Below are 72,089 nucleotides of genomic sequence, written 5' to 3'. Positions count from 1 at the left end.
CCATGCTTTAAAGAAATAATTTGTTGTGGGAGGAAAAATTATGTCCTGCTTTTGTTTTGTCATGATGTGACAGCATTGAATTCTGTGTCCATTAATAACTGAAATTCCCAGGGAGGGTGCATGAAGCGACAGCGTCAATTCACATTTCTCATATTCCTTTCCTTCCCCATATGCCTTGATTTAAGCTCAACACATCCATGGGCAGATTACGTAATAAGATGTACACAGACGAGAACTGTACCCACTCATCTAGCAAGAAAAACCCCAAACAACCCGGGTCTCTGAAGCTACATGAGAAAAACTGAGAAATTGTATATGTTTGATTTTTTTCACAGAATCACAGAATGGCTGAGGTTAGAAGGGACCTTGGGAGGTCGTCTGGTCCAACCCCGCTCCTCAAGCAAGGCTGCCTAGAGCCAGTTGTCCAGTACTGGCTTTTGACTATCTCCAAGGTGGGAGACTTCACAACCTCCCTGGGCAACCTGTGTCAGTGTTTGGTCACCCTCACAGTGAAAAGGTGTTTCCTGATGTTCAGATGTCCTGCCGTGTTTCTGTGTGTGCCCACTGCCTCCTGTCTTGTCACTGGGCACCACTGAAAAGAGCCTGGCTGCATCCCCTTTGCACCCTCCCTTCAGGTATTTATTTACCTTGGTAAGATCTCCCCTGAGCCGTCTCTTCTCCAGGTTGAACAGTCCCAGCTCTCTCGGTCTTTCCTCATAGAATACATACTCCAGTCCTGTAACCATGTTCATGGCCCTTTGTTGGACTCTCTCCAGTATGTCCATATGCCTCTTGAACTGGGCAGCCCAGAACTGGACACGGCACTCCAGGGGTGGCCTCACCAGTAATGAGGCCACACCTGGAGTACTAATCTCCTGGAGTACTTGATCTAAAATTGCTTTATATTTATGTATTCTTTGTTGACTTACATTTCATAATAATCTGTGTCCATGCAAATTGCAGCGTTATGGCATTTTGAACTACACAAATCATTTTCATTTCCTCCTGTAATTAGCAATTTCTCTGTATTCTTTTTTCTTTTCTAGAACCTTTTTTAGATTAGATTTTATACCGACAATTTGTTGAACTCTTGACTAATGAGAAATTATATAACAGGATTTAATCCTACATGTGAAGAAAGAAAAATCCTTCAAATCTACAAATGTAACAATCCACCATTGCCTTATCAATACTAGGACTTGGGCCACAGATATTAGTCTTTTTTCCTTCAATACAGAGAAATGTTATTCACCTATAAATCCCAACTGTGAAGTGATTAAGACTCTAAAGCTTGTACAAAAGATTAATACAAAGTTAGTCATTCAGTGGTATACAAAAGGAAGTCTTCACAAGTTTCTTATGGAGTTTTTGAATACAGACTATAGAGAATTGTGATTGATTTGATTTTATCTCTAAGCATATTTGCAACTCCTGGGAAAAAAGAGGCTAACTCTAAAAAATTAAAAACATTTTATGAATAATACAAAAGCTCTTCAGATTTTGAGGAGGTTTATATCTTTAAAATACATCCTTTATAAAGACTATTAAAAAGTCTGTGCCCTAATTTTCCCCTTACCATTCTTATTATCTCTGGAAAAACATGCTGATTGACTCACCTGGAATATGCACCATTTGTTATGCACCATATGAAGGTTTAAATGACATAATGCACTTCAAAACAGTTTAGAAAGCTCTATTTTCCGCTTTGGCAAATATACCTGTAATTAAATCTTGTGGGGTCTAATTTAACCTCTTGTATTCAGAGGCAGATGCATCAGAGAATGAAACACACATCACAATTGGCAAAAGTGCACATCAAGGATAATAGGATTGTTTTAATTATGTTTGTAATGATTCCTCATAAATCTCCCAATATTACTACCAAAAATATGTACCATAATAAAGCAACAATCTGTTTTCATCTGAAAGAAAAACTGCTGTGGTCCGTGCAAAACCAGGCTGCATTGCATATTTATCATTGGTCATTCACAAGAAAAACAACTGGGTCTTTCCTTCCAGTTTATTACTTTTGGGGTATTTAAGGCTTTTGTTAATTTGAAATTATCGTTTCCAAAAATGTTCATATTTCTCCGAATAATAGATAACTATATATTATTCCACAGAACATGTATTAGAATACACAGTTTCTTTACTCTTCTCTAGTCTTGGGCCTGAACTTGATCCCATTGAATTTAATATGATTCACCTAAAGAACTTTTCTTCCCAGTTACTTAAATCATCATTCTCACAACTCCCTGCATTTAGTTCAAATGTCTTCTTGTGACTAACTGCACCTTTTAAATTGCAGCCTCCATTGAAAACCAGGGCTTGCAAATCAAGCACAGTTTTTTTTCTGGTTTTCTTTTCTTTAATTTTTACACCCCTGCAAATCTTCCAGGGCTGACCAGACCTCTGTGGGGCAAATATAAGCCTAGCAGTGTAGGCTTCTTTTTTTTTAATTGCCTCCTATAGGCTGTAAGTCAAAAATAGTGCATGAGCCACAGGCTGAAAACTCCTGGTCTAAATTACTAATGGAGTGGGAGTCTGAGCCCATTCTCAGATACCAACTTGCCCAACAGGCAAGCACGTTCTCACGTCTGGATGCAGCCTGAACTTGTTAGAGGGGTCTCATGTGCCCAAGTTCTCACTTGCATCATTCCTGTGGGTCAGGCAAAGATTCTTGGGCAAACCAAAGGCTACTGCAGCCCTGTTTACCAGCAAATATAGTGAACTCAACTCTTCCAAAGCTTAGATGATCAAGACAAGCAAATAGCCAACAATACAGACATATGAAAAGTGTAATGTTAAGGACTCGGAAAGTATAAGCCCACTTGCTGGCCCCTAGTTCCTTGTACAGGGTCAGGTTACATCTCTGTCTGTGCACGTGCATTCTGGATTTGTTGTGAGGGATCTTAGACCAGATTGCAAACTCTGTGTTAAAGCATTATCTATAATGATGCCTGCAATTTAAAGGCTTCCTCCCACAGAATGTTTGTGTTACATGCTTTCTCACATGCACTCCAGATTTTTTTTTAAAGGATTACCTTTAATTAATCTCATTCTTTTGTATTTAAATAAAGTCCTTCAAATCTGAGGAAAAAATCAATTACAGCCATTATTTTAAAAGAGCAATTAACAATGATAGTAAGAGAAAACAAGTGAGCTGGGAATAGTCTCTCTATACTGCTATTACAGGGTAACTTATTTACCTTGCTCTCTTGTCAGATAGGCAGACAGACAGATAGACAAGCTCTTAGATGAAGTTAAAATAACGTCAGCAGTCCCATCATCATTGAAACTAGAGAAATATTGTCAAGCAATCTTAGCTTCACTTTCTGTTTTCCAATTACTCATTCTTGGAGTAATTTACATGCTTGCACTTCTTACTATAGATAATTCGTTTTAAATATGTACTACCAATTGTCACATTTTCTTTGAATCTTTAATTAGAATCTTATTCATTCAAAGTATTGTTAACACATATTTACCACTTTAAAATCCCGTTCTTTACATATATTTAACTTTTCTGATGCTACATGTACATTTACTTTTGTGCTTAATTATTTATAAAATTAGACCCCCAAAGTACAGATTATTCCAAATTTAACTTAAACACAAGACAAAGCAGCTTGCCAAGGTAACACCCACAGTTCAGTTTCAGTGATGGAAAGAGCCTGTTCCAGTGTCTGTAGGTCTTCACTTCTCATTATCCTTTTTACAGTTAAAAATATTGCAAACTAGGAAATGAAGCATTAAATTATTTTCCGGGGTTTTTTTAATCCATTTTCTAACAAAATGTAAGGGTGCAGGCAGAGATGCTGCTGTGGATTGGAGAACTGCAAAAAATTGATATTTTAGTTGCTTCCTCCCATCCCTTGCCACCATATGACAATGGCATAAGATTTACTAGAGGTGGGAGAAATAAGAAACGTCTGGCCTCCCCACGTATTATGTCCTCCCAGTGTGGCACATAGAGCCTATCCAAACACATTACAGCTATGGCCAACCTGACACTGATGATACACAAAATTAGATTTGTTGTCCAGTCACAGACCCAGTACCACATACAGGAACAACATTAACTTCCTCCAGCTTCTCTTTCCAACATGTTTCCATGGGGTTACACAGGCCTCACTTCCAAAATGAATTTGAAAAAGTAATTCAAGCTTCAGAACTAAACCTATCTTTGGTCTTTCTGCTGAGACCACCAAGAACTGTGGCTATTAAAGAGAGTATTTTATAATGTGAAGACAGGAACCAGGGATAGGAGGTGAACCATCCCTTGTTCCTAACTGAAGTGGAATAATTCTTTTTTGCTGCACACATCCAGGTGTTAATCTTGAGTGACACAAATCAGACCTAATGGACTATCCTCAGGTGACTCCATGATACATACCCAGGCTGAGGTCTGGGGTTTTTTGCAGTTGGAGATCCCGGAGAAATCAGTCTTTCACAGTCCACTCACATGCTGTCAGTGTGACATAACTTTGAAAGCTATAAATATTTCCTGAATGGATTGACCATTTGACCAGATATTTTTCACCAACATAAGCCTAAATACATTCTTGTGTTCTTGTGCTGCCTATCAGCAGCTAATTAAACAGTTAAACACCAGTAAGGATGCTTTTTACTGTCAAATTCTGTTGTTGAGTTCTGCAGCACTGGCAACACCACTTAGCAGCAGATGTCTCCTATGGAATTTGCTCTTGTGTGCTCTTTGCCAGATCCCAGCTTTATTGACCTTCAGAATGCAACATAAATCAGTATGTTTTCATTTGCAGCTATTTAGGAGGTTTTGTATTTCACCCCAAAGTATCTGCAGCAGAGCTCTGTGATGTGTATTGATGTTATTGGTGTATTATTTTTAAGATATTTTAGTGTTTCTCAGCAGCAGCTGTCAAAGTAGTATCTGGTATAAAAGTAATGAAACAAATAAGTAAATCTGATTTTTGCTACCAAGATAACACCAAGCTCTTGACACAAGTTTAGAAGACATCCTTTGAATGTGACACAGTATAGCAGGTTTCTAAACGTGTTCTGTGTAAAACTATTTCCTGACAAAATAGCAAAAATTTAGGAGTCAGTTGGACCACAGTACAGTGTTTAGCAGCTAACCTCTAAAATTATAATTATGAATTTTCCTGCTATAAGTTTGACCACTGTCAAGGCGTGAACACCTTCCAAAGCCTCCCTCCCTCCTCAGAACTCACAGAAACTATGGTAGGCAGCTTTGCAACTACACATGCATAAGAAAAAATTTGTTTATGGTCGTGGTGTTTGCCAGTAGTCTATCATCAGCTCTTCATCCTGCATTAATGTAGTATTTGAGTAAATCCAGCACAGAGCTGGATTAATTTATTAAAGGAAAATCTTTTGAATTAAACTTTTCTTGGCCACAGAAGAACAGAGACTTTTGTTACAGAGCAGAGATACTCATTTGGTAAAATAAAGTTCTTGCTTGTTACTCTTCTGCGCTTCCTTGTAGAGACACAAAGAATATATAAATTATCTCATTGCTGTTCCCAGAAATTTAATAATCTGGCCTTGGTGAGCTTGCTCTGTAGTATTCAACAGACAAGAGCTGTTGTTATACAAAATAAAATAAAATGGCATTTTAAAAATAAAGTGGAATCTTTTCTAATCTAAGAACCATTGCTGTGGGCAGTAACAAGCTGCGGTTTCTAGCACAGCTCAATGTTCTTCATCTAGACACACCAGAGTCATTAATACATCAGTTTAAATTCCACTACAAAATAGAGTTCGGGGGTCTTACTTGAGAGACTTCTATGTCCTAATTAAAAATATAAAATACTGCACTCTCTCTTGTAATTCGAGACAAGTGTCCACTGTAGTAAACACAAAATGGGTGGACTCTTCCAGCAAAAAGTGCAGTGCTCTCTTACAACAGAATAGCTGTGTCCAACATGAGTGATCTTATCTGAACGGCACCCTTCTATTTCTTTCATTTGGCCCTTATGGTCCACATTTCAGGAAATGTCTTAACCTGGTCAGTCATCACACAAGCAGGGGAAGGCTGAATCACTCAACCTTGCAACACTGAGAAACACAATGGCAGACTACGCTTTGTTCTCAATGTAGAATTCGGGCTGAAGAGATTCAGTCTTCAGCAAAACCTGGCCACAGAGCTCAAAACAATCTTAACCTTATTTCATGTCATCATAAGACTGCGCTGAATTGTACACATGACATAAAACCCGTAAGTGTGGATTTTTGTTTGAGACTTTGCCTGGCAACCCATAATATTATTTCATGTATCTGTTTTTGCACTTGAAGCTCAGGTAAGGAAATGGCCTTTAAGGGAAAAACTTCTGTAAGGTTCATCATTACCTAGACATGAAGAAACTTTTTTCTGTATCAGCACTAGTAGGCTGTAGTATGAAGTGAATACAGTCTGCAGGTTTTGAAACACAGAGCACACTCATTCCCTCTGCCAGGGTGCAGAATGTTTTAAGTAAAGTCTTTAAGGGGCTCTCAGGAAATGTTCATCCCAATTCCACAACCTGTAAAAACAGAGGAGGACATCAGCTATAGGGAGCTTGTTATTTTGGGCTACCGGTATGTTCTGAACTGCAGAGCTGATCTCTAGAAGGAAGGAAAGATGAGTCGTGAGATGAGTTGCCTGTGAGCCTAGAATCAGGGCTGGGTAAGTTTCAGGAAAGAAATGAGGCGAAGATTTCTCATAATCTCAAACAATTTTGGTTGATATTTTATCTGATCTGAACATGGAAAACAACTAAGAATAACTTGACTGTACCATTAATTTTCATTCCCCTAAAGGTTTTTCATCACTAATTTTAGAAAATAAAATTATTTACATTAGTTCATCTGCTTCCTTTGAGCAATACTGAAATTTGAGAAAATCATAAGCACTATCAAAAGGGAAAAGTTATATTGTTTGAGTAAAGTATGCTATATAAAAAGACAGATTCCATACATTGCAAATACACATTCTTCAGTAATCATGTAAGGAGAAACACCATAGCATTCTGTCTTCCTGAAACAGACATGAAAACTAGGTAGGGCTTATTTTGCTCTATCTCAGGTACAGCACGGCAAAAGAATGTTGTCATACATAATACAGAAACCTACACCACACTGATGCTTTCAGATTTGGACTTCAAAATGAAGTTAATTTCAATTGTGCATTTAAGCAGCATTTGTCAACTGACTTTTTTAAAGATGCATTAATGGAATTTGGTAATAAAAATGGCACGTAACATGAAAAGAAGATTTAAAAAAAAAAATGTACTGTATATTCTATGGTAGAAGAAATGTAAAGTTTAGAGAAGTTTACTCCTGCGAAGAGGCTCTCATTATTAATTATTCAAAAGAGAAGAGTAAGCAATACTGATGATACCTATATATTTTTGTACAAATATACTTTTTCTTCATTTCTAACTGCTAAAAACCAAACTTATATGCAACATTTCGGTTAGTTACAGAAATGTTTCTACTTACTTTAGTATAAAGTAAAAGCAAATCACAATGCCTTTAAACTGAAAACCTGATCAGAGGTTATATCACACTGGTGTAATTCTGTGTGCTCTTTACTGTTCTCTGGCCTTCCAGATGGAAAGTGTAAAATCACATTCTTCATAGCCTACAAGGAGTGAGATTTTCAAAGATGTGTAATTCATTTGAAGATTTACAGTCAATACAATTCGTATGTCATAACCAGTACATGCATGGGTGGAAGCAAGCATGTTTATGACCCTGCACATCGGCCTGGACAAATACAAGTCAGATTCAGCCCAGAAGCCAGGTAGGTACATTAGCATTACGCTTCATTTGACCTAATATACCCTGTCAGCACAGGCAAGTAGCCTTGGCCCACAACAGCCCAACATGACACATGTCTGTTCAGCCACAAGCACAGACAGAGAAAGAAATTATCTGCATCCATCTGCGTCAGCACATACAATCGGCACTTCTGAAAACCCAGCTAAGGCTTACACAGCTCCCACTTATCTTTCAAGATGCACTCCCACATGATGCTTGAGTGCCTCCCCAGGCTCCTCTATGCCCTTTGTCCAGCGCTGAAGTTATTCTGTAGGGATGAACGTACTCTTAGCTCTCCCCAGACCTGCCATCAGTAGGGAAGGAGGCTGGTGGCAGCTATAGGTGGGCTGTGGACAATCCAGCATTAGACTCGGCCAGCATGTTCCAAGTTTGGGGTTATACAAGGTTTCCATGTGTCCAAAAGAATCTTCAGTAAGTTGTTATTGGAATAATAACAATAATAATTCGCAAAAAGAATGTTGGCAATTTAGGTATTTGTCATAATTCATAAAAATAAGAAAAAAACATACAGATAATTCAGTAAAGGGATGTTTTTTCTCACACAGCATTTATCAAGAAACAGATATAAGACCATGAAACAAGGATTGCATTAGAGATCGATGTTCACCTCCATTTGAAGGGCTACTAAAAGGCTTATATACCACACAGCAGTGAATGAAACCTTAGTAGAGGACTTCTAACTTTTCCTGCCCTGCTCAAGAATTGTCCAGCCCTATGTTTAAAAAACATTCAGCCATAAACAAAGCACTCCTTTCTGTTAAATCAGTCTCCACTCAAGATCTAAGATGAAGGCACAGAACGGTACAGTGCAAATTGCTCTAGCATAAGGTGCTAAGTAGGGAAGTATGAATGTTCTTGGTTGTGATTTTGTGGCCCCGCACAGATACCATTCTATTAAATAGACCAGTTTCTCAGCTTATGGTTATTATTCTGAGATAATATGATATGACAAGTCCAGATGTTTGAAACTGTTGCAGCAATTCACAGACTGGGAGCAATAAATTACGATAAAGGACATATTTAATTCAATTTGTAGTGGATTTGGCATTGTCAGAGGTATGGAATTTCTAGCCGAGTATAATACAGAAACCATTACACGCTCTAGGGAACTTCGGAAGTGAACTAGTGAGAGGCAGAGGACACTGTTGTAAAGCTGGAATTCTTTCTATCTGTTAATCAACAATCTCTGTATTGCATAGCTGTTGCATGTTGTGTTACTCTAGATTTGCCTAGTCTTGAAATAATTAGCAGAAAAATTCCTTATGAAAAATTGACTAGTGTTGTGTAGACTCAAGCTCTTTTCATCCCATTCTGAACTTCAGAAATCCACGTAGCATGAGCCTTTGAGAGCATGATGTGGACACAAGACCAAAGACATTATATGTTGCCCTAAAAACAACTTTTCCGAAGAATATGTTGTACATTTATTTCATAATCAGCCACCTTTTATGTCAAGTTAATCCATGAAGACCATCCATCCATGTAACCACTGACCTAAGTATTTTTTATATATCTGTGCACTGTGGGACCAGAAGACAACAATTTAAGTTTCTTTGTTATTAAGGCTGTAGAGCCATAAAAGTGAACTGCTTGTGTTTTCTCCTGATTAAGGGGAATTTTCAGTGCCACTGCTAGGACATATAACTAACCATTCATGTATATACACCTGTATATGTGTGTGTATATATATGTCTGTCCTGAGGTCTGTCAGAAATAAGGGTTTATTGAAATGCCTGAGCCACATGCAAGCCAAGAGACATGAGAAAGGAGTTTTATTTTTATGGTGATGATCTTGCCAACAGTCATATTCAGGATCTGCACTATTTCAGCTTCTTCATTCCCAACAGATGAAAGGCTCAGTTCTATCGTACAGCTGGGATGGTTAGCAGCACTATTTCACAGACTTGTTTATATTATTCTTCCATCTGGAGGGATGGGTATTATTATAGAGGGAGACCAGACCTGTTCCATTACCTTTAGAACTGAAAAAACATCTCATCAGACCACATCTCCCTGCCCTCATCTCCTTCCTCTGTGTACGAAATGGTGTTTCCTCCTATAATTTACCCTTCTCATTCACTAGTTATAAAATACAAGACAGTGAATTGCAGAATGGTGAATCCATTTTATTATTCTGCACAACTTCTTAGCTGCAAACAGGTCTGCTAATATTTTTAAAGCACTGGTGCATGAAGCCTTAATTCAGATCGTTCAGAAGAACGCTGATATTTACCTGGCTCAGGATCAAACCATTCTGTTTTCTTCAGGGATGAGGAAGTCAGTCACCATCACAGGCCTCTGCCTTACCTCAGTTCCTTCAGTACCTTGTAAAAGGTTTGACATCAAGGACTGTTTTAGCAATACAGAAAGTACTCTTTGATATTTGGAGTTATCCCAGAGGATGCATTCTCTATCAACATTTTCTTCATAAAACAGCGCAAATATTCAAATCACCAGTGGCATTCATTCCCTAGCCACTATCAAAAGAACCTCACTCACGTTCAGTTTCTATTCCAAAATTTGAATCATTATGCTAGAATATCACTTAAAAATGGAGACTGACTCCCTGAAATACTCTCCCAGTTTGACAGTGAATTCTTAATAATTTCTCACCGAGGCAGTTGTGCAATAAAGCTGTGGGGAAAATATTATACAGACCTGACTTCTCTAGCTTAATTCTGAGAATTGATGTGAAATTGTTCTCAGCTCAGGATACATCATATCTGCAGCTCCATTAGGCAATTTCCCTTTTAAAAAACAGAAGATAGATACATGTACTAGAATGCATTTTTGGCAAATTCCTGTTGTTTATCTATTTATTATTCTCCCTGTTGTTACTAAGTAATAATTTTTTTCAGCATCTTTCTTGGAATCCATGCTCACAAATGCCTGGCATTTCCTTTTTTAAATCATCCAGATTTTCACAGATAATTATTCACACTTCAGAGACTAGTTTTATTATTGACTTAAGTATGCTGCATTAATTTTCACTAGGCCCATGCAATGTGACCACATTTATTTTATCTAGGCATTCTTCATCCTGTTACTTCTGTATTCAGGATTATTGTTCTGTCTCCTTTTAAAAATACCTATATCATAAATTTTTAAACTACACACAATGCCTGAGAATGGAAACAGAGAAATCATTCACCACTTTTTCAGTATCAACTGCAGTTTGCATTCCTGCCCTTGTAAATGAGCATTCCCTTTTCTTCCTCTTATAATGAATTTCTAGAACTTTGTTACATCCTTTGCTGTTCCTTATCTTTACTTTCTGTGGAAATAGTTTACTATTATACTGTTATGACAGCTGCTTTCATTAGATGACAGCCCCTCTTCACTCCCTTCTCTGTCAGTTTGCCTTCCCAAAGATCTTTACATATCAGCTTCTCATGTTTTCTGAAGGGTGATTTCTCAAGTAGTTTTTTCAGAGATGTTTTCTTATAACTTCCTTACTTCAGCATAGTAAACTATTTCACTGCATAATCACTTCTACTCAGATTATCATCAGTCCATTCCTAAAGGAGTGATCCTACTATTGGCATTGGCATCATCTGCAGTACTATGGAGCCCATGAGGTGCATCATTAAGCTCTATGAGATTATTCAATAGGGAAGAATAAAGTACCTTGTATCATCTTGAAGTTGTAGAAACAGTATCAACCTAAAGTGCAATATATTTCTATGAGAGTTCATATATCGCATTCTTCTTACCAAATTGTGAAACTTGGTATTTCTCAGAAATTCACTGTGTTAAGCATAACAAAGAAGATGAAGCTCAATCTCCCCTATGATATCCCCTGACTTATGCCTCAATGCAACTTTATGAGGAGTTTTCCTTCCCTTCTCATCCTTGCCACTGTTGAACAGTATAGATGAAAAGGGAATTTAAAAAAATAAAGAGATTCTACAGTCACCGAAGCACTCATTTTTACAGAAAGATATGACTAGGAGCTCAGTCTCTGCTTCAGCAAGGCTGGCTATTTTATCACTTTGCTATCTGTAGGGAGTGGCATACACTAGCCATCAGAGAAAATCAGAAGTCATATCCAAGTCCAAATGGCAGTATTTGCACACTCATGGCTTACCAGTTCTGTCATATCAAGAGCTACGATTTCCTCTTTTACCAGGGAAGAGCCATCTTCTGACTGACAGTTCAAGGATCATAACTTCAGCAGCAAAAGATTTTCTTACTCTTTCCTCAGGTCTTAGCCGCTCTCCCCCTGCATACCTCACATTGCTTTTAGCAGCACTTCTGAGCCACAGGTTGAGCGAAGGTGTGAAAGTAACACAACATCCTACTCACTGCCCCCATTTTGCCCTGGGCTACAGGTTTCTTCATATCTCTTTTCTGATTAGCAAGCTAATTCCAACTGGAGAGGTAGCTATGCCCTTGATTAACCCTTTCTGGGCTAATTAGGTGGAGTATGTGCATTGATGTGGGCATGTAAATATATACCTATCTATCTCAATATGTGTATACATGAAGAAAAGAGACTTGTGCACCTTTTGTATTGCATAACTCCCCCTTGAATGCCAAAGTATTCTGTATTCTGAAATCAGATCTACCGCACAGCTGTTTAGAGGGAGCCTTGTTTTACTGTCCTCTGCCATTTGTATAGTTACGCAGGGATGAGGTTTTCATTCTGCTTGGCAAGGTTGTTCCTTTTGCAAAGATCTATATAAGTGTTGTCACTCTGGTGCTTTAACGTCGTAATGTCCTATCTGCTATTCTTTTCTACCACTTCAGCATGAAGAGCCATATCAGAATTTGATGTTTCAGGCAGGAATTAGAGAATATAATGGAAGCAAACCAAACAATAACATTCTTTTTGAATGTTGCTAAATTGACATTATTTGTTGTGGACTGAATTGTTGCTAACAGGCTACTGTTAAATCAGTTTCTCTGTACCTCCCTGAAGTCACCATCTCTGTGACTGTAGATATGTTTCCCTGAGGCATCGACATGTTTTCTAGATTCTTTGTTTGTAAATGTGAATTCAGTAGTCATAACTCTAATGATTTGATTTGTCTTGCAGCTCAGCAATGTGAGATGCAGTCACCTGCATTTGCAACTGTCTTCCTTTGGAATGCAAAATGGATGAAATTCCCCCTCTTCAGAATATACTCCTCTTCTTCCAGATGTGCACATCATTACAGAGTTTCATTAGGACTCTTTTAGACTTGCATAGACTTCTAGTTTCAAAACTTCTGACTAATATCCTTGACAAGCATCCTTTCAGGCAGCACTGACAGACAGAGGAAACCCTGAGCAGGTTAAAGATGACTATTGGGCTTTGGAGACAAAGCTGAGGGGGACAAAATAACACGGTGTTATGTTTAGTCTTTCTGGTCAAGGGTAAGAGCCCAGGAAGGAGCAGATGCATTCAGCTGCCAATGAATGCACAACTACACAGCTCGTGTCACCAGTAAAGATATGTCGTCTTTGATTACACTGCTATGTTTGAGAAAGGAGGAGGCTTTCCGAAGGTGTTTGTACACTAACGAGCAGAGCCTGGGCAACAAAGAACAACTGCAAGTCCAGGCCAGTTGTGGGACTACCACACGAGCAGAATCTGGTCGACCTGATGGGATAGTGCACAAACTGGGACAAGATCATGGACAGGCAAAGACTGAGAAGGACAGGCAGCAAACAAGAGAAGGGGGAGTCATGCTCTTGTGTCAAGGAGCTCCAGTAAGAAAGTGAAGATGTGTCTGTTGCAAGCCTCTTAGTCAAGATCAAGAGGATGAAGGAACACAGGATCCCAGGGTCTGTTATAGATTACTTGATCAAGAGGGAAAGCATGAAGCTTTCTACAAATAACTAGCAGAAGTCTCCCAATCACAGGCTCTCATCTTTATAGATGATTCCACCCATACAACCATCTACTGGGACAGCAACAGCATTTTCTTGATGACTTTCATGGCAATTTCACAACATAAATGCTAGAGGGAACAAGGTGGGTGATACTCCAGTTGTCCTGTTGCTCAAAACAGCAAAGAACTGGTGACAAATGCAGTGACAAATGCAAAGAGGAGGCTGAGAGGAATTTAAATGCAGCTTATGAAGGGAGTTACAAAGTTGATGGAGATTAACTTTTTGCTAGTTGCAGCTGGTAAATATCAGGAAAATAGGCACAAACTGTGATTTAGGAGGTTCAGACTGGATAGTAGAACAAATGTTCCCACCAGAGAGGTAATGCATCACTGGAACAATTAACCAGAGAGGCGATGAAACCCTCTTAGACATTTTCAAGACTTGAGTAGATAAAGCCATGGCTGATCTGATTGTTTTGGCAATAGTCCTGCTCCAGTGGGATGCTGGAGTATACACCTCCAGTCATCCTTTCTAACCAACATTTCTGTGATTCTGTAACTGTATGAATCTTGCATAACTTTGCAGATTTCTTCTGGAATTCTTATTTAAAAGTTTTTTCCTTTGTCCTTCAGCACATTCTGTCCAAAACAGGTCATTAAGCATATCTGATAATTCAATTTCTCAGCCAAGAGAATGAGAACTGATGAATTAATTTCTGCTAAATTAATACTTCACCATTGTTCACTTGGGTAAGAATAGAAATTTTTTTATCCTATTACTTTTTCTAGCTTTTTCAGAAAGTAGTTACATCATAACAAAGTGAACTACACTGCTAACACATTTTCCATGTACCAGACCCAAACATTTTGCTACTGGGCTATACTAAGTCTAGTTACATTAATAATTGATGTGAAGAGTGTGTTTCTTATTGCTGTCCCATTATAGTAGAGACTGTTTCTGCACAGATGTGCTGGACAGTGCTTTCCCCTAGGGAAGCTGGGCTGATTTCTATACTAGGCAAAATCAGAAATGTCTTTAGAAAATAAGACAGGATAAATATATTTGGATTATATTGTACAGAAGAGACAAGTCTGGAGCATTTTTTCTGGCATTACTTTACAACAAGGACATAACACTGCAGAACAATCTTCATTAGTAAACTTAAAAAAACAGAGGAGATGACTTATTCACAGTAAGACAGTAGTATTGCTCTGAAAAGCATGTCATCTCACAGATGCATTTCCAAAATATAATTGTGTGTATATATAACCTCACATTACTGCTAGAGACCATGGGCCTATCTTTTGAAGCAGAGACATTCATGAGGTTGAAGTGACAGCCTTTCAGGCAATTTGGCTCTAAAAGATTATGCTAAAGTCTGCCTAGGACAGACCGTATAGAGGAAATGTAAGTGGTGTATATTCTGTCATGCAAGCAGCAGCTTTGAGAAAGTCTCTGGTTCATCTGGTGGTTTAACTAACTGATGCTTCTAGTGTGGTATGTCCACTATGCAGGAAATTCCAGCTTACTGAGGCTAATACCAACATTATTATTGCATCACATGTGTAAAAGGAGCAACTGTTTATATGTTGTTTTGCATAAGAGAAAATGGTCTACATATTGAATAGCAGCATGGACAGATTGTTCAAAAATTAAGAAAATAGAGAAAGGGTGGGTTTTCTTGAAGGACAAACATACATATTAAGTTAGAATCATCACTGAAGTGGGTCTAAATTTACAAAATTTGTGCAAATATCAAGAAAGCACTGGAAAGTGGATAAATCTGACCCTTTAAATTACTTTCAGCAGGAAACTCCAATCTTATTAATGGAATTATAAAGTGCACACTTCACCTGAAAAATATGAGAATAAACAAGGAGCACCGCAAATTAAATAAATGTGGAAGCAGCTTTCAGTTAACATTTATTATTCTTCTGCATTCCAAACATCATCTGCATCACAACCTGGGATCAAGATCTAGACAGCAAAATCTTATTAATAATTTTCTTCCTTAACCTCCACTTCACACGAAAAGGGACAGGATTGGGTGATGTGCAGAATCACTATCAAACAGTGAAGCTGCAGAAATTATTCATACAAATTTATTACAGTGGACTATGATTTTTCTTGCATGTACTAATTAGTCTCCACTTTCCTGCCACCAAACATGCAGTTCCTATCAAAGTTGATAATAACTCCAGATGTTCAGGCTCTTTAAAACTCAGGTTGTCTTATCTTAGATGTTTCTGTTTACCTCCACTATAGTAATTAAGGGCTAGATCCCCAAAGATATTCAGGCACCAACATGAAACTGATGGAACGTCAGTGCCTAAATATTTTTGCAGATTTTATTCTAAGGGTAAGCCCACATGTTTCAAGAACATCTGTGCTTCCAGCAGTCATTTGACTCCACGCTTTCAGCCTACCAGCACTAATAGGCCATTCAAACATTCCTGGGAGGGAAAAAGAACATCAAAGAATTAATTTTTTGGAGGCCAGTACAATCCAATATTTTAATACCACATTATTAGTAAGAGAATAAATTTCAGAACTTGGAAATTCCCTCAGGAAATTCTGATATGTTTACCTTAGCTTCTGGATTGAAATGGGTCTTGTCATTCATTAATACTTGCTGTCATATTTAATTTGAACACATTTGAAAGAGCTTATCCCACCAACACCACTTACTGGCTTTGAAATGAGCAGATGTCAGTACACCTAGTTTATGATGGTGAATGAGTTTCACCTGATTGCTGCTCCTACATAAGGGCCTCTAGGCTGGTGTGTTCAATGCTGCAGGGGCAGATGCATCTCATTGTTGCATGAACACGTGCTGCATTGTCTCGTGTTAACAAGCGGGCAAAAGTTTCCTTTGCCTCTCCCAGTAAGTCTGTATTTGCATGACAGCCCCTCCTCAGAATTTATTTCTATTTGATAGTCCCACCTTCTCAAACATGCAACTCCAGTCTTTCTCATTCATTCACTGGTTCCACCACAGCAAAACACTTAGACAAGTAGGCTTTTCTCCTTTTTAAGGTCTGTGTGCAGAACTTACACGTCTGTCCAGGACAGCTGAAGATAATGAAGAGTTACAAATTAAACAGTAAGGTATTGTGGTGGGTTTGACCTTGGTGGCATGCCACTCTATCGCTTCTCCTCAGCTGGACAGAGGAAGACAAAATACAACGAAAGGCTCATGGGTTGGAATAAGGACAGGGAGAGATCACTCACCAATTACCATCACAGGCAAAAGAGACTCGACTCTGGGAAATTAATTTAACTTATTACTAATCAGAGTAGGGTAATGAGAAATAAAACCAAATTTTAAAAACACCTTCCCCCCACCCCTCACTTCTTCCCAGGCTCAACTTCACTCCCCATTTTCTCTACCTCCTCCCCCAGAGCAGCACAGGGGGACAGGGAATGGGGGTTGCGGTAGTTCATCACACGTTGTCTCTGCTGCTCCTTCCTCCTCAGGGGGAGGACTCCTCACACTCTTCCCTGCTCCAGCGTGTGGTCCCTCTCATGGGAGACAGTCCTCCGTGAACTTCTCCAACGTGGGTCCTTCCCACAGGCTACAGTTCTTCACAAACTGCTCCAGTGTGCTCCTGTCCTTTCCACAGGGTGCAGTCCTTCAGGAACAGACTGCTCCTGCATGCGTCCCCCACGGGGTCACCAGTCCTGCCAGCAAACCTGCTCCAGCATCGGCTCCTCTCTCCATGGGTCCATAGGTCCTGTCAGGAGCCTACTCCAGTGTGGGGTCTCCACAGGGTCACAGGCTCCTTTGGGCACATCCACCTGCTCCGGTGTGGGGTCCTCCACGGGCTGCATGTGGATATCTGCTCCACCATGGATCTCCATGGGCTGCAGGGGGACAGCCTGCCTCACCATGGGCTTCACCATGGGCTGCAGGGGAACCTCTCCTCCAGCACCTGGAGCACCTTCTCCCCATCCTTCACTGACCTTGGTGTCTGCAGGGTTGTTTATCTTACATATTCTCACTCCTCTCTTCCAGCTGCTGCTTCACAGAAGTTTGTCCCCTTCTTAAATATGTTATCCCAGAGGCACTACCACCACCGCTGATTGGCTCGGCCTTGGCCAGCAGCAGGTCCATCTTGGAGCTGGTTGGCATTGGCTCTGTCGGACATAGGGGAAGCTTCCAGCAGCTTCTCACAGAAGCCACCACTGTAAGCCACCCCACTACCAAAACCTTGCCGCACTAACCCAATACAGATATACCCTGCACCAATTGTGTGACTGGGCCAAATTCTGTAAGTTCTGATTTGGGCAGATCTCAATGGTAAATTTGCCTCCATGGACTGCAGAATTTTATTCAATAAACTCAAGATTTCTTTGATTTACAAATAAAGTTATCTGACTTTTTTAAGGTGATGGCATTTCACTTGGCCCATGGAGGGCATTTCTACAGCCATAAGCCCTGTATGTTTGCCAGTCAGATGGCTCAAATAATCTCTCAGAATTGCCTTCAGCTTTTATTGAGACAAGTACTTTTGGAAAAGCTGAGAAGACTAACTGAATACAGCTTGCTTAAAGAACTCTCACATTCCATCTGCACACTTTCTCATCTCTTCAACCAGGATAGCAAACACTACAGAAGAAATTCTTTGTTGATGAAAAAGGTGTAGTAGCTTTCCCACTTCCCGTGCCTCCCCCATCATCCCTTATAGGTTGATTTTTAGATCACATCTAATACATAATTTTAGTCTCCCTTCAGTTCTGCTAACCTTACTGTCTCATTTTTGGGGAAAAACCTCAGCAGCTACAGCTGCCACATTTTTGTATGTTTGTTCATAAGCATCCAACTAGATTAATATTTCCTGGAACCTCTTAAGTTTCAGAACTTCTTAAATATTTGTGTAGTAAAAAGTGCTATCACTCATTACTACAAAAGTTTTTGTTACCTGCCAAAGAATTCAGAACTTTGTGCAAGCTGGGAAAAATGCAGAGATGGGAAATGATTAATAAAGTATCACTGAGAATGATTAAAATATATTTCCAATACTCACCAAAAAATATTTGATCCTTCTTATATTTTGGAGTTTTTGTGAGTCATAACCTTTCCTATCCAGAAGATGACCTTTAAGTAGTCTTTTCTTGGATGGGTACAATCACAGACAAGAATTTTGTAACAGATAAATATACTCTACTGAGTTTCCACTGATCATTGTTCTGTCAATAAGATGAATAGAATGATGTGACATAATTTTCCTTAATTGAGCAACCACTAAGTTGTGTATTACTTTTACCATATGACAGTATTTAGTCAACAGTTAGCTCCTATTAGATACAATTGTTATCACAAGAAACCTTATCTCAATACTTGATGTCATCACGTGCAATGTGAGAAAGTATCAGCCGCAGAAAATATAGAAGTAGTATATATTATTGCTAACTCCAATTGTATGGCTCTGGGACTAAAATTTTCAGACCAAAATGTTAATTTGATAGCTTTTGTTCACCCTTAGTATTTTTGCCCTCCCCTAAGACCACCAGGTCTAGAATATCACTGAACAAAAGCTAAGATTCTCCCATATGCAGCACATTTTGATATGGCACTGCATCTAACATCAGTAAAAAGGATCAGAAATTAGGTGGAGTACATTCTAGGACAAAATATTGAATTTCAACTGAAAGAAAATCCCCAGACCAGAACCACATTCCTAGTTGCTAGGTCATGTACTTATCAAGATGAAAATGTCATTGGTTTTCAGGTGACAATTTCTTATGAACACCAGAACCTGCTCCAAGCCTGGAATTTACTAAACAAATCCAGTGATGGCAAAGAAGAGAAGATAATTAAACCTTTGTCCAGTTTCTTTCATAACTATCAGTAGCAAACAAAAACCTCAAAACCCTGAGGCAAGCCTTGAAAGAAGTCACTGCTTTGAGCTTAGCAGAAAAGAGACAAGGTCCTGTACTTCGGGAGGAAGCCTTGAGAGCTCCTTTCAACGGGAGAAGCACCAGGAAATGAAGATCCCCTCAGGTCTGCTGGTGTTATCAGACCACTCAATGGTACACATTCTGTCACTTTTGTCCACATTTACTGTCTACCTGTTGAATAGTATCCATAGAAAAGAGGGAATCACACAGTCCACCTCTCCTCACCTCACTATCCCACTCACACTGTCCAGCAAGCTCACCTTTCCTTCTTTCCTACAGAATCCCATCTGCCCTTTTCTCCTCTGCTTCCACTGCACTCCTATTCACTTTTTGCCTTAAAGCACTGTGTTCCCAAGTTTACTTTTGCCCATAGAAGACTTGGAAAAATCTACATCAAGATTTGAGACCCAGTTCCTTCCACATCCCTGGAATACTGTTCTCCAATTATGCAGACCAGGGATCTGCTGAAATATGGCCCCAATTCCCCCCCAGCCCATGCACAGGGTTTCATTTCCACAGGAATCAAGTGTAGGCACAGGGGGAAGGACTGGTGGACACATGGATCTGGCCTTGACATAAGGCTGGAAAATGGGATAGGTCTGCACTCCTGAATTGGAGAACTAAAAAGCATTCTCATAACTATACATTTAGACATTATTTAGAAAACAATTATGAGAATGAACATCCACAATGCAATCAATCTACATACTACTCATCAAGACTACTACATGCTACCTTCTACATATTTCTACCTGGAGAAAAACATTACTGGTGAAGGGACAAATAAAGTTATGATGCCTGCTCAGTTGTTCTGTCTTTAAGTAAGAATGTTTCTCAGTTTTGAAGTTCTCGAAACAGTCCACTAAAAATAAGATAGCAATCAAAGTGATCCCCATTGTTCAACAACCTGTCATCATCCTACCTCCTGGCTTGCATTTGAAAGTCAAGAGTAGAAAAGACTCCATCTCATTACATTTTTCATCTATTTCATTTGAACCTAGAAATGGGACGCAAAACAATGTGTACAAGTCCATGCTAAGAGAAAAGTTCACCGTTTGAGATCCCAGGTAAGTTTTGCTGTGTTATTATTTTCTCTCTTGGTCTGTCATCACTAGCCGAGACAGATGAAATTGAGCAAGCATGAATTATAAGTTCCTGGAATATGGAAAGTACAAAAAAGAGCAATTTTTACTATCTTCTAGTGACACACACTTAGCAAATAATCTTCCTTTACCTCAATTGCCACATTGCTTACAGAATTTATGATAGAAAAGAACTCAAAAAACCACATCACACATTATATGATGCCTATTTCCAGTAATACTAAGAGATAATCATAACATTACCATGTGTGTCTCAGCATAATGAATTTTGGCTTGGACTAGGACATAACTTCAGTTAGACAGAGACACACAAAATGATGAAAATAAATCATGTGAGCAGCTGACAGAAACTGCTGCCAACCTACCTCACATGTACTCTGAAACAGATCTGTGATAAAATAACAGCTACTACAGTAAACAAAAGGAGATATATCTACTACCTGCTATACAAAGAGGCATTCAAGCTTAAAAGTAAAGCAACAATGTACTTCTTAGAACTCTGGCATGAGGACTAAAAAGGCATTCCTATATAGGGCTGGGTTTTAACAACAGACTTTGAAACACACATCACACCATTTACACAAATTCAATGTTGTCACACCAGTAAAATCTGGGCTCAGAGGATGACACACACATGGCAGGAGAATGTTCGTAACCTAGGGAGATAGTCAGCTATATACTGACTTCCCAGGCCAAGCAGGAAGACTTAAAAATTTGCTTCTTTTTTACCTTCTGTCTTGTATGGCAAACTCTGATTTATATTGGCCTTCTGGAAGCAAGTGCAGGGAATAAACTCTGGGGAAAATAACAGAATTTCTTTGCATCTGGATGTCCTGAAAATTGGTCTAAGAACCGACGCCAAAACTCTTAATTGAAATGAAGCATTCTCAGTTAATTCCATTTTGTGGATAAATAAAACCACTAACAACGGATGACAAACAGGAGCAGTCTCCAACAGAGACACTACTGACTTCTCACTGTGAAAAATCTCGACTCTGTAGCTTTATTAATTCTCGCAAGCATATGTACACATAAACACACACACAGACAGAAGTCTGTGAAAAAGCTGGAGGACAACAACATATTAAATCTGTCATCGCAAACCATGCTAGTTCATTCCTAACCCATTCATGACTAAGAGAAGAAAAACAAACAAACCAAATCCTAGCTTGATTACACAACCCGCGTTTCAGCCAGAGCTCTATACTAAGGTGGCTTCAAAGGTCAGGCACAAAAACTACATTTTCAGAGGAGGATCCTACAGAAGGATATTAGTTTTGAAAAGATTAATTCACCTTACAGATTGCTAGTTTTCCATGAAACACATAACTAGTATCTTGGAAATAAACATATGAGAGTTCATCTCCTTTTACAGGATTACATCTGAATCTTTCTCAAGAAGAAAAGCTCGATTTCAGAAACATTTGTTAGCTTTGTTTAACTCAGTGGTGACAGAATAAGAGCATGTTCATGTTAAAGCAGCTAAATTTTCTGGCTTCCCTAGGTCACAGACTGGAACATCTAAGCTGGAAGTCCAGTCTGAGAACCACAAGTCTATGAAATCTATGGGGAAAAGTTAAGGAGATGAGGAGTGGTCCTAGCACTAGCATCTGTTGCTCAAAACTGAAAAAAATCTGGAACACAGCTGAGGAAAATAGCTCAGTCCCATTTTGTATTATGGCAGGCCTTCAGCGAATAAAAACCTGAAGGGTTATTCTGGCAAACTAAGTTAAGAAGGAGACTCAAATAGATGATACTAGAAGCAATTTGAGATGAGGACATCTTATGAAGTAATTTACTATAGCTCAATTCAAATTTTAAATTCTGTCTAAAGTTATGGACTATTTGGCCCTCCCTACTGTACCGTATGAATCCTGGTGTCCACAATGACTGCATGCTGTATTAGTATTGAGACTATACATGAAACATTAGAATTTTGAGTTCTATTTCTTACTTAACGGACCAATTCTCTCAAACCTCTCAAGTAGCATCTCGTAGGGGGTTCATTTTGCCAGACTGGAGTCTAAATTTTATTGTTACTGTTGAAGTTTGCAATAATTTTGCTTTATACTTGCATGGCAGTAGGGTTTACAGATCCACAGAAATAACAGACAACAATTTGAGAAAGTTTCCAGCTAGAGCGAGATATAAGTCCCAATCTGGATGTAAATTTACATGTTCCTTCAAAATGAGAGATGCTACTGTTCTTGTGAAATGGATGTTAGCTACGTTTCACTGTCCCCTTTAGGCCTTCCTAATCTAAGTGCTGCAATACAAAAATATTTTCAAATTTTGTCACATGAATTTGCACTAAGGAAAAGAAGGCTCTTCTTATAATTTGTCACCAAGGACTCTTCTGTTATCCTGGGAATTTTAAAGAAAAAAAAATTCCCTGGAGGACCTGTGAAAGTAAAACAGATAGAAACAAAAATGTATTGGAAATTCCCTTACGTGATGTTATTTTAAAGACTGACAAGTTCTATATTTGGAATGGCAGAATCTTCACTGGAAAACCCTAGAAATGAATGAACAATCTCACCCACAACTTTTCCCACTCTTCTGCTTTGTGGAGGTGCTGGTGAAGAATAGCTCCATCAGCACACAGAACTAAAAGTCAGGGTGTCAAATTCTGCACATGGTTTTATCACATATAGCTGTGTAACACCTGCTACAAATTACAAATTATTCTAGGTTTTCATGCCTGTAAAGAGGGGACTATATCATCTTACTTGCAAAGAGTGATATGATTCACTACAATTAGATTCAAATTACAGAGTCAATGGCACCATAAAAGAATAATGCCCTACTATTCCTTTTAATGAGTAGGAAAAATTACATTGGGATCACATCACTAAAGGACAATCTGGTGTTTATTACATATAACTGCTAGCATTGCAATGTCTGAGGGATGCATGTGAATATCAGCACATCTGTGAAAGTTCAGCAGGTTGGATCCTTCTTCCTTGTCAACATTTTTGAACAAGATTTTCACTGAATGCAATCTGCTCCGTTTGGAGGTAAAAGCTGACTACTGCTAGGAAATAAATTCAAGATGAAAATCTTTATTGTCACTTCTGCCAGGAAGATAGATGGAGCTTCTTCTGGGCAAAACTTCCTGAAGAGCACTGCAGGTATTATTCAGTGGTGTTCTGCCTCTGTCCTCTTCAGGAAATGCCTGAATGAGATATTCCACCAACATAAGAGAGACTCCAAACTTTAAAATTCTGACTCCTTCACCAAATCACTGTTTCAGTCTGAATAACAGCTGTCTGTACCCTTGTGAAGTTGAAAGGAATTTATTTTACCTGAAGGTGTACAGAGCAAAAGGGAGGAAGTGTTGATTTAATACATTTTCTCCTGCAAGATCTTTGACAAAAGTTCTGCATATTTAGAGGGTACCAGTACATGCAAAAAATTCTAATTTTATATTCTCAAGTAGAAAAGTACTATTATCAGAATGTTATAATTAGACTATAATTAGAATTATCACAGTTGTAGTCCTTTGTCATCAACCAGGACACCATTTCTCTAGCAATTTCTTTAAAGGATATTGTAGACCTTTTCCAGAAGGTTCCTCACTCAGGGCAGGGCACATCTACAGTCACATCTATCTTGGCTCTTCTCTCTCTTAAAATCAGCCTCTTCCTACTGTTATTTAAGCATTGGATGTAACTAAGCAAAGGGAAGATCCTTGTTCACTGACACTGTTCATGGATTTTTTTTCTCACAGTTTCTCAAAGAGTTGTTCAGGAAAAAGTAGAACTTACTTAGAAATGCCTAAGAGAATTGTAGAAATAAATTCTTACCAGTACTTTTATACTGTAACGTAAAATTGGTAACTTAGTAAATTGCAACATCAGTAGTTATTCAAAACTATGTTCACCAGAATTCTTTTCCCCCATAAAAACACTGCAATCAAAAAGCATTTTCAGTGCTTCCTCTCTACCTCTCTAGCATCTTCCTTCCTTAGCTTAAAATGTTATTGCTCCCTTTGAGCACAGCCCCTAACTTCTTCATTTTCAGCTCTGCAAAATGCACATAAAAACAGTTGATTACATGGTAAAACGTCCTGAGACCACTGGGTAAAAGACTGCTATGGACCCACTATTACTATGAACTTTACTGCCTGGCTTATTGCACCCTCCCTTGTTCATCCCATGAACATTCCTCACAAAAGTTTTAACTAACAGTTAAAATACACTTAATGGCTTTGTTAAAAGACACATTCCATCTGACAGGATTTAGCCTGAATGAGTTTACCTACTGGCTGATGCACTTAAACCTCCTGTTCTGAGCACAGTCTGTGAGCCTACAATGCCTCATTGTTTGGCTCCTTATAGGTGATAATGAAATTGGCATTCAGTTCCCACTCCTGAACGGTTTCCATGAGACTTTGAAAATGTTGTTTGCTACTCCCGGTATTATATAACCGTCTTAGTTTCAGCACGCATAAAGGCATGTTCTTGTCAAATACATTATCTCCAGGATTGTATTAATAACTAAACATGAGTCATGCTGGGCATCAGGCGTGTTTGTATTTATACATGATATAGAGTTAGGACTTATTCTAAAAACCAAAGTTAAATCTGATAGCTAAATTCATTGTCAACGCATTACCCTATGACTTGGGCAGCCCTTCGTTTACTATGCAGGTGACCCTCGTGCACTTCTGTCTATACACAAGCTAACATTACACTGGAAACTGAAGAGAGGATCACAAGCAGATTGCATTGCCTGACGGATATCTTGCCCTGTCCAGCTAAGCTTTAAATTGAGGTTTTAAAACTACATTTTCAGTGCTTAATAAGCCAGACTGCAAAGCACTGAGCTTTCTGACCCCAGTCCAGCAAAATACTGAATCACATGCTTAACCTTAAGGACACAAGTAGTCTCATAGATTTCAGTGGAATTAAGTGGTTTAATGCCTACCTCTATCAGTAGCAGCATTCAGCGCTTTGCAAATTCAGTCACCAAATGAAGCTCATAAGCACCAAGCAAGGGATACAATGACCTTGAGTTTATATTTACCATAAGAATAACAACAAGTAACTACAACACAGTATTTCTGATGTGAGATGTGAGTGGTTTGAAAATAAGAGATGATATTTTTTAAATGCAGCTTAATCAGCACTGGAATATTCTATTAGGGAAAAAGGAGTCTTATCCCAGTAAGCCAAAATAAAAGAAAAAAAAAGTTCTGACAAACTTAAAATATAGATGCATACTTCACTGCAAAGTATCAGAGATGATCACAAATTTATGTTGTCCCTGTCAACTTAACAGATAGAAGCTCTGTGTGTCATCCCAGTGCACTGAACTGCAACTATTGCAATGTTCTGGACAATCGCATTCATATTTTATTGCTCTTTTTAGTTACATTTATAAGCTAGAAGTATTAAGAAATGCAAAGCAGCTCCTATGAATATATTCACCCCCACACAAAAATCTTTGACAGGTATTTCTACAGGTGATGAAATAAATTAAACCTTCAGCAACTTATTTTAATCTATTATGTTTGATACAAGATCTTACCAGGAAAAAGGTATATAATGAGGCTCTTCTCATCAAGAAGTATCTGGAACCATGAACAGTTTGTCTATCATCAGGCCTTCTCAAAAGGAACCTATTCTTCCATAATATTTTGCAATTTCTTCTTTTATTTTAATATGAAAATATTAAATGAATCCATGTATAAACTCATGCCCCTTGGTGCTTAAAACGTGAGTTTACACCTTTAGGACCAATAGTGCATCTCAGAATATCCCAGATATCTACCTCATGTTCAAAGTGCCTGAAAACACTAGCACGTACCTCCTTGGCTCAAAATGTACCTACATGACTGTAGTCTTGTGTCATTGGCATTCCTGAAATATTCTGGCCTGGGCAAGAGATGTTACTCCCACCTGAGATCTCCAGAAAACCAGTGATTAGACCACCTGGCACTTAAATCCAATAGTTGAACTAAAGGCACGTTGAATGACAGGATTAGGCTCCTTGCAGATACACTCTCATGGTGGTGACTGACAGCATGTCGTTAACTACCTGGATGAGGAGGCATTCACATGGGATGTGGAAGATTTGGGATCAAATCACTCATGTCTGAATTCAGTCTCAGACTTGTGTCTGGATCAAGGACTCCTACCTTTCAGGCATGCTTTCAGGAATCACCCAGGACAAGTCTCTTTCAGCCTCCTCTGCTAAAGCTCTTCTAATCTGCAAAGTAAAATAATTAGATTTTAGTCAGGATAGGGAGCAGAACTTGGGTCACTTCTCTTGCAGACAAGTCTCTAAATGGGCTGAGGAGCTGTTCCCTACCTATAATCAATGAACATTTTAAGTATCAAATACCTTGATACCTTAAGTATCAATTACCTTCAAAGGCATACACTGTTGTGTGTGTTGGGTGGCAGGTCCCCAACTGCTGCATGCCATGCCAAGACAAGGGATGCCCCTGAGGGGCTGCAGCACACAGGCAACCCACACTTGGCCACAGACACCCCTGAGGGGCTCCAGTGCACAGGCAACCTACACAAGGGCAGGGGTACTAATTAAAAGAGCAGCAGCAGCAGACCAGTAAGAAGCTCAGAGCTGCAGAGCAAAATCTGCACACACAATGCCAGCCTTCTGCACCACTCCACACCTCACTGGAGGAAGTTGTACGGACCAAGTGTAACCCTCAATGAAAAGGAGAGAAGTTGAGACTAGGAAGCGGAGAGGATAGGTGTTTGGCTAAAGTTGAGCCTGGGGAAGGGGAAGGAAAGATGTTTCTTTGTATAATCGTTTATGTTCTTTTCTTCTTAATACACAAAACATTGATCAGAAGTTTCTGTTAATGGGCAATAAACTAAGCACAAATTCTCCAAGTTTTGCCCATAGTGCCCACCTGAGCAAAAACCCCAATTCCTCCACAACCTATCTCCATGAAGCACCATCTCATGAAAGGTGACCACCAAATTAACCATAATTAACACAGAAGCACTGACGCACTCATTCCTGTCCATATTTGTGAGTCGAGGAGTATTAGACTCAACATACTCCCATAACAGAGATGTACAAGACATGTAGGCTCACTGTGGTGTCCTGCTCAGGGTTTCCACACCATTAGCAACAGGAGGATAACAGTGATATGCTGCCAGAAACATCTGTAAAGCAGGCAGGGCCACAATATCTGAACTTTTCTATCTCGTGGATTCATGCATCTATATCCCACCCTCTCTTCCAGAAAAGATCTGGATAATATTGAGTCACTTCAGCTTTTCTTGGCCTATAAAACTAACAAGGCTTCTTGATAAGATTCTCTAATTATGACTTTCTGAACAAATTTAAACCTTTATTTGGTCCTTTATTTATTCTATAAAACAGGAGTCAATTATGTTTACTAGTTCAGTACTGACAATCATGGCCTAGTTTGTTTTATACTGCAGTCAGTATACTTTTTTTAAAACTTAGCATATCAAAATAAAAAATGAATTCAGACAAACAGCTGTTTTACATTGATAGGAAAGCTTGAAGTCATTGAGGCCAAACAGTGCCCACCCCTGAGGTTTTGGCTCCAGAAAGTGACTAACTCCTTTTATGGAAATAAACAGACATCTATCTGTTCTTGCATCTATACCTCAATAAAATCTGTAAGCAGCACAGCTTAAAAGCTCCTGTGAAATACGGAATGAAGTTGTGAAAAGCAACACACTATTCCATTTCTTGCAGTAATTCAACTGCAGACTTTAGAACCCCAGCTGTATTACAATAAACAAACTAGCTGAAATCTGCAATACCAAAACCATACAAGTCTGATCTGACTGTGCAGACAGTAGGCAGGCACACAGCTCATCTTAACGCATATTAAACATTCTTGGCACCCTAATGCAAACAATCTGCAATGAAAAAATAGCAGTATGAGCAATTCTCCAAGTCTTGCTTGAGATTCCCTTCTTTGCCCTGTGACCAGTCTTCCCTGCTTCTTGTGCCAAAATGCATACAGTTATTTATGCAGGTCTGAGACAAGGAAGAAACCAAAACTTTCTCTCCCTGAGAATATTTTCAAGCAGTCTTTCAGAACTTTAATGCAAACACTGTACCAGGTTCCTTTGAACAACAATACTCATTATGTGCATGTGCAGCTATACATATGCTTTTGTATAACTTTGATGACTTCTAAGGAACAATCGTATCAAACTTTGTTGGTAGGTATGTGTTCAGTATTAGAATATGAGCTGTCATTTTAATGAATGAAATGGCCAGGCAGTCAAAACTGCCCTAGCTTGAATTTGCTAAGAGTAAACAGAGAGAATAACAATCCTCAGAAAAAAAAATTCTTTTATATAGAAACTCCGTTTCATCTAGGGGGTGGTTTTAGCAATGCATCTTCTTCTTAAAAATCCACAGCTGTGAATGGCTCTGGGAACTGTAATAATGCCAAAAATGCTTTTACATTTAAAGTTTAATTATGGACCTTATTTCTATCTTTTTATGCCAGACAAAACTTCTGGTAGTCAGTGGGAGTTCTGTACATCTAAAGTCACCTTTCCAAGGGATCACACAACCAATTAAAGATGTACTGCCAAGTAGCTTTGAAAGAACTTTTAAAACATTTATATAATTGGAACTGCAATGAAAATTTTATTTATCTAAAATACAGTTTCTATAAATGGCAGCATGTTTCAAAAAATGGTGTTAGCACCCTCAGTGTTGAAAATTATAGCCTATCTCTTTATGGCAATAATTAGTTGGCAATTCCACTTCACTCAAAATAGGATTTTTGCTAGCTATGTAGCAAACACTGCACTGAAGGCTCTGTTTCAGAAGTCAATATTCAATTTTTTTTATCACATCCATTTAACTGATGATTAAGCTGCCACTGTATCAAGATTCCTTTCTTTTCCTTCTCTTCAATTCACTTAAAGCAATTTATCAAGTTATAAAACCAGTATAATTTTATTCCTTAACTTTTTTATTCTCTGATTTTACATGACTAATCCAGCTAGCCCTGCTTCCTATAGGCAGGTGGATCAGATGACCTGTTGTGGCCTTGTCCAAACTAAGTTATTCTATGATTCAATAATTTTGCTCTCCCTGGATGAAAATTTGGATCAAAAATAAAATTCACTAAAATATTCTGCATCTGTTCACAGTATATTTGTGTATAATTTATCATTATATCATAAAACATAGTAGACATTCTGTTCTGAAAACTAAACATTCAATTATCATTGCGGTAAATGCAGATGACAAGTGTTGTTGCAGATAGCACTGGAGAGCACTATTCTGTTGATTTTGCTTGTATGTAACACTTTTTACCATTAATTAAATCATGTTCTGTATCAAGTATTTATTTTTTCCATGGCATTTCCTGAAATTATCATATTTACATATGATATATATTTTATATATCACCTATAAATAAATATAGAACCTTTTAAATAGTCTCATATGTCTGAAACTGACTCTTTCCTAGCAGTTGTTTGGGGATAGAACTTCCCTGTAAAAGCATAACAAACATTCTTATCTTGTAGCTTTCTGACATCAGTTTTCCTCCGACATCAAATCATGAGGATTTATAATGCATAACACATATATACAGTTACAGTGAAATAAACTTGGCAACTTTTAACCATGTTTGGTTTTTATCTTGACTGATACATTTTTCTTGCCACTTCTTCAAAACTCCATCCAGTGAATTATAACCTATTTCTTCTACAATAGGTGAGTTACCGTCGTGATGAAGAATATTTAAAGTAAAGAAGAGAAAATAACATAACATTGCAAGAATAGTTTCATGTTGACAAGAGAGTAGATTTGGCTAAACCACAGAACACTGACTTGACTACTTAAAGGCACTTCATAAAGAAAACACTTCCCCAAGAAACATGTAAGGTTTCAACACCCAGAAAGTCCCAGAACTCCCTGGGAAATGTATTACTAATGCCACACAGTGACTCAGCTTTCTAAAAATGGTCTCAAAAGAATGAAGGTCAAAAGGAACAGAAAGAAGACACAAATATACTATGTGGTTTGCCTTTCCTCATCAATCAGTAGAGCTATACAGGTCCTTGGCAGATACATACCCTGTCCCTTATATCTCACTGTATCGGGACAAATTATAGCTACATCACTTTCTCACAGCCTTCCAATATCCTGTCCGATTTGTAATCCCTGCACTGTGTGACCTCTCAGGAAACCTCCATTCTCCTCACCAAACATACTGACTGTCACCCCCTCTTCTGCATTTTTCCTGGTGGTTCTGCCAGGAAACCAATGCTTTTCCATGACCCAGAAGCTGGATTTAGAGGGAGATCAGTTCAAATCTAGTACTGTTTATAAGGAAAAATAACGATCTTTATACATTCAAAACCAACCTCTTGTAGCCTCTTAACCTTCTCCCAAAATTCTAAATTGCATTTCTTCTCAGCAAGGCCAACTTAACAAAACATGACCAAGTCAATGTCAATATTATAAGCCAAGAACATGACAAGAATTTTGAAAAAATAGAACTGCAAAGACACTTTCAAAATGCTTAAATGTTTATCTTAGTCTGGTTACTGACCAGATTTCCCAGGGAAGTCTAAGACTGAAGTGACATGAGGTGTACAAAGCCATCGGATGTTTGCTTTCTTTCTGATGACATTGGGGATTGTCTGAAAATTCCTGGCATTAGATGAGCTTTGCATTGAGAATTTCTCAAAGAAAGGACTGAAAGCAGTCATGGGAGGAATACTGGGCCTGAGGTTAAAGCAGTGTAATAGGTCTAAGGAGAAACAGCATCACTTTTGCAAATTAGCAGATATATAAGGATGTCATTTTTATGGATCATTAATCTTTCCAATCTGTAGACTGAGGAAAACAATAGAACATCAACATCACTTCAGGTTTTGCCCCTGTGATTATTTTCTATCATGGTCATGTCAAGTAAAAGAGTTTACAATCCCAGTTGAGACCTCCAGGACCTAGTGAAATACACACACACACGTAAGATAAGAAAAAGATACTATTAACTGCCCAAGTAATTAAATTGTCGTACTGCGGTAATCATTTAATGAATTAAATTACCAAGACAAACGTCTTTATGTCCTTTTAGGATTGTCAAAGTTTGAATTACTTCCTGAAATTAACATTCCCCAGCATTTCACAGTTCTTTAATTCTTCCAGAATTAGGCAAATATTAACTATTTTGGCTGAAATTTTGGATGCTTACTTCAGGATGATTAAATCATTACCTTCTGAGAGATTCTGATGTCTGCAAAACTGCATTCGAATAAGGCCAGTCTAACCTCTGAAAAATATTAATTCTCTGATGCTGAAGAGAGGATTGTAATACTACAACAGATCCTTTGCTGAGGATTCAGTCTGCACCAGGCATGCTCAGTCCTCACAGAGGATTCACCTTTTAGCTGAATTACTGCACAGACCAGTACACTCTACTTCAAGTTTTAATTAATTTGCTATATTTCCCACACTTGCAGTCATTTACCCCTGGGGGGTGAGGACAAGCAAACCAAAGCAACTAAATTTTCATAATATGCTACTCAAATTCTGCCAATCCCAAAGCCAATGAGACTTTATATCCCTTCTTCCTCCTAGGTTTAAACCTATTTTCCTGGTTTTTAACAATCTTCTCTAGGACGAGATGGAGTGTGCCAAATTTCAGGAATGCCAAGATTTCTCTTTCAGCAGGATTTTGTGGGTGCAGGGGCGGAGATGGTGATACAGTGTCAAAATTCAAATTTATAACAGAGTTGTGGTACAACTTCAGTTCCTGAGTGATTACTGCCATTCCTTAGTAACCCACTTTCCTCCTCATGCTATGCTATTAGCATTCTGGAATATTAATTAGTGGCTTTGAGGTCATCTCCAGCACCTCAACTATGTAAGGATTCCTCAAAATTTGGAAAGAAGCATGAACCTTGTAAGATCCTAGGACCAGCTGCAGAAATAGATCTGTTTTGATGCAACCACATCTGCAAAAAAAGGTATATTATTTGCACTCAAAATGTCTAGATTGCTACCAAAGACTTCAGCAAAACGTATATTTATCCCTCAGGGGAAGGGAGTTAGAGAGGTGTTCTCTCTTGTAAAGAGACCATAATGTTCTCCACTGTGTGATCTTCAGGACAAGTATCAGATGAAGTAAGCATAGAAAAGCACAAACTCAAGTACTCTAAGGATATGCTCCTAAGAATATCCTTCAGGCAGATAGATCGCTGCAGCATGGAAAGGGAGGGATGAGAGGTCTCTGTAAATGATCATTTGTGCCAACACTGGAACAGCAATTCCTACAGCTGCTTCGACCTTCTGGGACTGTGGACATGCATTTTTCTTCCTAAAGGAAAGGCTTGGTATGCTCCTGAGAACTTCACAAAGATGCCTCTCCAAGAAGTTATTGATGGTGCATTGTCACTGTGAGTTTGTGATGTCTTCAGAGACCAGAATTACTCTAAGCCAATTTTCTAGTAGCTGCTGCCTCCCGCAAGTTGATGAGCTCCAGATACTGTCTCCACAAGTTCTGCTATTCATCCAAAAATCTGAGCTCTGCCTTTGGTACCTCGGCCAGAGGTTACTTACCATTCAGTCCCAGACTGGGATCAAGCATTTGACTTTCTCCCCTTATTTTTGATGCATATGAAAGACTAGTGTCTGATTTTTAAAAGTTTTTAGTTTTGGGTTTTTTCTAAAATTTTTTTAATGTCACTGAAAGATTACCTGTTAAATGAACCAGAGCAATGGAAATATAGAAGAAAGGTCCTACCTGCTATTGCGTGGAAGTACTACTTGCCACCACAGTAAGGTGATTTTAGGGTAACTAAGGAATGAACTGTGATGTGATAGACAAACCATTAAGAATGTTAGGATAAAAAGATTAAGGATAAATTCTGCCTTTGGGTCTCTGTAACTATGATTTTGAAACAATTTTTTTTTTTTTAAATACTGTACGCCAAAAGGATTAAAAAAAAAAGACTAGATGGAGTTGGCTCCAGCTTACTATAGTGTAGTATAAACCATTCTTACTGCCCCTGAATCCATGTATATCATTATGCATACAACTGGAAAACACTGAGAGATGATGATGGGCCGTCTTTTTTTTTTTTTTTTTTTTTTTTGTTTACCCTGAGAACTACCTTAAGCAACAAGGGACAAATACCTAACTATTGCCAGTTACTTTATTAAAAGAAAATACTGTTTTGAAAAAGATAGCTCATCTGTAATTTTCTGAATTACAGGAATGGCCTATCACCTTCTCCCAGTGTTTTCCAGTCACATGCACAATGATATACATGGATTCAAGGGCAGTAAGAATGGTTTACACTACACTATAGTGAGCTGGAGCCAACTCCACCTAGTCTCTTGGGTTTGGGTTTTGTTTTTTTTTTTTAATCCTTTTGGCATCTTATCTACCACACTTACATCTATGCTCTATGATAAACTCTATGTTGCTAATGTTACTTTTGATCTTCCATTCAGCCTAGGGGGCTTAAGATGAAATCAAAGTTGAGATATGTAACACGGACTTACAGGAAAAACATGTGTAAAGGCATTGCTTAGATACTATTTACCCATTTTTTAATCATTTAAGTAAGAAAAATAAGACTTTGTTTTTTCTTCCCAATCTTTAATTAAAAATATTTTAACAGCTCATTCTCTATAATCTGGAAGAATTAATTCAACCAGGACACTAAATCTGTATGCTCATGTTAAGTCTGAAATAACCTTCCCAGATTAATAATAAACTGAAATTATGATTTAAAATATACACATATATGCACGATGAAGATTACTTTGGCACTTTCTGGAAATGAACATTATTCTACCTGCAATTATTTGAGCAATTTCCCAGAAGACTGCCAAAATATACATAGAAATAAAAAAAAAAAAAAAAATTCCTTCTCAAAGGAAATTTTACTTGCAACCATTCTATTTACTCAGCCACAGCTTATCTGATTTAATTTGGTGAGATGTGAAAATGATTTCACTCTATCATAATCTCAGCTGCTGAGTTACATATTAGATACTCTTCTGACAGGCTTAACCCCTTTGATTTCAGGACAATTATGTAAAGCAATCTGTTTTGCTATAGCATTGCAAAGCTAAGTTGTCTTTTCGCAGAAATTTATGGGAACATAGCATGAATATTACAAGAGTATAGTATACATTTAAAATTCTGCAGAATTAAAAAAAATATTAACGTGGTTTAAAAAGAAAAAAAATCACAATCTGGGACAAATCACTAATTGTAGTAACCTCCGGCACCTGTATAATAAGAAATGGCTGAAACCATGTATACTGATTTTAAGTATAAAAAGGAAGAACCATTTCTCAGCAGGAAGCTGCAGAGGAGAGATCTGTGACTAATTCAATCCATAAAAAAGCACAGCTGAAATCATCTCCAGGTGAGAGGATAAGTTTGCATCTGGCTGGGAATGAAAGGAACAACAGTTTTGAGCTCTCCTACCTACTACTGAACACTTGCATAGCAGTGATAAAACTATACTGGGGTTATCTCACAGCAAACCGCTCTTGATTCAGTAAAATATGTACAGGCATGCTTTATTTTTAGCATGGACTTAAACCACTCTGTTTCAATGAAAGCATATGCATATATCCTTATCAGACTGAAAGACAGTGCTCTGCTGAATACAGACTCTGGTCCCTATTAAGACTGAATTTTAAATGACATGAAGGACATACACTGCTGCTACCAAACTAAGTTTACAACCCCTCCTCGCCCGCTATATCTTACATTTTCAAAATCTGTTAAGAATGAAAGATTTCACTGAGGAGCTACCAGCCTGCATCAAGAGCTTGGAAGGAACTGCTTTCTTAACCACTGATTTGACTCGAATTCTGGCAGGAGGATGCAGCATCATATTTTTCAACCACACTTTTTTTTTTTTTTTTTTTAAAGTATTTGAAACAAATATTCTCCTGAGCACAGAAAAAACTGAAACACAGGTTATAAAGGAACAGGATGACCCAGCTAAAGAATCTGTTGGGCATTTCAGATTACACCTAGGTGCTAAGTGTAAAAGCAAGGCAAACAGCTTCCTAGAATGAAGAATTGTAGGGAAGCTGCCTCAAGGGGCAAGAACAAACATTTATCTACTTACAGAATTAGATCATATGCCAGAAGGTTGAAAAGATTTGGAGAGAGACTAGGATTCTCTCTACAATGTTCTGCATCATCAACAGAATTATTTACTGTGGAACAGATCCACAAAGGGGGTTTAGCATCATTGTCACAACACTTACCTTTCCACCACCTCAGGGAATTGATAGCTGTGAACAAGGCTATGAAACAGTTCCTGTTTCAAGGTGTTGCAGAGTTAAGCAACTAAAAAGGAGTTCCACAAAAGCAGCAAATCATTTGGAAGGCATTTAAACAAACAAGAAAATGCTTCCTTTAGCTACAACCCTTCTCCATGACAGAGATGGTTTTTTTTTTCCTGAAAGAAGAACATGATTCACAGTTTTCCAAGATTTTTCTTGGAATTCCAAGGGTTTTTTTCTTGGAATTAAAACGTACATTAATGGTTTCTTACAAACCACAGCTAGAAGAGGCAGTAGAGTAGCATGGGAGATTTTTTTTTTTAACATGTTTGCACTTTGGGTGTCAAAATTTGGCGTTCCTACAGAACATAACGCATAAATTGCAAAGTTACAGTGATTCTCACAGTCCTGAATGAATTGACCCATTTTTAGGGAGAAAGACTGTAAACTGAGCACACTCAAAACAACAGGGCAGTAGAAAAGATGGGTCCAATTATACCATTTTTACAGTCACTTGTTAAAGCAGAACCATACCAGTTGAGAAACACAGTGTGGCAGGTAACTTGTCTGAATGTTTGGAAGAAAGTTACTGCAAATCAAATAGTCTTCAGTAAGTGCACATTTTAGAAAAGGTTCTTTTTAACTTTCTTCTAATCAATTAATTACTGTCAATTGCTTTTCACAGCAGGCTGATTCTGGATCAGGAACAAGAACATAGCTCAGTTATAATCAGACAGTCTCCTTCATCAGTACATCAGACATAATTTTAAAAATATGTAGCCTTCAAATACGTGATTAAAAGTCTCTTAGTAGTAACTCTCTCAAATTAAGACCTTAAAGATTATGGCTAGACAGGATGTGGAATTACACTGAGAAACAGTCAAAGACTATCACTCCTCCTTCTGCGTAGTCTGTGCAACTTCTACTGTGCATGATGAATCACCCCACTAGGGGTCTGGAAACTTGCAGAAAAAAAAAATCACTAAACAAACGAAAGGCTGAAACAGTGTTATCTTTAAGATGAGACATTGTGCATAACTAGCTTGAGTGGCTGGAGTAATTATGTCCTACCACTCAACTACATGTTTCCTGCAGCACTTCCTTCTATAACAGTCAATGGAATTTGGCAGAGATCAAAATCAGGTCACCTTCAGCTATGCAAAACCTGGCCAGCTTGAGCAAGGACTGACAAATTAACTCAAAGAAATCACGTATGTCTCTCCCTAATCAGAAAAGCAAACATCCTTTTCACTATCATAATTTCTTCACAGACTGAGAGTACAATGATTCAGTAAATGACACATCAGCTAGAATGAAAATCCGGAGTATGTGTCAGCACGCCGGGGAGAATGGAGACTGTGGGGACACCTGGACACATATGCTTTGACAGCACCTTCCCTTCGGTACTTCATCCTTATCATCTTCGCTAATGGCAGCATATACAAGCAATACCTTTACGGGGAGCTGTATTTGGTCAGCACTCCATAATACAGAGATGCCTGAAAAGACACCTACGTCACAATATGGCAAAATACCACCTTGGAGAAAGAGCACGGACTTCATTGTCTGGGTTATTTAATCTTTGATACCTCCCCCAAACTCACAACTGCATTTTGATTTAAGACAGTTCTGAGACATACCAAGTGTTACTAAGTCAGAGTTGGTAAGCTGGCAAGAAATGTACACAAGGATCCAGCTGCAATCCTACAAAAAACACTCTGTCTATATCTTTCGATTGTAGAGGTTAATCCTTATGTCTGTGTTCCTCCCCCCCACCTCTTGCAAGTTATTGTATCCTCCTTGTAGTCTATGAGCAGAAGGAATAACCTTTAGACTAAACAGATTTTCATCAGACTACCCAAAAACATGAGAAAGTTTTGCTTGAAATTCTTTTGAGCGTTTCATTATCCCAATTACCCAAAATTTAAGACCCTGTAACTAGACATTATTTATGGCAGGTATTGTCAGTATCTGGAGATTTGCATATTGCACAACAAAAGGGATAGAATCCAATCGTGGAGTAAGAAAGATCCAAGACTGCTGTTTAAGGCATCTTATTTGAAGTAGAAAAGAAAATTTTGCTGTAATCCTTTGGCATGGAAACCAGTCATCCCAGCGTCCCTATCTCCTCCCATCTCTTTAAGCAGCTGTTCCTACAGCCTCCCCTATGGTCACTCATTTCATGGGGCAGGAAAGATGGATTTAGAGTAAATAGTTCTTTTTGACAGGGTAATACTGAAAGGATAAGTAACTGGTAGTTTACAGCGAGGACAAAAGAGAGTAAATGTGACAATTTTATGCAAGATACACTTTTACCCAAGATTAATAAGCATACCATGATATTAAATGACTCCCACACATAACTTACGTATCCCACAACACTGCAGTACGCAACATCATGTAAGGCTCTATATAGAGAAATTGTGTGCTTGGGGTCATTTCAGTGAAAGAGAAATACAAAACAATATGGAGTATTATAAAAAACATAATCTTTTTCATGGATTCCCTAAAATAAATGAAATTACTGGTAATTCCACTGGTTTCTGGCAGCTAACATGAAGGAATGACCTTAGAGATGAAACACTGCAAAATTGATGGCTTTTCCAGATATCTTTACTGTTGCCTACATATCTGAGCAAGTAAAGACACAAAAATAATAAGATCAGAGAATAAAAGAGACGGTAAACGTAAATAGTTATTCATATCCAGATTCCCCCACACAGCTGCTTACATAGAATAGAAAACAATGGCAGCATCTCAGATACCAGGCAGTTTTGGAGAAGGTTTAAAAGGTGACTGGATATTTAACTTAGTCTTTCATTTTTTGGATTGTAGTGGTATCTGAATAGATACAATGTACAAACCCTGAAAATTTCAGCATCAGAAAGCATTACCCGCTAGAGCTTTTGCAAGTGACCTAATGATGTTATCTTCCCCCCTTTTTCCTGATAACGAAGTGGAAAAGAAATCACGTTATATCTGACCACGTGATGTAGATTGTTTCAGATACCAAACTGCCTTTGAACTGAAATAGATTGAAAACAATTTGTGCTCATTTCAACCGGACAACTGATGCTCCTTTTACCAAGCCAAGTCAACATTTCCTTGAAGTTTTCATACAATAAGAAATGTTATGCGCTTTGGTGCATGAATTTAAAAGGAGCGCCAAGGTTTCATCCCATTCATACTACACACTTTTATTCCTATTTTCAGGCATCTGGGTCCCTCCATCACACAAAACATGACATGATAAGAACCAACAGTGACTGAAATAAATTGTGGGCATAGGACAAATTTGTGCTGGTGAATTTGTTTCTTTCATGAGCTGAGGTCTAACAAAGAAGTATGTTAGAAATGAGTCACTATAGAAGTGAGCAGTTCAGCTTCTATGTGTGATTCATTCCAAAAGAAGCTGGATGCCTGTATATGCCAAGGCCTCCTTTGAGAAAATAATGTATTTTGTGATTTATATTGTTTCTCTATGTAAGTATTGGGCAATAGTTTAATCTCAAACAGATCACTTTTCCAGACTTTAATTTATTAATAAAACATTAATAGGCAAAAACATGCAATTCAGAAAGCCGTCCACCACAGTACTTAACTTGAAACAGGAATGTAAGATTATCAAGTACTCACATGATTTGAGCAATACTGCTTCTTTTCAAGTGTACGTGAGTTATGGCTGTTGGAAGCATCTGTTTACTCAAATACAGTATTTGGTAACCTTAGCAATAGTTTAGTTAGTTAGTTATTTATTTAATGTCCCACAGGTCAACCCCTCAAGCTTGTCAAACTGAGGGCAGTTTCTTAAACAGTAGTAGAGTCCAATAAAGAAAAAATTATCTATATTGTTGGGTCTTGAATGATGCTATGCATGTTTGAAAATAAAGAACTTCAGTTTCCAAAATGCTGTTAATCTGGGAGATTTCAGCAGCACTTAACGAAGAAAACAAAACAAAACAAAAAGCCCTTGGAAACAAAATTAGTCTGGTTGCCTCACTGATTGATCTAGGAAACTCTTGCCAAACATTCATGTCTTACTGTCTCTTCCAAATTTTAAGAGTTTTTAATCTTTCTCAAATTTCACTCTAAAGTGACAAAGCATGGCATTATGCTGGATACCTCATCAACGAAGTGTGTTTTAGGAACCACTAAATTTAAAACTGTTGCATGGCATTTTGCCCTTGACCTATATCACTCAGAAAGCCAAGCATGCACACATGACTGAGAGGCCTGGCAGTAAAAGAAACACGGTGTAACATCTTGAAGGCGGCTGTCACGATGCATGATTGATAAAAGCAGGGCACCTGAAACTTCCTTCTCTTGGAGACACTTCCTAAAGTGCTTGCACAGTGGTAATTCCTGAAGTTTTGATATCTTTCATCCACATGCTATGGGAAATAAAAATAACAGTTTATTGATTGGGTCTGCTTTCTGATCAGGGAATTGTTCTCCCTTTCCCTGCAGTTATTATCTGACTTCTGTTTTCTTTTAGGGCTTTGACATTTTCTTCTCTTTATAATAACAGATTCAGAACCTCTTACACTTTGAAAAATAGCAGTGCAAATGAAGCATTTCTATTTTACTTAAACTCTGACATCAGTTAATGACAGCTTGCAGAAAGGCTGTCATCTGCAGGGGCACCCTGGGGCAGCAGCATCTGATGGCCACAGCACTGTTGTTCTGCCGCCCGCTCGAGGGTCTGGCGAGCAGAGGGGCAGCACGGGCTGGTGCGGGGAGGGGACAGGAGGGGAACGAGCAGGGACAAGGGCTCTGCTGGATGGGGTGAGCGTGAGGTGCTCCAGCCCCTCCTGCCCAAACTGCACATCTCCCCTGACAGCTGACATGATTGCCTCAGAAGTCCTGAATGGAGGAAAGGAGCAGAAAGTACTGGCTGGATGGCTGACTTAGCATGCAGACAGCAGAACAAGCTGCGGTAGATGTCTCTACCATGACAGGAAAAGCCAGGTCACTAACAGTGCCCCGCTCCTCAGACCTGCACCCCCTGCACAAGGCCTACAAGAGCACTTCTCAGCACTCCTCGCAGGCTCCAGCCAGTGGAGGCTGCTACAGAGGAGACCAACTAGGGAGGTACGACCTGTGCAGAGGTGTGGCTTCCAACTCCAGCTTCTCCTGCTGCAGTATTTCCTCCACTGCACCCTGCTCTGGCAGCCATGAGAGACCCGAGGCGTTTCTTTCACTCCCCTTCCCTACAAGGCCCAGGAGAAGGCCAGCTGAACCACGCTGGCCAAGGGCTCATGGAAAAGCAGAGTCAGAAAACTGAAAGCTCTCCCATTTATCAAGGTTCCTTTTATAAGACCCTTTTATCGTGACTTACAACAGCATTTCTGCTAAGAATGCGCTCAAATTTGGCCGAAATAAAAATCCATATTTCACATTTCCTGACTGTGAATGCAGCAGACACACTCCCAGGTACAGTGCTCTGGACATCTTCACCCCTTGTGGGGCCCAACATTGCAAAGATGGATAGTCGCTGAATGCCACCTGAATGCAAACTGGCAAGAAAGCTCAACATTAAAACTGGGTGAGAAACCCAGGGCATGAATTTGGAAGTGAAATTAAACTGAGCTGGGTGGTTCAGAGGGAGGTGGTACATGACCAGAACAAATCAGATAGTAGTGACCAGGCAAGGGCTGAAACCAGACTTGAGTTTGCATGAGAGATCTACAACAAGACAGCGATGAGAATGAGACTGAAATGAAGAAACTGGAAAGCAGAGACTGGGACTGAACAAGGAGTCAGAGTAGGGGAGAGACAGGACTGTAACAAGGACAGGCAGAAGGAGATGAGCAGCAGAGTTAAAGCTAGCAAAAACTCGACAGAAAAGCAAACATCTTCCTAAGGATGCTCCTGCACAAGATGCAGACTGGAACCCTGGCCTCTGAATACCACTATTTCTCTGATTTCTGAACATAGTCATCAGCAAAAAGCCTGTAAACAGTGTAGGTATCAAGATGATGGCATGTGATGTTTCTGTATTTCCACTCTGCTTTACAAAGAACCCACTTTCACCCATCCCTGTCAGATGAGGACTATGTCCACCTGTAGGAGAAATGAAAGCACATGCCACTTTCTCAAACACTGTGCCCAAAGCGAGTGGAAACTTCTGATCTTAATGCTTCTACATTTCAATTTCCTTTCTGTAATAATACCCTCCTCCCCTCTTACCGAGATACTGTGAAAAACAATGAGGCATTCGAGGACTACAGTTGTGGACATCAGAAGAAACCCACTCTGAAAACAACCACTCAGTATATAGAACAGGATTTCAATAGTGTACACTAAAATAACATGGGACCGCCCATTCAACCACAAGTAAGAGCAAAATTAAAAATAATCTTCTTGTTAAATGAAGGACACTTAGGTTTTACTGTGAATGAGACAAAAAGCTTCTGGAGAAAACAGCCTGTTTCCATATGATTAAAAATAATGTGTATATGCCCACGCATACAGAGACTGAAGCTTAATTCTACCATTCCCTAACTTTTGCAAGTGTCATACTGCTCCTTTAACATCAGATATCCTGCAAATGTGTATGTGTTTAGACTTAGATGGATGAGTGACCGCAAGAGTCCATAACAAACAACGCAAAGCTGAAATGTTAATCTTTCAAGGCCTTGTGAACAGCAACTTATATTACCTTTACATTTTCCAGAAAAAAACACTTATAAACAAAAAGACCAAATGCTTGAAAGTGTCGAGAAAATACACAATGCTGAAAAGGTTATGCTTCTAAGCGGATACTAACAACGGTTTATAATACTTGTAGGAACCAAGTGACCTCTATTTGCTAGAAAGTAAGTAACCTTTAACCACAGGCACTTATGCTGGACATTCAAACAATCTGCTGTTTTAGCACATCATAACGATCTGCAGACAGTTAGGAAAAAGTAATCTTGAAGACAAGTATTTATTTACCAAAGAAAAATATTAACTATTAGTGAATAATAAAAATATCTATAAGCCAGGAGTTATTTTTAGCTGAAAAAAATTCATTCCGAGGAAGTGCAACCATATGTGCGTCAAGAATGATAAATGGAATAGGGTTTTACGTGCACCATAAATGCGAAGCAAGGATTGTAGTCTGATGTGATAACAAGGGAAGAACAAATGACTATGGTTTAGAGGTACCAGTAAATCCACTACAGTTTCCTGTACGTTAAACTTCAAAATATTCTAAGGTCATCAACCTTGAAAAGACCAAGTGAGTATTTCAGCATTTTCAGTAGATTAAAAAATAACATCTATTGAAGAAATTTTTACACCTGGTATAAACATCACTCTTACAATGCATTTTTGATTAAGAATGTTCTATGGAAGCTGTTCAGCCAGAACAGCATATGTAGTGTTCTAGATATATCTGTATAGCATCCTACAATGTTGATATAATATATAACATTGTTTTTAAATTGATATGTGTTTTTTTATTCATAGTGCATTTGTTTAAACACTTGAGGTCTAAAGTGTCACATTCAAACAGAAAGCTTTTGACTACATTGGAGTTAAATTCATATTCCATAATTCTTGTAACAAAAGCATGGTATGAACTTTCGTTACAGGGATAGTCCTTTGAGGACTGTTATAACCATTTACAGATGAAGGAGTTGAGGCACACTCCTGCAAGTCACCCAGGGAGGGAGGTAATTCCACATTCTGCGCTCTCATTTCTAAACAGCCCCATTAAAAAGAAACAGAATTAGTTGAGCTCTTAATCTTTGTAAAACAGTTACTGTAAGGGCTGGGTTGTCCCACAGCTGCCACTCCAGCTATGCCACAGCCATGCCCTAGCCTGGCAGCATGCAGCTCGCTGATGTAGATCTCACCCCACCCTTAGGGTGATGTCCTGTCTCAGGCTCAGCCCATCCCTGTCCCCAGGGAAGTGCCCGATGCCTGGGGCTGCCCCCGCTGTCCCACTCCTGGCTGGGGCAGTGGGACAGCAGCAGGATGGCCCTGGCTGCCAGGCCCTGCTGTCCCCATGGGGATGCATTGTGGCTCCCAAATCCCCAGCCCTTGGGTAGCAGCACCCCGAGAGCTACCATATTAACCACTAGTTCCTTTCGGGTTCATTTTTGGGGAGCCATTGTGAAGGTGTATTCTTCACAATACCAAATTAATGTGAAATGCCAAGCAAAGCAGGTTTTTTTCAGTGAAAGTCAATTTTGGTTTTAAACAAAAAGAAATATCCTTTTAAAAATGCTTTGTAGAAGTTGCCATTTCAGACCTCAGCCTCCCTTTCTCCTTTATGGCCCCGTTTGTTCTGCTTCTATGATAAAAGCAGCATAAGAGTCTCTTTCCCATGTATGAACACCAACTTGTCATGGGAAACAATAATTACAATCCATCATGGGAGATGCAGTTTCACAGGCAATTCTGACACAACAGAAAAAAAGGGGAGATGAACCCTTAGGACCTTGATGAGAATTGTCCCATCTGATGTAAATGTTGCATTTCTAGATGAATAATGACCAATTGGTGATCATGTAATCTGAATTCTGGAATAGCTTTCCAACTCTTTAAAATATTTAAAGACTTTAAACTCCTTTTCTTCTAGTCTTGAAATAATTCAGGCTTAGTATATAAATCCAGAGCAGGAACAGCTGCTCTGGTTAGATGGTGTGAAGATGCACCACATCTCCAAGGACACTGAAAGCTCCAGGAGACAGAACAACAAAAATTTTAAAGAGCAAGTAAAAATAACCAGCTGAAGAAAGCAAAAAGTTGCCTACAGCAACCTAATATCACCTACAGACTGCTGCAGCTGTTTCTCCTTCCCATGTACAGAAGTTTTACCTAACAAGTATGCCAGAGAAGCGTTTTGAAAGCGCAATTTGCAGAAGAGCAGTTAGTGGCAACCTAATGACTACAAAGAAGGCAGTTTGCAGGGAACAGCTGAATTTCCAGGTTCCTACAAGCCAGAAATTTGAGTAGGCTTTTCAGAACGTAAACCTGGGTTACCTGAAATAACTGTATGTATGTGCTTTCTTCTGAACTAGCGGGACTCACTAGCCTTTGGCTCGCTCTGAGAAGATTCCTTCAGGCTCCAATGACCAAAAGATTTGCACTATTGCAACGGAAAGGTAAAGCAGGGCCTTTGACTTATTACGAAAACATAGCTGTTATTCAAATGTTAGGTGACTGTATTTGCACGCTGAAAGGTTCAGAGCAAAACATGTTAAATTCATACTTACTTATTGTTATAGCCAACATACCTACTTACTGATAATAAATAGAAAGAAAATTGTAACAATAATACTACCCCACTTATTGATGATGGTAGTATGAGCAATAATAATCCCCTACCCATGTTTTGTGTCTCACTTTTTCTAGATTCCTATGTTTTATTTTTGTGTTTTGATCAGAGGAGAGGCTTAGAGGACCTTTTCCCTTCTGCATCTCAGCCTCAAAAAATAAGGGTGAAAAGAAGAGTGGAAAAGTGCTGGAATTGCTGAAGGCTTCTGTGGTGAGATGGTGTTTGCATTTCTAGAAATTCCAACATCACCTTAAAGAACTGCAACTCTTCAGCCAAGCCTTCCCTCAAAAGTGCACCAAAATAGACCATGCATTTTAAAAAAATGTAAAGGGATCACCATATGCCTTTCAAAATACTGAAGTAAGTGTCCATGAACAAATCTGATAGGGGAGATATGAGGAGAAGGAACCTCATTTTTTTCTTTTTTTAATGCAAAACAAACAAAAACTCCCCCCGCCCCAGTTCAATAAACATCTGCAGGGATGGTTAGAATTTTTTTTTTTTTTGGTGTGGAAAGAGGGATTATCTAAACCAAAACATTTTTTCCAGAAAAATTTACTTTAATTTTCCTAAGAAAATGAGTCTCTTTTCCTTACAAAGACTTTTACCTTTCTTTTTGCCAAATGTTTTACAGAAATGAATTCAAACAAGCTTGACTTGCATTTCAGATTACATATAATAAATACATAGAATTTCCAGAAACAGGCAGTGAGGTACCTGCAAAATTGTAGTAATACAAACTTTTGGCAGATAATGATGGATGATACATCAACTTCTTTTAGTACCACTAAATTGATTTTGTCAATCTTCAGGACCTTTGCTAATGTCTTTGTACACAATTTTGGAGGATGTCTTCCTTCACTGGCATTATCACAGCTTATACAGTAACCATGGTTCATCTCTAATTATTCTATGCTACTTCTCTCTATACAAATGCAGCCTCTTTCCATTTATCAAGTGCTACTATTAGAATGCACTGATGACAGCAGTAGCATTACCCTCTACATTACTATCCTCTATATTTTTTTTCTTGCTGAGAGATTACTTACTTTTGTTTATTTTCATTGTCTATGAACAGCAGCTATACAGCATCAAATACTTCCTTGGCTTTTAAGAACATCTATCTCCTGGAGAACCAGTGTAAATTCTATTTATAGATGGATTTATTTTTAGAGATAGCTATAATAAGTGATCCCTGAAACCTGGTACCATCAATGAAGGAATTTTGGCCCACTACTACTTACTAATGGATGAAGCCTGAGATTAATAAAACCTTATCAGTTTCTTGCCACTGACTTTATTAAATATACTTTTCTTTAATTCCTTGAATTCTACTTAATATTTGTGATACTCCAATATTGTCCTTCAATTACTTATTTTGTCTACTTATATTTCTGCTATGGTTAAACTTCAGTCAAATTTTTAACTTGTTTCATATTCTATTTCTTTCTTCTAGTAATCAGCAAACTGACTCCCACTACCGTTAGGAGTTAGAATCTCCGTTTGTGTCTTCATAATATATTTGGTCTTAATTTCTCCCTTTAGCTTTTATTGCTTCCTTTTGCTAAGTTTAAAAAAAAAAATCTTGAAAGTGCTCTGTAGAATATATAAAAACACAGGAGCAAACTTCATAAGAGAGGTCTGTCTCTTCGGTCTGTTCTAATAGTACATACTTTCCACTTCAGATCAAATCCAGGTGTATTACACTTCCAAGAGTTCTTTCACATTCTACATGTCATATATCATTTTCCAAAGAACCATAAAGCAGTTAAGTCTCTGACAACAGGTTTCACCTACAAATCATGAATCTGCTTCTGAAGGTAGCTGTATTGGATTGCAGCAGCCTAAGTGTATTTACTCAGTTTGTAAATTTGTTGTCCCCAGTTTGTAAATTTGGGTAGTGACAGGTGTCATCAGTCATCAGGGCAAAGATAAATTTATTTGTGGTGATAGAAAAGAAAAATCTTTCACTTCTACAAACAGATTCTCAAATCTGCTTTGGAGAGAAACAGTTTAAATAACTTTAAGTTTCTACCCCAGAAGTGAAAATGCTTATTTCACTACAATTCCAAAGCCTTCAAAAGATAAGGAGTGCTTGATCCAAGCTGATCTTTACCAAAAATGAAGGAAAATTGCCCAGAAATATCAAGGGCCAAGAAACATTAGCATCCTCTCTTTTGTATAGGAACTAAATCTGGCTCCAGTTCCTACCCTACTCAGAATTTTGAACAGTGAGTGGCATTGGTCCACTAATGTGTGGCTTAATTAGAAAGACATGCAAAATAGCACTAGTGACTTCCTGGAGGAAGACAGCTATAAAAGCTGTGTAAATCAAATTAAAGAGAAGTAAGACCCAAGTATTAGCAAGTCTGCACAGCTGGCCTACAATCTCAGCCATGGTTTCTGCAGAGCAGGAAAAGGTTGTTCCAAGCCACACTCATATTTCCTAAGTTCTGAAGAGACTCAAGAGCCAGGCAAATCCCTGGGTATACAACAACCTGAGCATCACTTTGCTTCACAACAGTGTTCACGCTGAACCATTTGCTTCTTTCTTACTCTATTGCCTAGTGAGAAAAACTAAGTAATCAGAGGCAAGATAATGATATAGTCTGGTTCTCCACAACAGAATCATGTTTCTTTGAGCACAGCAGCTGTATAAAGAAGGGACTGTCAAAGAAGTTGACCCAGCTAAGTTTTTTGCAAGTTAGCAAACAAAAGTTGAGCATCCCCAAAGCCCTGGATGGGTAGATGCATGTTCTGCAACATTCATCCATCTACTGTGATGTAGCAGATGCTGGTTAACATAGCAGAGCAACCTGAAAAAATTTTTTTCTTTTTCCAAGAGTCAATGCAAACCGTATTCTTGCTTGTCCCAAGATATCATCACATTTCCTGAATACTATTTTGACTCTGAGCTTCATTCAAATTTAAAAGTATGAGAAATAAAAAGCTATCTCTTTTTTTCTTCTTCCAAGTTTTTACACATTTTCAACATAAAAATATAAGCAGACACGATTCTGTTAAAAAAAAAAAAAAAGTGTCACAAATCCTTACCAAAACTCAGCTTGGAGCTTTTAATTATATAAAAACCAGGTTAAAACTCAGCTACTTTCAACTTTTGCATGTGATTGCTTTTCTCATGTCTGATATCAAACAACAAAGCAAAGACTTCTTAAGCAATCTTACTCTTTATGCAAAACACCATCCCAGTTATCTAATAGAAGAAGCCATCTGAGTATTTTACCAGAGAGCAAAGTACCCCAATCTTCTCCCCTTATCAATAACCTGGTTTGAAAGTCCAAGAATTTTTCTGAAACAGTTGAGGATTTGCTTGGACTTGTAAGTGAAAAACAAATTACACTTGTCTAGCACTGCCCTGATATAATTGTGGTTGGATTTTTACTTTTGCAATCTGGTTGCACTTAGTATTATTCTTACTATTTCCAAATTTAGGTTTATGGAACTAATCTATTTCCAATAAGATCATTCACCGAAGCCCCACCAAGAATCCTGCAGGCTGGAACTTTCAGTGTTGTTTAAACTAGAGCCATCTTGTATATTATTCATTTCAAAAACCACAGCTTTTCATCATGCGCAAGAACTTGGAAAAACATGTTGAAAAAGTATTCTGCAAATCAAGTTTATGGACAATTTAAAATTTCTGTTAGCCAAAAATTTTTTTGAGTCTTTTCTAGATATGCTGATAATGTTACAGGAATTTAACATGTGGCTGCTGGCTATAACAATGTACGTTTAAAATGTACATTTTGAAATTCTACAGCCTAGGGACACAGCTTCATATTGTTACACATTAACCAGATCTACACAGGTGTGCACTAGCACAAATCAAAAAGCCATGTCACAAACTGCACTGAGCACATGGCTTTGACCATTTTGTCTCCTTTCTGCCAACAAATCCATTTTCTCTCGGACTACTTCTGACATTCCAGTCCTCTGAGCAATTCTAAACAACCATTGTTTTCCAAACATCAGCATGCCACAAAAATGCTTTCTACTTTCCCCCTAAACACAAAATTTCTCTCAGAAAATAACCCTGGCCTGATGTCGACACTGAGCAATATTTAGTTTTGCAGACCTAGAGATCTATGACGCCATTTTGTGATAGCAAACAGGAGGTTTAGATTATGGAAAAAAATCAAGTCATTGGATGCCAAAGAAATTATGATTTAATTATTTTTTTAATAGAAAAGCTTTTTTGTGGGTTTTTATTTTAGTTAACTCATTTATCAATCAGATTTTTGTTTTGCTTCTTAGGTCCTTAGGCTTGGACATCCATCTCCAGAATACACACAGTCTAAGAAGGAGCTTTTGGGTTTTTTTTAAAAAGGGTGAATGCTCTTGTGCCTTGTCAAAGATGAAACTGCAGAATTTTCCAAGAGTGCTTGATTTTACTTATGTTCTCCTTAATTAGGTATAGTGAAGGCATGACTCTTCTGACTCAAATTTTCATTGCTCTGAAGTGAGTTACTGCTTTCAGCAAAGCACAGTGTTTTTATATTGATACTCCTCATTTTGCAAAAAATATGCTTTGTAATTTTATATTTTGTTTTGTATATATTATTAATATTCTTTATAACCTCCAGAAGCCTTTCTTCCTACCTGTACTCAGAGTCCTTTAGACCACTAGAGTGATAGAAGGGCATTCAAGTGTAAATGACAATAAGGCCCTGGTTTTCTAATCTGAGAAGAAAACTGAGTTTTCTATTAGACTTCAGTTCCATTACAAAATGATGACAATGACTTCAAATGAAAACAAATTCTCTTTGGTTTCACTGGGGCTATTTTTCATCCAGGAGTTGCAGCTCATTAGAAAACAAACCTTATTAACAATGGTTTACATGACAAACCTTTTCCACAATCTGAATTAACAGAGGATTTGGCAACTACTCAAGAGGTTTTGTCTACTGAAATATTTAAGCAGTTTGCAGTTTCTTGCTTAATACCCTGTGGTTCTAAACCTAGTTCTAGCCTAACTCAGTCTAGTTGAAAACAATGACTGTCATCTAATTTAGGCACATATAGAGGAAGATACACGGTAAATGTATTTATTTAGCTGGAGAATAAGATAGATATATAGGCTGTCACACTTTTTTAAAGTCTGTAATTCAGGTATAAATCTGGGAATTCAGTGTAGAAAAGAGATGTCATAATTAGGAAATTCATGTCCGCCAGTTTTATGACACCTGTAAATGTAAAATTGCAGACTATGGCACAAAGAAAGAAGAACCAAGGTAAAGGAATATATTTTAAAGCATTTTTAAAAGACCTGGATGCTGAAAGAGGTCTATGACACAACATCATGAGAAAAAGAGAAATATTAAGGACCACAAGAAATTAACAAACAGGTTTTTCCAAGCAGGTACGGCACAATCTTAGGTAAAACAATTAGTGAGGGAGTAGCAAATGCCTTGCAGGATTGCTACTCGTATACTAACAAGGCTAGAAACATTCAAAAAAATTCAGGGAATCAATCAGAATCTTTTTGTTCCAGATTGACAAAAACATACTTGTGTTTGGAGTCCTGGACAGAATGATAGCTCAGTGTCAGGAATTTGAATTCCCTAGGCAAAATAGCCTAAGGTAAAGCAAAGTGCTTCTAATTAAACTTTGTCCTGAAAGAAACATACAAAACTCCACAATGTTAGACATTCATTCTGCTTAGTCTAATGAAAATTAGCAAACAATAGTGTGAACATAATAAGAATTATTGAACGTTATGGCCAGGCTAACATTTATTTCTTCCAAAGTGTCAAGAATAAAAAATAATAATAATTTCAATAACAGCACAAAGAGGTGACTTTCTTTGAAAATATACCATCAATCCAAGCAAACATAGTGAAAAGGGCCATGATTTATTAGAAATATGCACTGATGGGAGAATGCCCTTCAAAAATGGTTAGTTCAGCACAACAGAGTGTAGAGGCAGCACAATGTGAGGATATTCATTGGTCCACAAAGAAGAAAAGTAGATGCAAAATACTATAAAAATGTCATGAGAGACAGCACATAGGAGCTAGTGCAATGAGAAGAGAAGGAGGAATAATGTGCTTAATACACAGAAATTAAAACAATGAGAAATTTTTGCTCACATTTCTTACAAAGGTCACCCTGAAAAGAAAACTGAACATCAGTCAAATTCAAATACAAAAACAAAAAAATCAAAATTAGGAAGATAAACATTTAATACAGACTGCAACTCATGGCATAGGTTGACTTCTCTTTAATTGTTGCAGGATAAGCACTAAGACCTCCAGTTTCAGGGCTCAATAAAGTATGGACTTCAGTTGACTTTAGAGAAGGTCCAAAGAGCCTGACTTTCCAGAGTTGATGTGTTATCCTCCCAACTAAATTTAGCAGGGTCAGGATGGGTCCAAGTCCTTCCTAATAAAATCCTGTCTTTTTCACCTAGAGTGACTGGTTAAAAGGGGTGAAAGAGTTACCACTCTGTAAATTAATTAGCTGTTTTAAATATTAAAAATTATAAAACAGATAGTCTAATAAAAATATTATTAAAGATAAGCCTTCTGTGGTATTAGTGTATAAAAACAAACATGCATTTAAGAGCAAAGTACCCTCAAGAGATTTAAAGAATATCAATACAAAATAATGGGTTAGACCCTGAAGATCCTACTCACTTTGTCCCAAGGGAAAACTTTGAATAAATTTAATTAGAAAGTCTTTAAAATCCAACAGAGAGTTTAAGTAATAAGATTAAATCCTGGCACGAGAGTGAAGGATTTTGTATTTTGACAAAGTTTTTGTTCCAGAACAAGATGGAGTCCAAAAAGCAGAAACAGAAAAGATTCTCTATTTTGTTAGAAGATGCTTTTCATAGTTTCTGATTTGCTCCTCTTTACTAAGGACATATACTTGCCTGCATTTTACAGATGAAAAAACTGAGGCATACGGAGAAAAACCCCACAGTTGTTTAACACTATTTAGATATTAAAAAAAAAAAAAAGCAGACTAGCATATAAATAATATTAAAATCTGGCTCTACATGACAAATGGTGGTGAACATTGCAAGCACAGGACCATGCTTGTTTCCATGGCCTCATCTCTAAGAAGAAAGGAGAAGCGAGGGATAGTGACAGATGGAGATAAAAAGCAGATCTTAACCTGTCTTTGATGTTTTTTGTGGTGTGGGTTTTTTTTTTTTTTTTTTTTTTTTTTTTGCAAGCAGATACAACATGGAACACCTGGAGTGCTCCTCCTCTCCTTTTATACATATCAGTGTAGAAGGTATCCTGATGACTCCAGTGCTGGATTGTTCGATAGCCAATCACTAGAGTAGCCAAACCAGGCATAAGTAGTTGTGCGGGGCGGGGGGGAGGGGGGGGGAGGGGTGGTGGTGGTGGTGTGTGGGAATCATATATTAATGCACTTGAAATCCACCTAATAGTGGTAAAACTTCTGGAAACACCCCTTTGTTCTTCAGCAAAGCAACTGGCTTTAAAATTTCCACTGAATTTGTTTAGTAAGGGTTTCAACATTTTCTCATGTTCAGTGCTTTTTGGACATGAGCCAGCAAAGCGCCTTTGCAGCAAAGACGACCAACAGCCTCCTGGGCTGCATTAGGAACAGCATCTCCAGCAGACTGGAAAAGGCGATCCTTCCCCTCTAATCAGCACTGGTGAGACCACATCAGGAGTGCTGAGTCCAGTATGAGAGGGACACAGAACAAGTCCAAAAAAGGGCCACAGAGATCCTTAAGAAATTGGAGCATCTCTCATACAAGGAGTGGTTGAGACTGCTGGGACTGTTCAGCCTGGAAAAGAGCAGACTTAGGAGGGAATCGTATCAATGTGTACAAACACCTAATGGTGGGAGTAAAGATGACAGAGCCATAGTGAAAGGACTTGAACCAATGGCCACAAACTGAAATCTCCATCCGTGAAGATATTAAGAACCAAATGGGCATAACCCTGAGCAACCTGCCCCAGTTGACCTTGATTTGAGCAGGAAGGGTTGGAGTAGATGATCTCCAAAGGTCCCTTCCAAACTCAGCTGTTTTGCGATTATTCAGGGAAAACAGTGACAGGGAGGCAGCCAGATCACTATGAACATGTAAATGTCTTGACCAGTTTCTTCACTGAAAATTATTATCCTACATGAAATTAGTACTTAATCTCCCATTTAGACCCCAAACCAGGCTAGCTATTCCAAGTTTAAAGCACCACTGTATTTGGGGAAGAGGGCTGTTCCCCTTGTGAATGGGGCCTGGGTAAAGGGGAAACCTAGACAAAAGCCAAAAAGGAAAGATGCATGTATTTCTTCCCTGTAAATACGACTCAATATAACTACTGATGTAAGCTAGGCAAGAGAAATCATACTGCAAAATTTCACTTGAGGTATGCTGCATGATGGTATTACTGCCGACAAACTGTTTAAATGCGATCTTACAGCCTGACCAGCTAATACCCTTTGTTCCCAAATGACCAGCCTATTCCTGTTAGATGCAGCATTATATTCATGAGTGGTTGCATAAGGACAAAGCTAATATGAAAGGAAATCTTTAGGTCATAACTACAGTCAACTGCACAGCGAGAGCACCGCTGGATAGAAGAAAAACTGACATTGATGCCGAGGTTGTCATTTCATTATATGAGAGCTGGATGTAGCAATTCTGCCTTAAGAACATTTTGGTCTTTGGAGCCTTCCCACACCACAGCCTGCAACAACTGATGTAATTTTTTGTGGGTCAGCCCTATAAACTGTTGAGAGAATGTACCCAGCTAAAGAAAACTGGCAAAACCTAGGTTAAGTGAATACTGAAGCTGAATTCTCTGCATTGCACACACTAGTTTCAGTCAGAAGCTAACAAAGTCACTACCAGTACATACTAAAACTTTTTTCAGATATAAAGAGGTATTATGCTCTTTAACATGAACATTTTTGTGACACTGAAAATGTTGTCTAGTGCCCTAGGGTTTAATTATGCATGTCCACTTTTTTTTTCCTCCATAATTACAATACTGTCCCGTCCCCCACCTTTTTTTTTTCTCCTCCCTGCAGTGCATGGGTCCCATGGAAAAATTCAATTGAACTGAACAGAAAATAACAAAATTTTGTAAATATTTGGTGTCATCTTGTCAAATTTAAGAATCATATCATTATATAGTACTTACAAAAGGTGTAGGAAATAGCTACTGAAGACATTTGAAATACTTAATAATGGATATGTACAAATAGAGACCTCATTAGCCTTTAGAATCACTGAAACTAACTCTTATTGCTGCAGCTGGTTTTATGTGAACTACTTCCCATTAGTCATAACACCTTTGCCCCAAAACATCAAAAGCTCTGGAGCTCAAGATAGCAAGGGTATTGAAAGAAAAATAAAAGGAGACCTTAAGTGAAAAGCAAAGTTCTACCTTTCAAGTCGAAGTTAATTCTGGCTGCCTAGCCATACACTCATGTACTTCTGACCAGCATGAATTGAGTGAAGTTGCTCCGATTCAATCATCCTTATCTCAGAATTACTTATCTTTTGTTCATTTCGGTCAGACCTCATAATGCTTTTTAAATTTTTAGAGTTTATTTTTGTTTAAAGAAAAAGCAAACTGACTTTTTTTTGTCTAGACAATATTGTCTTTAACTAAAAGCTTCTGCTGAAATAACAGTAGCTGTTGCGGATATATCCTGAAATCGGCCTTGTGTATACCTTCTTATATTTGTCTTTTTGCTGGAAGTGAGATAAAGGAAACAAAGATAAAACAGATTTATGTATCAATTCCCAAGATGTTTAAGCAGGCCATACTCTTACCTACTGCACAGAACTGAAGCACATGAGCTTAGCTCACCAGGAAGAGTTGCAAAGTGGAAAAAAAAGCTCCATTCAATTTTCTAAATTAAAAAAAAAAAAAAATCAGAGCCATATAGCTAGATTCAGTAGTTTGCAGAACTACTAGGATGCTGCTGGTGTGTTTAAAAGTGTTTTTGTGGGGAGATTGCATTGATTTAATCTCAGATTTGATATGATTTGAGGGTTAAGAAGATTGTTAGCTCTGAGAAATGCACAGACTTAATACCACCTACTAAGTATGGTTTCACTTTCACAGGACTTCCTGCTTTTGCAGCATGAAGGCTCTGATCAGAGCCTTGACAGTTTCAATGCTGCTCTTTGAGTGGCAGCTTTGAAAAAACTTGTAGCTACCTCAACAGGTGTTCCAACAGACCTGGCCAGGGACAAGCTAATGAAGAGTATATGATCATGCAAATATACTCCAAAGCAATGTACTGCAAGAATTTTATTAACACAGGTTTAGGGATTCTAAGTCCCTGAAGGCTCACATCCAGCCACACAGGGTTTTTATGTACAGCACGCTCTATTTTCAACTCTGCAAATTCATCGACCCTTCTTATACAAAGATCTAGGATAGAATGTATCTTCTGTTTTTATCAAAACCTCATTGTTTAATGAAAATAAACTTAGAATACTTGTGATGGAATATCAGAGCACTATCTGATACTAAGGCTAGGTGGTTATGTAAGGGGAAAATTATCTTCAACATAACAATTTCACAGACATCAAACCACTTGCACTCAATTTAAAAGAGGAAATAGCTCATTCATTTTCCCCTTTAAAATCATCAACATTAGGTGATGGAGGCTCTGAACTCTGGAGTTCCCAAGCTCTGATGAAGTTAGAGCATGAGGAAGCAGAAAATGGTCATGGAGCCTTGGCTCTACTGACTGGACTAACTCAGAGGTAGAGGACTCTGGTGATACCACTAACAACAACTTAGAGATCCTCTTCTGTTACTCCACATTATCCTTTCTTTACAGTGGTTTTAAAAAGACTCACCCAAGAATAACTGTTGCGTACCTGTCAAATGTCTACTTAGATTTTTTTTTTTTATTTGGGTTAAATCTCCATTTCTCCCCATAATTTCAGTTGTTTTCTGCAGTGCTAGCACTACAGGGAAAATCAGGACATTCCTGTCTTATGTAAGTAATACATGGATAAAGATACCAAATTTTAGATTCCTACTTTGGGACTAGGTTTTTCATAATCCCCTCATAATTTAAAATCCTAGTAAAGAATGAAAGCAGTGAAGAGAAAAGAGCCAAAGGATTCTTGTATAAAAGGCAAGCAAAAAGAACTACCATGAAGCAAAATGCAAGAAGGATAAACATAAACAAAGCACAAGGGTCCTTTCAACAATATAACCCATTCAAGAATCTTGCATTTTCTGAGCTATACCTATTTCTGTTCAATAAGGAGTCAAAGACTCCCCTTACTTCAGTAAGAGTTGGATTAGGGTCTTAATCAGGAGCTCAGAGCCACATTAAAAATACCAGTGTGAGTTGGTTTAAAAAAAAGTATTTTTTATTGTGAAATGTTCCTTTGGACTAATAAAAGGAAAATGTTTTGTATTTTTTTTTTTTCCTTCTAAAAGAATAGGCCCCAGACATTTGGAAAGTATCTGCTCTGAGTCACAGGCACAGGAGTCTGCAAAGTACCCCTTTATGCAATCAAAGGCACTCACCATTCCAGTGTTATATGCACGTCAGTACCTTAGATCCACTATTTTGGTTGTTCCACAGGCGCTCTGAGATCAGACATGGTCTTGGCAAACTTTGCAAATCATTCTCAGCCTGACCCGACACTTCAACCTCACGAAGCAGGAGCTTCTAAACGTTGCCATGTCACTGAGCAGGGATCTGAGCACAGAGACTCAAACACATCAAGGAATCCTTTGACTGCTGAGTTATGAGGAGACTCCCTTCTCCTGAGCGAAGGGTCCAGGGAGAGGGACAACATATTTGCTGTGTTAGCTTTAGAAGTCATACACTGTTTGCAGAAGGGGTTATCTTGTGTCCACACTCTCTGATCTAAGCTAATGTTTGTTTACAGAGACTGTAAAGCGGGAGAGCTGGAGAGCAGGAATGTTTAATAGCATTACTTGTGGTCTCCTCTACAAAGGGGTCTTTGAGACAGCCTTCTGGGGTGGGGGGGAAGAAGTCACCTGTAACAGCCACATCAGGAGATGCCTATTTCCAGGAAAAAGTCTAACTCCTTTTGCAGGGTCTGAGCAATCATTTGGATGTATATTTTGCTTTTGATGCTTTCATAGAAAGAGGAAAATAAACCATGAATAGTATTATAGCTCAGTTCAATCATTTTTACAGCTGGTGAGCCCAATACCTGAAATCAAATACTCTAAACCATCTACTGGTTCAGTAGCTCCCAACCAATTTTTTTGCTTGCTACTGCTCACCTTAGGTGGTGTCTGGAATTTTTTGGCCCAAAGAAAAATGACCCTCCAAAAGTCTTGAATAAGAAAATGGTGATACGTAATTCCAATGATACTGGCATAAATTACATCTTGACCACAAAAAATAGAACCCTCTGCATCGTGATTTTCAATCTCTACTTCTCTAAAATGTTTTAAATTACTCATTCCAAAAGCTAAATAATATTTACCAGTAGCATGGATGCTGTTATGTTGATTCTTGTGAAATTCTGATGAACAAAGCAAACTCCCAAAGCATAAGACTGCTCAGGCTCCCTTGGAGAGAACCTTTGGATCACTCTGAATTGTATATAAAAATACATGTTGAGTTCTTCAGATACTTACTATTTTGTTATTCTTACACCCCCCCCCCCCCCCCCCCCCCCGCTCGATACAGGAATTAGAAAAATCTGTTAAAAAAAAAATTCAGTATCAATTGCAGCTAGTCAAGAATATTAGAGCAGATCTCCATGATACTAACTGGTAACAAAAATATTTTTGGAGTGGGGAGAAAGAATTTTTGTGACTCTAGGCCACTTCCAGTTTCTGAGACGTCTTCTGAGCATCCAGCAAATCTGCGATATGCATGTCACCTGGAAAAGATAACAAGGAAATGATGCTTGTCTTATCAGCAGTCCTTTTACCCTGAAGTGCAGCCACTAATACAGGCCCAGACGTGTACTGGATGCATTAGGGCATGATGGAGCTCTCATGTATATGGTTGCTTATCTTGCGACTGTATAAATCACACTTGACAGCCCTCAAAACCAAGGAAAGACTCCCATTTTTGCAGGCACGTATGTTTGAATCAGGACTTAGGGCTATCCTATTCATAAAATGTCAACCGACGCCATTTGGTCCTGCACTTCTTTATGTCCGATCACAGTGGTTTAAGAGTGCACACCCTATGCTTCTCAGTATACTCTATTATTCAATCAGGCATAAACTTACAAAAAGAGCAGGGGATCTCAGTACTATTTTAGCAATAGTATTTTTAGCTGCTAACTGCTGTTTGGCTATCTGGAATTTTTCTATGTTAACTTCACTGGTTGGTTCATGAAATACTCTATGCACATTTTTTTATTTGCATTGTTTAGATTAATTTTCTCTGTGTAATAAGAAAAGGTCAGGTTACAGTCTGTTGCAGTTAATGATAATGAAACAAGGGCTCTTTAGTTCTCCAAGTGTGTGAACACTGGGAAAGCACCCTTGCTTATAAAAAATATTGCTCTGAGAAAATAATACTGCCTGAACTACCCTGATGCTATTGTACCATTTCCAGAAACACAGGGGAACAGAGTTTTTCTAAGTGGTAGGGAAAGACTGCTTTAAATTTGATTTTACTTATAATTTTACAAAGAAGTTATGAAAACATTTCAATAAAATCCCTCTAAAAACCATTATCAGGAGCTTCTACAGTGTCCTTTTTCAAGGACTATGCAGGCGCCCTGCCCGGTTTGGGTATAAGGTACTTGCAAGTCACTGAACAGTTGAGAATACAGCCACATCCAAGAACACTTAATACACTATGTGATCTCTTTATACGTGAAGCAATGCTTTTGTGACAGCTCCAACTCTGAGAGCTGCAGGCCACTTGGAGCAGTGAGGTGTATGCTAGTATTTACAACAAACGGCTGATGCGTATGGAAACTGCCTTCAGAGATGGCAGAGGGCTGAAGAGCTCCTCAGCACCTCCATCTCTGAAGCTGCCATCCCTGACTGCTATTGATCTCAGGGCCTCTGCAGGGCTGTACACGTTCAGTTCATGGTTTTAATCAAACTTTGTCCACAGACAGTGCTAAAATTAAACATGGTACCCAATTTTTCCATCAGAACAGGATGACTTCAGATCTTAGCATTTTGGAGGAAGAGGAAAAGAGAGAGGACAGCAAAAAAAAGCTGTTAAGATTTTTCCCTTGATGGTGTGCTTCAATTTTAATTATGCTATTCACATTTTGTAACACGGTTGCTTGAAAAGCCAGCTAGTATAATGTGGAGTAAGTTTAGCGAAGTCAGTGGAGCTGTACTAGTTTACACTAATAACTCCAAATTTCATCATCTGTGGAGAATTTTTTCATTTGTTCCCTGCTGTCAGACATAATTTAACATGATGATTTCTTGATATACATTCAGCTTCATGGACATTCTTTTGGTTTACAATTTTTTTTTCCCCACTATTGTCAGTGTTCAACTATATTTACATGTTCCTCTATCTGTCTCATCACTTTAAGAGTCTGCATAGCTTCCGTGCTGGATGTCCTGGTGGTTCATGGTGCCCATGGTCCGGAGTTTCAACCTATGGGCTAGACTTTCTTTTACTGTAGGTTTTGGCTTTCTCAAAACACTAACCCTCCTCCTAATCTGAGAGTTATGCCAGGGGCCCCATGAGTATCTTTGAGCCCAAAGATAAGGGCTGCTTGGAGAAGAATTCTAGTCAACTTCTTTTAACAGGTTGAGGAGAATACTCCAGTAATTGTTGTCAAGATGGGAGAAGACATAGAAACATTATGCATCAGGTTTCCACAAGATTCAAGGCCATCATTCTACAACTAGCTGCAGCTGGTTTTAGCAGTTCTTGCAACTCTACTCCACATATGAATCACTTCCTTGACATGAGTATGGACATCTAGACTACTTCACCCATTGATTTTCTGGGTGAAAACCAACCTCTCCTGTACTCCCCTATTCCCCAAGGTTATTTTAACCTGCATCAGTTTGACACACTGGTGCTGCACACATGTGTACAAAGAGCTAAGCAAGCATAGCAGAGAGGTAACACAGGCTGGGAACAGCTTAGGTTATGCCGTGCTGTTGAATAGCCACAGCTTGTGTCAGAGTTTGGCAAAGCAGGTGGGAATTACATTGGCATATATTCAACAACAAATTTCTTCATTGCTTTAAAGATTCATGGGGCGGGGGGGGGAAGAAATCTATACCCGTGTATACCTTAACCATTAACACGTAATCCTGGTACAACTAAAATTTCAGCAAAAAGTGAAGCGGGGGGGGGGGGGGGGGGGGGGGGGGGGGAAGGCAAATGCCTAAATTTGTGCTGTCCAGAAATAGTGTATCATTCTTGAACCATGATTTAGACACAGTTTTGGGATCTGGAGTGGAAAGTTCATAGGATATCCTTAATTCTAGTATGCTTTGTGATGCCTGCCTTTCATCAACAGAACATATGCCAGACTGAATGAAACATTCTTAATAAATGTTAATAATAAACTAACAAGCTGAGTTAACTAGTGTCCTGTCCATCAGGCCTTCCCTCCATTCAAATAGCAATCTTTAAACCAGGAACATATATAGCTCTCATTTTCTCAAGTGCAGAGTGGAATCTTTTATAAAGCAATGTTGAAGACCAAGGTGACTTGGATAGTTCCAAAACCATATTTGCAAAGGAAATAAAAAGTTTGTCTCTTTAGAGGAAAGCCATGTTTTCCATCTGCAGCATAAAAAATAAGCCCAATGTATCCTTTAGAAAAGTAATTCCTGAAAAATCCTTGTACAATATCAGAAGGCATTTCATCCTGCCTTGGATATGTCCAATTGTGTCACAGACACATTTGATTTTTAGGGAAAAAACAGAATCATATTTAATATGATTCCAGGAAAAACATGTCTGATTCTGTTTCCATCACTGAAGATCAGTGATCTGTATTTAGTTTATAGTTCCCTTCCATTTTTCCAGTACCCTACTCATTAAAGATTTAGTGTCATTCTAAGTGCAGGAAGACTTACACTGGTAAGCAAGTATCATTTTACGTGCAGTGTAACATTTCAAAAAGGTTACGTATTTGTTAACAGTTCTGGAACATTTATCCTAACCTTTCACTCTTCTCTTATGCAATAGTATTCTTGCCTTTTCTGCATGAAGCAGCAAAGTGATTATATTCATTTCCATGATATATAAAATAGTTCTGAGCTGGGGCTTTCTAAGGCTTAAACAATACGACTGAATCAAGTTTTTGTTGGGTCCACACACAGCTTCTCAGCTAGGGTTTCTTCTCCCAACATTACGTTTCCAATCCTGCGAAGCTTTTAAGCATGAGACCTGAAGAGATGTATTAACTCCAAAGAGTTGTCTGTATGTCTAATGCTTTGCCCTTTTCTGTCAATGCAGTTTCTTTTAAAATAACCAATTCTTATTTCCCATTTTCTTTCAACCTCGCTTTTTGCTTGCTAAAATTTCCATAAGAAGGCCTAGACCATGGCTCAGCAGTTTGTTTTCTGCTCTTTTGACTCATAGCCTAGTAAGAATTGGAAAAGTACTCCAAACTCACTCAAAGTAATTCGTTTTCTGCTGAAAACACTTGGGCTTAGCAGAATCTTGTACTGCATTTCTGTTGGATTTTTCCAAAACCTTTGCATAGTTTCCGGCGGGGGGGGCGGGGAGGGGGGCAGAAATCGAACTTTTAATAGCATTTTCATTGTAAATATTTTCTCTGTTTTTACAAAATACTTCCATTAAATATTTCATACTCAAAAGCAACTGAGTGCCAGATTCTGCAACATTTACTGAAGGTAAATTTTCATTTGTATCTTCAATCAGTCTTTAGATCTCATAGAAGCTACATCTAGATTTTGTCACAAGTTCTTCCCAAGACACATAAGCAACTGAAATACCTATTGATCCAATTCTGCTTATCCATATCTACAAAGCAAGATGAAAAGTCTGAGTGAATTATACCACATCGCTAGCCTTGCAGAATTATATTTGCAAGATTATAGCCTAGAAAACCTAAACATGTAAGGAAGGTATTTTCTACCATGTAGCTGCTTCCTGGCAACATTTCTTAAAGCCAGCAATACAAGTTGTAGATGAGCATTCCCACAGAGCTCATGCAAGAAGCGAAGGTCCAAAGCACAATGTAGTGCTTGCACAGTCTTCATCTTGAGAAATGTGGGTATACGTTTAGTCCCACAGAGACAATTGTGTTGAAACCTGAAAATCTTTCATTCTTAAATCCATCATTTTGCTCAGAGGTTTTATTTTCCACTACACAAAAACCTACTTTTATTTAGAGACACAGCATAAAACAGTGCCTTGGGTTCAATAAGCAAGCTCTACAAAAGTACTTAATGAACAGTTATAGAAAAGTGTAGCTGTAACTGATGATGCTGTAAAATTAATAACAAGGTTTTCATGATCATACATTGTAATAAGTTGAAGATAATGTTAAAGACAGCCAGCCATATGAGCCATTAACTGTAGTCAGAAACAAAGGGGAAGAGGTCATCTGTCAAATACAAAAGCCAAAGTAACAAAAAAAAAAAAAAGTCCCCATTTCTAAAAGTACTACAAGCACAGGACGGTTTTAAAGTAAAGGAACAGAAAATAGCCTAAAGATAGAATCTGAATAATTTAAAACATTACATGAAGGAGAAGGTGGACAGTGACAAATGTACTGATCACCATTTGTAAGAAGTATTAAAATGAACATATGTTTTCAGAAGTTTATAGAGTGGTTATCAGAAATGCATTAATGTATTCTGAAGCCATTGCACACAGATTTAAAGACCTGTTTAAACCTGCATTATTCATGTACTCCTTGTTCAGCACAACAATCACCTTGGATTGTACAAAAATCCCCATGAGTAAAGTATTCCAAAAAAGTTTCCATTGTTTGCAAGCAGGTAGTTATTAGAATTTCCTAGACCTAGAAAATTCAACAAGTCCAGCTCTCTATAGAGATCTCTGTAAAAGGTATTGGATGGGGTTTTTTTCTGCCTTCATCAGTGATTGAAGCAAAGCATTTCACACAGTGTTTCAGCCATTTGTCATATTTATTTGCATTTTTATGACAAATCAGCTCTTACAGGAAAGGACTAGAAGTCCTTATTTTTTAAATAAATGAGACATTTTTTCAGAAGGTTTAAGTGACACTGCAGTATTCAGAGATTTATCATTTGCATAATGAATTCTGGATTATTAATGTCTATTCTATTTTTCAAATGTTTAAAATAGTTTCCATACAGACTTACCCAAATTCTCTGGGGAAAAAAAAAAACAAACCCTGATCTCTTTCCTGTTGGATTCTTTAGTACAGGGCATTCCCAGAAAGGATGAAGCTGGAGTTAAGGAAAAAAAAAAAAAAAAAAAAAAAAAATTAGTTCTCCTTAGTTCAAGAGACTAAATTGAAAAAGAAAATTTGAGCTGCTCCTTAACTTTCCCAAACCAATTTGTTCATACTATCTTTGCACTTTGTAGTAATTTATACTATCTTGGCGGAATATCTTTTTCCTTACTCCATTTCACAGTTGGTACGGGTAGGTGGTCATAAATTATTCTCTTACTATAACTATTGAATGCTTAGGGTTAGCTTGCTCTATCTCAGGAAGGAGCCAGATGTCTTTAATCAGCTCTTTTTAGCCTTTTGTTTACATCTCTCTGAAAATGTCTTAAAGTTTTTTACTCTTTTACAGTGTGATAATATGTATTCTGAAGCTGTGATTTAGGGATTTTGTCAAATCCAGATTAAGTGTTGTCTGTAGCATTGCTGAGATCAGAAATGGAAAAGGAAAGTACTAATTAAATTTGTAAATTCATAACGTGTACATATTTTGCAAGGAATCACAAGACCTCTGTGTAAATTATACTTTTGTCTCCTTTTTACTACCAGTATCTTCCTTTTTCAGTTCCTTGTTAGTGCTGTTTTCAACTTTTTACTGAGATGATCAATAATAGGTTCTCAGAAAGGAGAACTGAAGACTCAGAGGCCTTTACACAAGTCATGGGAATCTACTGCTGCTGTAGATCCAAAGGTCCATTAGTTCAACAAGCAAATTAAGAGTCTCATTTTTCAGCACATAGGGGTAAGACCCAAAGAAAAACTTCACTTTGCTTCACTTCTTGGGCACGTGCTCCTTTTTTCCTCTGCAGTATCTGGACCAAGTTTTCTGTATTTTACCCTCAGTAGCCAAGGGTGAAAGTACTCCACACACTCTAGCTGATAGCAACAAGAGTTTCTCAGAAACAGCTTTGGTTTTATGCTGTAGCAGCCAGGAACTGCTTCTGTCACATTTGTCTCTAAAGGGCAACATTCATGCTGTAACGTTGAAGTACAGTTAAATCACAAACGCTATTCAACCTCCTAAAGAAACATGTTAACACACAGTTAAAAAAAAAAAAGTATGTAGAAACCCCGTTTTTCCACAACACTGTTTTGCAGGCAGTAGAAAAGCAAGCCTCCATAAGCTACCACACTATTAGTATGACAAGCCATTGCTAACCTCCTACTGGACTAGGTCCTTTTCAGTGCTGGTGCAAACCTAAAAAGACCTTCTCTAAGGGAAAGCAGTCTACAGTCTATGTTCTTGCCCATGAAGTTTGTCACAAATGCCAGCTGAAATGTCGGTACTTAGTACTGTAGACTGTGATGCTTGAAGACTGGACAGAGAATATCTTTTCCAGCTGAATTCAGAAGGTTATTTCAGCCACTCAGTTTGAAGTTAAGATCTCCCACACACCAAAAAATAAATGGAGCACGCTGTAAGGAACGCTTCCAGAATCTTAAAGGTGGCATTCATGGACAAAGGTATGTTGAACGTTTGGGGATCCCAAGTCAAAAGCCTTTCCATATCTTCCGCATTGCGCAATGCTTGCTTAAAATACATTAGTTCAAAGTGTAACACATACATGGTTCAGAAGGGAGTATCCATAATACTATTTAATCTATGTTGATAGCTGCTTGAAATAGTTCAAACTGATCTCAGAGAAAAGGGTTTTTGCAGTTTTTGTTCGAAGTACAGAATGTACCGGGTAGATCATCAAGTTCTGGTGTGTCACCCACCCTCCACACAACCCTTAGCCAAAAATAGGGAATGGCTTATAAAGGCATGAGGTTTCTGAATGACAGCATTACTGAAATATGCATACCCTTTTTTACATCACTAAAAACCCCAACTAAAACATAGTATATTAGAGCAAGTCAAGCAAGGTCACAGCAGCAGCAAAATACTCAGTTATTAGCTTACATGTAGTATGAAAACCCAACTTATTCCAGGCCAAGTCTCTTATGAAAACTGAGCCTGCAAGATTTTGTATGTATACTTTTATATGAATATACTATACCTCTTTTCTTCTTAAATATTTTTCAGTTTCTAGACACTTCAACTTTTTTCAAAGGCAAAAAATTTACCGTTACAGTAAATTTTAGCCTTCTACCAGCAGTTAAGCAAGCTCACTTGCTCACTAAACAAAGATCTTGCAGCATGAAGGACAGTTTACAGGGACAAGGATTCACCCAGCATTACACAGGGCAGCCACAGGAGTAGCAATGAAACTCCTCACTTTATGACTCTGGAGTTTATCCTCTGTTCTCCAGAGTTCTGGTAAGCTCCACAAGACATCATGTAGCACTGCCGAAATCATGAAACCTCTAAGTAGAGGGAAGTGGCACTGCTAACTTGTGAACTCCAGCTATGAACATGCAGTCATTCTGAGAATGGAATATTCAGAGACAACTGGTTCCCAAACAACTGGGTTATCACAGATGGCATATGGTGGGTTTTTCCCCTAGCCCAGATTTTCACAGTATTTCTGTCACTGGAGTATCACCATTCTTTCTGGTGTAGAAGTGTTGACTTTGGCAAAGTGAGATAAAGCTGAGCGAATGCAGCAAACCAGAAATGAGCTGGGCCTGGAAGATGTGACATGATGAACAGTGGAAAAAAAGGTGGTGTGGGAAAATGTGAGGCAGCGACATCTATAGAGTCAAGCATTGGGTTCCCAAGGAAGCTGACTCCAAACTTCAGAAGAATCTTCCCTAGAGTGCAAATGCACTTGATGAACCAGGGTTGATTGGCTGCCTTCTACTTCAAGCAGGATCAGAAAGCTGGTCCAAGTTCCACAGTTAGGCTTTATTATATGCCATCACATGCATGATCCACATTAAGAGACTCAGGACAAGCTTGTTCACAGGCTGACAAAGGTGAGAGATTACTCAGTTCCCACAAAGGTTTTCCCATTACTGCTGGTCAGTTAAGAATGCAAGACATTCACAACATCAGTAATATGCCCTTACTGTTAAAAAGTTACAAGCAAAGGACAGATCACTTTTGTGGATCCTGCAGATTGAGAGGAAGAAGTGAAATCTTTCTGGAGTGCCCAGCAAAATTATTTCTGGCAATGGGAGAAGGCCAAAATGAGTAGAGCCATCTATTTATTGTCATGTACATTCTTAAGGAACATTGGCATCTGTAGACCAAGTATTGGGTAATAACAGATCTCATGCCCAGCCCTCCTCTTAGTACATCCACTGTAGAGGGGGAAAGGGAGCACAACATCTCAAATTTTAAGAGCTTTATCATCAGTCAATTTGTTGGTCAAAACCAAGAAATGAAGTAGCAAGGACCTAAATATTCATTAAACCAAAGATAGCTTAAAAAAAAAAAAAAAAAAAGGAACAATTGACGCCCTGCATCAGTAGAGAATAATAAGAAAGAAACATATTTCAATGTAAACAAGGAACTGGTAAAACATAGTCTCATTTTCTATTCTCCTTATGGTAATACCTTTTGGGCTTCCCAATACAGAAAAGGCATTGATAAACTGCAGCAGGTTCAGCAAAGAGCCACCAAGATGGCTGGGGCACTTTCCCAGTGAGGAGAGGCTGAGGGAATCAGGCTTGTTCATCCTGTGCAAGAGACAGCTTTGGGGGGCAACCTAACAGCAGCCTGCCAGTAACTGGAGGGGGGAGCCAGGTATCAAGAAGACTGAGCCTGTCTCTTCATAGTGGTACATGGAAGGAGGACAAGAGACAAGAAGAATCATTTGAAACAAGAGAGGTCCAAACTGGATATAAGGAAGATCATCTTCACCGTGAGGACAGTTGGGCAGTGGAGCAGGTTGCCCAGAGAGGTTGTGTCACCTCCAACCTCAGATGTTTTCAAGACAAGAATGGATAAAGCCCTGAGCTACTTGGTTACTGATCTCATAATTAACCCCACTTTGAGCAAGAGATTGGACTAGAGACTTCCCAAGATCCTTTTCAACCTCAATTTTCCTACACCTCCTTACAACACAAGGCTGCATTATTATGCATTTTTAATTTACTGTGTATGATTAAACATTGAACATCTGTACATAACACAGCTACCCATACCATAGAAACAAATTCTAAGGCAATTATGTTTATATGAATATCTAAAAATAATAAGTATTCTTACATTATTCAAATATTCTATACTACTGTTCCATTTTCATAATATCTAATCCCCCTCAAATAATTATTTTATAAGGACTATCTTTTCTGACATCTTTCTAAATCTACATAGTAGCTACCTCTTATATTGCTACTCAATCTAGATTCAAATGTTCCCTCTAACTACTAGTCCTCCAAAAGACTGAAACTTCTTTCCATGAAAAAAAAGACAAAACAGTCTCCATTCTGTTTTGGTGTTTGGTTGGTTGGTTGGGGTTTTTTCCCCAAGCTATGCGCCCAGGTTTCTCACTGCCCTGTGCTTTGCCTATCAAAATGCTATTGAGCACATGGATGGAACTCAGCCTGCAAAAAATGTGAAATTGAGTCCATTTTCCCCTTTGACCTATGGCAGCAGCTGGTTTTGGATACTAACGTAGGAAAAGTGAAACAAATTAGGCAAGCAGAACAGCAGACTTTTTTCTCTTCCATTAGCTTCCCTTCATATCAGAACCTCCCTTCCCAGATCTCTTCTGAATACATTGATTAGTAAGATATTTACCCTCAGCAACAAATAACCAGCAAATGGTAGCACAAAGAGAGAATGGCCAAAGCTTCAGCTTTAGACAGGGGATTCAAAATTCCCTCAAGACAAGAGGAGAAAGGGCAAATGATCATCTATCCCACTTGCCTGACTCCCACACTAGACTGCGACTTCCTTCAGGGAGTTTCCTCCCATCCACCCACACACAGAGCAGTTTTGGTTTGACCCTCTGTAGAGGGTTTGATATGAGAGAGACATAAAATTTACTTGCAATCCAGGTCCAGATTCCAATCTCACTACCAAAAAAGGAGGGGAAAAAAAAAGGGGGGGATGGGGGAGGAGAGTATTTGCTGGCTGAGATTCATGTCTCTAAAAATAAGCAGGACGTAGACAAATTAAATTCCTTTTGCAGAGTGGGATGCATACAAGAAACCACAGGTTTAAAGATAATAATTTGATAAGAAGGTTAATTGGCCAACTTCTAGAAGGAAAGTATATATATAAAAAAAAAGCTCTAAATTTTTCTTCTTAATTTCAGATCACCTGTCAGGGCTTCTTTTCCCTGAAATTCCTCAAAACAAAGCAAGTGACCAGATGCTACAAAACAGATTAAGCAGCTAGATGCTATGCATGCAGTATGACTGTTAATTTTGCAAGGAACAGACAAGGGAGAGGGCTTATCAACTCCATTACTGTAATAATTTCCATTTAATGTTAGGGGCATAATGTGACCTTGAATATAAAAGCAAATTTATCAGTCTAAATGAAGGAGAAACACCAGCTAAGGCCACATTTCTGGAAAATTAGGCCAATGGTATCCAGTTCTGAAGCTGCTGTAGGGTTTGCCAAAATCATATCTACCTTACAGAAGTTGAAGAACATTTGATCCTGCAAACACTGCCATAATGGGACCACTCAGGCTGGAAATGAGCACAGTTGGGGTTTTAATATATGGCCTGGAGTGAATCAGTTAACATCTGTGCCACGTACAATTTGTACAATAGGAACAAAAATGGCAATCTACCTGATATGGATTGTTGTAAAGTGATCTCAGATCACACCAGAACACCAAGGAAAGCCAAAAGACTACTGAAATGCTTGGCTTTATATCCACTGGAGCTGGCTGCTGCTGTTACTTAAAAATGCTGGAGCTCTTCTTTGATTATTTGAGGAACATTCTTTTTAGTACTCGGCCACTCCAAAAACTCACTGCGTACTACAAAGTACAGAGTAAACAGAAGCCGTGGATCATTTATTTGATGAATGTTCTGACATCTGACTAGATGCAATACAAATTGCATCTCCATTAACCTATTTCCTTTCACCTCTTGTTTTGTATGAAGATTTATAAGTAATGTTCGTACTTTTTTAGTTAGTGAGTTACAATATAGACAGCGATAGTTGGAGAAGATTGCCCCATGGTGTAAGCTGGCACAGGATCACTGAAGGCAATGAAATAATGACAACATGTATCCTCTGGCTATCTGGCCATCTTGAGTCACAAGTGCAATTCTTAAAATATTGTCCAATTTAAATAGCTTAAGACTGCAATCAGCTTCATTTGACAGCACTAGTACCCTGTCTACCTACAGGAGTCCCTGTACAGTCTGCACAAATACTACTCAAAGTTTATAGTAATTTTTATTAACAGTTTTGGCAAAGTTCTTGTTTTTATTGGATAGCAAGATGATCAAATTTGAAAGACGCCTATTCCAAGATGTTTATTCATTTCAAGGAATGAATGCAATTTCATAACTAAAAGAAACACCATTTAAATAATCTGCCAAACATCACTTTAGTAGACTTTGTTTCAAAAGACTCAGATCTTCAATGCAATCAGGGATATTTCATATTTATCCAAAAAGGGGAAAAAACTGAGGACAACATGAGAAGAGAAAGACTTAAGAGTGATGCAGTAGGCTTGTTGTTTGTTACCTGAGAAACTAGAAGTTTAGAAAACAATAGAAAAGATCATGCCAACTGTGACAATGATTGTCTTGAATACTTCAGCTGTGCTTTGTGGTGGTACTGCAAGTATATAAAATGAAATTAAAAGCCCCAACAAAACAAAAATAAAATAAAAAAATCCCCAAATCTAATCTGGAAGAGAAGGAGAGGAGCTCCTTCCACAGATTTATAGTGGTATTTGCTCTTCATAAGATCTGTATGATGTGACAGTGTTCAGAGGTATCCAGCTCTGAAACACTTCTGCTAATGTGTCATTTTAATATCTCCTGACAGAAAACCGAAAGTGATGGGAAAACTGAAAGATATGGAAAGGCATTGAAGATCTCTGTTTTCCCATATGTTAGTTATCTATGGAGGAGTCTTAGAAAAGATACATTCTTAATAATTGCTGTAGAGTGTGGAGACAACACAAGAGGAGCCGGAAGGCTAGGAACACAATAAAGCAGTAAGACTAGTAGATGTGAAAGAAATTAATCATAGCAAACCAGAAGTTGATAGGTTTTCAGGGAGGGGTGGGGAAGGGGAAAGAAGTTGAGGATGTCATGGAAAAACAAAGTCTGGTGGCTAGAATTGAAGGTGACCTTGAGGATGTTTATGGGACACTCCTCCCAGCTATGGGATGCAGCACAACAGAAAGCATGAAGAGTATTGTACTAGAACACAGTTTATTGCATCAACTGACGTATTTTCCAGAATACTATAACTAAGCCACACAAGAAATGACAGACATACCTACTGCATTTCCTGCTGCTACCAGCACTGCACCAGCAACACATTCAGTATTGCCCAAATATGCATCTGACATATGCCAGAGACCCGGGTTTGTTTTCCAAAACAGAAAGGAAGATAGTGACATTTTCTCCAGACTACTATTAGACATTTACTACCGTTGAATTTGAAGAACCAAACACTCCTGGTCAAGTCAAAAATATCTTCTCTTAAATCTGCATTTACGTCATGAGACTGATGGAAGGTTAAAGGGAAACAGTAATAGGCCTCAGTATTCTTTTTCTTATAATTCTTAAGGTCACACAGGAAAAGAACATCAGTATAACAGGGTGAATACCTATACCTCTGGTAAAATAAAATTTTGCACCAAATATCCTGTCTTTATTTTTACACAACTGTCAAGAATGCAACAAGCACTAAATCAGAGACTCTTCTGCTAGCTGACAGCAAGGTACTCAAGCTTATAATGGAATTTAAAGAGATATATTGTAATTTCTTCTAAATACAAAATGCAGTACAACACAAAAGATACCTTTCTGCTTTCCTCAGATATCTGAATCCTCCTTCTTCCATTTTTATGCTTTTCAAACACCAATTTCATAAAATTCATGGTCTTATACAAAACCAGACCACAGTGGTTTCCTACCAGCCCAACATTTTTATCAATTTTCAAGGCCCCTTAGACACTAGGCAACATGTATCCTGGACATCAATGTGGTTTTAGTAACATTCCTGGCAAAATGAAGACTTCTCCCTCACACTGCAAAATGAGAGACACTTCAACTAAACACAGCCTAAGCCTGTTGCCACCAAAGCAAATGTGACCTTCATTACTCTTTTCAAAAGTCTGGACTCTTTTGCAAGAACAGTATTCACATCACCTTTAGTCAAAGCTCTTAACACGCAAGAACTAAACTCACAGAAAGAGAAAGGAGTGAAGAAGGAGTTAAGATCAAAGTTCCAGAATCCCTTTATAGAGTAAAACCTTTCCCCTAAAGCCTCTCCAAATAATCCGTTTCACCAAATTATTTGTAAAGGCACATGAGAGAACATCTGACACAATCTCATATGGTGAAAGCATGTGTAAGACACCTTTAAAATTTCTGGTCCGCTCATCCTGCTTTGTCATTCTTTCTAGACTCTCTTGGCCTCCTTGTTACCTCTGTCTGACAAAGCTCTGCGCCACACCATCTGTGTGCCAGACTCCTCCAACTGCACGCCAGACTCCTCCAACTGCACTGAACCACAAACAGGGAAGGACTGCAAGTTCTCCAG

Source organism: Pelecanus crispus, chromosome 6 (genome assembly GCF_030463565.1).
Source record: "Pelecanus crispus isolate bPelCri1 chromosome 6, bPelCri1.pri, whole genome shotgun sequence".
Taxonomy (NCBI): Eukaryota; Metazoa; Chordata; class Aves; order Pelecaniformes; family Pelecanidae; genus Pelecanus; species Pelecanus crispus.
The sequence above is the reverse complement of the archived record's forward strand: the minus strand, read 5'-3'. Positions refer to the sequence as shown.